Here is a 70879-nt window from a genome sequence, read left to right as displayed (position 1 = left end):
TTCATACAGACCTTATTTTAACAAACTGGCTTCACCCATATAATCTTTAACAAATGCCCCCCAAGATAAGGGCTTGAAAGGGAAAGTCTTGGGGCACAGGGTCTGAGTGGGGAGTTAGGATTTCCTTTTAACATTATATTCTATAATCCCATCAGCCTTAGAGCAAATGGCCAACTAAAGATAAGTCCCTAGTCTAAGTCCTGTAGGAACCCTGGGGCAGAATCTAAAGGTGCCCATACACGGGCCGATTCTAGCTGGAGATATCGGTCCCGTAGACAGATTCGGCAGCTAATTGGCCCGTGTATGGGCACTACCGACGGGCCTGCCCGACCGATATCTGGCCTGAAATCAGCAGATCTCGATCAGGCAGGTTAGAAAATCTAGTCGGATCGGGGATCTCATCGGCTCGTTGATGCGGTCCCCGGACCGACTTTGCCTATACCCGTCATTATAATTCGATCGTTTGCAAGCGAGCGGATCGCCAAGCGAGTTGATCTAAAGGTGAATGGGCACCTTAAGAGCTAAATGCCATAGGAGATTTAGTTGGATGGTGTTGGATCGACTGTAGTTTAGTCCTTAAGGTGCCTTTACAACTTAAGACACCTACGGGTGGGCAATATCAGGGGAATTTAGGCTAATTCGATTGTTTGGCCCTGGGGTTAGATTTTCTAACCTGCCCGATCGAGATCTGGCCAATTTCAGGCCCGTCAGTAGTGCCCATACAGGGGCCAATTAGCTGCCGAATCGGTCTAAGGGACCCAGCTAGAATTGGCCCATGTATGGGGACCTTTAGGGGAAAGGATGTGCCATTCTGAAATGTTCAATATCCAACTCTCCAAATATTACTCCCTGTATCCCCTCACATAGGAAAATCCAAAGAGCAGATCTTTGCCTTATGTCACTACCAGTTTGTTGGCCCAAGCCAAGGTTTATTCCATGGAGGGGCCCCATGCAGTGCCATAGGATGAGGGTTGTGTTTATGGTCCAATAAGGTTCTCATCTAATGTGATTTTCCAGACTTGTCAATCAATATCAAACTGACCAACACAAGGCAGAGACTTTTGGTCTCTGTGTTATCCGTGTAGCCCCGGGGGCAGCCATTCCTGCACTGGTACAGCTGGGGTGTTTGCTACAGAAACCCTACTATAGTTTATATAAATACCCCGCTGTGTAGCCCCGGGGGCAGCCATTCCTGCACTGGTACAGCTGGGGTGTTTGCTACAGAAACCCTACTATAGTTTATATAAATACCCCGCTGTGTAGCCCCGGGGGCAGCCATTCCTGCACTGGTACAGCTGGGGTGTTTGCTACAGAAACCCTACTATAGTTTATATAAATACCCTGCTGTGTAGCCCCGGGGGCAGCCATTCCTGCACTGGTACAGCTGGGGTGTTTGCTACAGAAACCCTACTATAGTTTATATAAATACCCCGCTGTGTAGCCCCGGGGGCAGCCATTCCTGCACTGGTACAGCTGGGGTGTTTGCTACAGAAACCCTACTATAGTTTATATAAATACCCCGCTGTGTAGCTCCGGGGGCAGCCATTCCTGCACTGGTACAGCTGGGGTGTTTGCTACAGAAACCCTACTATAGTTTATATAAATACCCCGCTGTGTAGCCCCGGGGGCAGCCATTCCTGCACTGGTACAGCTGGGGTGTTTGCTACAGAAACCCTACTATAGTTTATATAAATACCCCGCTGTGTAGCCCCGGGGGCAGCCATTCCTGCACTGGTACAGCTGGGGTGTTTGCTACAGAAACCCTACTATAGTTTATATAAATACCCCGCTGTGTAGCCCCGGGGGCAGCCGTTCCTGTACTGGTACAGCTGGGGTGTTTGCTTCAGAAACCCTACTATAGTTTATATAAATACCCCGCTGTGTAGCCCCGGGGGCAGCCATTCCTGCACTGGTACAGCTGGGGTGTTTGCTACAGAAACCCTACTATAGTTTATATAAATACCCCGCTGTGTAGCCCCGGGGGCAGCCATTCCTGCACCAGTACAGCTGGGGTGTTTGCTACAGAAACCCTACTATAGTTTATATAAATACCCCGCTGTGTAGCCCCGGGGGCAGCCATTCCTGCACTGGTACAGCTGGGGTGTTTGCTACAGAAACCCTACTATAGTTTATATAAATACCCCGCTGTGTAGCCCCGGGGGCAGCCGTTCCTGTCGGCAGATAACAGATATTTTGTTGCAATAAATTGTAATGGAAAATGAATTGAGGAAGAAACCCTAAAAAAATAAAATACAGATCCCAAAACAATGTAAAAATTGTACATTTATTAACATAATCCTCTACAATGACAATGAAATACAATGAAAATTAATTACTTTTTTGTTCATTAAATAATACAAAACTTTCCTTCATTGCGCTGAGAACAGAACAGGGCCAGTTTAGCTGCACGACGATTGGTCGGATACTGGCGCAATCTGTTCGAACAAGAGAACATCCATAATGCACTGATTTGGGCAAATGGAGACGTGATTGGTCAGTTTGAAGGCTCCTCACCCCAAACAGTACAACTGGGTCGGAAATTGTAAGAAAGTTCTGTTGGCAGCCAGCCTTACCCTATACTGAGGCTTAATAACTAACACCGGCAATAGTGTCTGTAACATAATACAGAAAGGCAACATTTGTTCTCTTAGAGACATTACAAAATAAACTGGATTATCCTGAGTATCAGGGAACCAGAATTTAAAGGCTACATACATTATAAACAGCATTCAGCAATGGATCCAGTGATGGCAATTATTCTTTTCTACCAGTATTCTGACCCGTTGTTAAGGAAGGTAAAATGGAAGAACAAATGCCTATATTTTCCAATGACAGCGGGTGGGAAAGATATACCCTGTTATTGGCCAAAAACATGCTTTAGGGGCTTGCAGGGTCGGACTGGGGGGTGCAGGGCCCATGTCAGGGACCCCGCCGTGCACCCCTTAATCCCCCCCCCCCGCAGGGGCCCCTGTCCAACGCTCTCCCCTGAACGTGTATGTGAAACGCGTCAGGGGAGGACATCGGAGGCCAGAGGAGGCAGCAATAGGGTCAGGTCTGGGCCGCTGGGGCCCATCGGGGGTATTTTCCCAGTGTACTGTCCAGTCTGACCCTGAGGGCTGGGACCTCTATGGATTCTCACGTTCATGGGCTCACTTTATAGGTCCAGCCTGACAGACTGACTGTTTGGGCTAGGGTTGCCACTTGTCCGGTTTTGACCCGGAGAGCCCGGTTTTCAGAAGCGATGTCTGAGTCAAAACCTCCTGCCCGGTTTCCCAAATTAGGAAAACCAGGCAGGACTCACTAACATTGACATAATGATCGGCCAATTGGCGATTGCTGTGTCATAGCCCCACCCACAGCCCCGCCTCTTCCTCTGCTACCTGTCCGGCTGAGAAAGCCAGCAAGGTGGCAACCCTTGTTTGGGCCTCTGTGTACTGGAAATGCCAGGGCTTATTTTGAATCCCAGTCTGGACCCACCAACATGGGTAAAGCTAGAAGTTGCCCTCAATGTGCCATTGTCACACCAAATATTTTCAGGTGACACTGGTACCACGGAGACCTCTGGTGGCTTCACCGATAGCAGTAAGTGGGAACTGACCTATGGAGATGCCACCAGAAGCAAAACATCTGCAGGGAGGAGCGATGAGTGAATATTTCCACCAGAAAAGGATTTGCAGCAAAATTTCGCCATTGGCCAATTGTTTTGCAAAAAAAATGCATGGTTGCGCGGTTGCTGGAAAATAGGCATGATTGCACCACCCACGTTTTGAGAATTTTCCACCATTTTGCGAATTTTTCCGTAGTTTTGCTCATCACTAACAGGGAGCGATAGTCAATAGCCATGAGCGAATCTGTCCCGAAAAAGTTGCAACACTTTGGAAAAATTTGTGAAACATGGAAAATGACAAAACTTTTCCGTGGTGAATTTTTGTACCTGTTTCGCAAAACAATCTGCCAATGGCAAAACGCAGAAAATCACCACAAATCCACGCCTGCTGAAAAATTTCGCTTCCACTAATGGAGATTCCAGATTGTGTCCGTAATTCCCAAGGCTGAATATCTCCATACAACAATCTGATCCCACTATAAAGTTCTATAGGCACAGACCCAACATTCACACAAATACACATTACAGTCTAATAAATAAGTGACCCTAGAACATCAGGAGAACATGCCCAGGCTTGAGTTTTACACAAACATGAATTCTAGGAAATTTAACAATTAGAAAAAAATGAGTCAAAAACAATAAGTCAGTTCCCCCTTTTTTTTTTTTACTTTCTATTTTAGCCAGCCAATAGACAGCAAGTTATTCCTGAGCTAGAATTCCCCAAGGCTACGGAAACCAGAAACGAAAAGCAGAGGGTGCGGCACGGGGCAAATCCGATACAATGCAGAATTCTCTACATTCTTTATACCATTTCATTCTATCAATTTTTTTAAAAAAATGCACAATTGCCCCACTGGCTCCTATATTTGTTCCTTTTCCTCAATTCCTCCTATTTATAAGGGTATTTGACATTATTTCCCAATAAAATATCAATGAGATTTGTTCTCTCAGACCTGGTCAGATCTTGTCATTATATACAGCTCATTGAAAAAAAATCTTTTTTTTTTGCAAAACCAGAAAAAAAAAGACTGAAATTTTCCATTCCAACATCAACAACTATTTTACTTAACACTAATGGGCGTATTTGTGAATTTCCGAGTATTTTTCTACTTCGAATAAACTTGCATTTTTAAAAAAAAAAACTCAAATGTTGAGTAGTTCGATTTTGTGAGTTTAGAAACTAAAAAAAACTTGGAAAACTCATTATTTTGTAAAACGCGCAAATTTTTTTTTTTTTTAGCCGCGCAACATTTTCACCATTTTGTAAAAGTTGTTGATAATGGAATGGAAATGATTCCAAACTAGGGAATAAAGTGGCCCTTTTGAAAAATGAACACATCTTATACTTTATTTGCTACTTTACCAGTAAATTCCTTTCAAAATAATGTTGTTTAAAAAAAAACAAAAAACTCTTTTCTATAAAAAAAGTTTTAGAAAAAAATACTGTTAACTTTAGAGGGTCTTTATACATTTAGAATGTTTTTTTCTTTTAATTGTAGAAATCACTCTCTGAATTCCCAGAATCCCCAGAATGAAGGGATAATCAAACCCCAATGAAAATGGCAAGGAATTTCATACCCCCCCTGTGCCCCTCATAAAGTTTTAGCCCCTTCTCCTACCCTTTTTATACTTAGTGCAGAGTATGATATTAGTTAGTATGAGTAGTACAGACAGGGGCCGCCATCAGGGGGGACAGTCATCCTGGGCCCAGAGGATTTCTACTTTTACTGGGGGCCCAGCCGTGATTTAACAATGTTAAATTTCATTGGTGGTCAGCGGCTAATCCGGCTGAGGGGGCTCAAGCTTATACGTAGTGATGGGCGAAATAATTCACCAGGCATGGGTTTGCGGCGAATTCCCACGTTTTGCCATTGGTGGATTGTTTCGCAAAATGGGCAGCAAAATCCGCAGCACAACAAAAAATTGTCGCCTGTGTCAAAAAAACATGCGCACCAAGAACTTTGTCGCGCATATAGTTTTTTTGACGAGTGACATTTTCGCCATTTCACGAATCTGAATTGTTTGCCGAAGCGAAACGGGAGAGATCCGCTCATCGCTACTTATAAGAGGCCCTGTCTCAAGGCATCTTGGGGAAGCATCTCGCCGGAGGAGCCGAAGAAGAAGTCTAAGAATACCAGTATTCATAGACCCTGCCCTGGCCACCAATGCTACCCCCTGGCCACCAATGCTGCCCCCTGGCCACCAATGCTACCCCCTGGCCTCCAATGCTACCCCCTGGCCTCCAATGCTACCCCCTGGCCACCAATACTACCCCCTGGCCACCAATGCTACCCCCTGGCCTCCAATGCTACCCCCTGGCCTCCAATACTACCCCCTGGCCACCAATGCTACCCCCTGGCCACCGATACTACCCCCTGGCCACCAATGCTACCCCCTGGCCTCCGATACTACCCCCTGGCCACCGATGCTACCCCCTGGCCTCCGATACTACGCCCTGACCACCAGTACTACCCCCTGGCCACCGATGCTACCCCCTGGCCTCCGATACTACGCCCTGGCCACCAATGCTACCCCCTGGCCACCGATACTACCCCCTGGCCACCAATGCTACCCCCTGGCCTCCGATACTACGCCCTGGCCACCAATGCTACCCCCTGGCCTCCGATACTACGCCCTGACCACCGATACTACCCCCTGGCCACCGATGCTACCCCCTGGCCTCCGATACTACGCCCTGGCCACCAATGCTACCCCCTGGCCTCCGATACTACGCCCTGACCACCAATGCTACCCCCTGGCCTCCGATACTACGCCCTGGCCACCAATGCTACCCCCTGGCCTCCGATACTACCCCCTGGCCACCAATGCTACCCCCTGGCCTCCGATACTACGCCCTGGCCACCAATGCTACCCCCTGGCCTCCGATACTACGCCCTGACCACCAATACTACCCCCTGGCCACCGATGCTACCCCCTGGCCTCCGATACTACGCCCTGGCCACCAATGCTACCCCCTGGCCACCGATGCTACCCCCTGGCCTCCGATACTACCCCCTGGCCACCAATGCTACCCCCTGGCCTCCGATACTACCCCCTGGCCACCAATGCTACCCCCTGGCCTCCAATACTACCCCCTGGCCACCGATGCTACCCCCTGGCCACCGATGCTACCCCCTGGTCACCAATGCTACCCCCTGGCCTCCGATACTACCCCCTGGCCACCAATGCTACCCCCTGGCCTCCAATACTACCCCCTGGCCACCGATACTACCCCCTGGCCACCAATGCTACCCCCTGGCCTCCAATGCTACCCCCTGGCCTCCAATGCTACCCCCTGGCCACCAATACTACCCCCTGGCCACCAATGCTACCCCCTGGCCTCCAATGCTACCCCCTGGCCTCCAATACTACCCCCTGGCCACCAATGCTACCCCCTGGCCACCGATACTACCCCCTGGCCACCAATGCTACCCCCTGGCCTCCGATACTACCCCCTGGCCACCGATGCTACCCCCTGGCCTCCGATACTACGCCCTGACCACCAGTACTACCCCCTGGCCACCGATGCTACCCCCTGGCCTCCGATACTACGCCCTGGCCACCAATGCTACCCCCTGGCCACCGATACTACCCCCTGGCCACCAATGCTACCCCCTGGCCTCCGATACTACGCCCTGGCCACCAATGCTACCCCCTGGCCTCCGATACTACGCCCTGACCACCGATACTACCCCCTGGCCACCGATGCTACCCCCTGGCCTCCGATACTACGCCCTGGCCACCAATGCTACCCCCTGGCCTCCGATACTACGCCCTGACCACCAATGCTACCCCCTGGCCTCCGATACTACGCCCTGGCCACCAATGCTACCCCCTGGCCTCCGATACTACCCCCTGGCCACCAATGCTACCCCCTGGCCTCCGATACTACGCCCTGGCCACCAATGCTACCCCCTGGCCTCCGATACTACGCCCTGACCACCAATACTACCCCCTGGCCACCGATGCTACCCCCTGGCCTCCGATACTACGCCCTGGCCACCAATGCTACCCCCTGGCCACCGATGCTACCCCCTGGCCTCCGATACTACCCCCTGGCCACCAATGCTACCCCCTGGCCTCCGATACTACCCCCTGGCCACCAATGCTACCCCCTGGCCTCCAATACTACCCCCTGGCCACCGATGCTACCCCCTGGCCACCGATGCTACCCCCTGGTCACCAATGCTACCCCCTGGCCTCCGATACTACCCCCTGGCCACCAATGCTACCCCCTGGCCTCCAATACTACCCCCTGGCCACCGATACTACCCCCTGGCCACCAATGCTACCCCCTGGCCTCCAATACTACCCCCTGGCCACCGATACTACCCCCTGGCCACCAATGCTACCCCCTGGCCTCCGATACTACCCCCTGGCCACCAATGCTACCCCCTGGCCTCCGATACTACGCCCTGACCACCAATGCTACCCCCTGGCCTCCGATACTACCCCCTGGCCACCGATACTATCCCCTGGCCACCAATGCTACCCCCTGGCCACCAATGCTACCCCCGACCACCAATGTTTTAGGGACCCCTGGAAGGGAGGGGGCCCAGAAAATGTTTTTGTGAGGGGCCCATGATTTCTGATGGCGGCCCCGAGTACAGGCCACTCACATATAGAAAGTCAAAGTGCATCAACAGAAACCCAAGCAACCCTCCCAGTACTGAGACTTGTACTATAGACACAGAGCAGAACCCTCACCCCTGAGATGGCTAAAGACCTCATATTTACACACAATTTTATATAACAAGGTGCAAATAAAGCAATGTTTAAAAAAAATATATATATATATATATACTTTAAAAAATGACATAATATATATATAAAAAATGCATTTTTTTTTTTAACAAAAAAAAAAAGTTAAAATTGAAACCATGAAAGTGAGGCAAGCCAAAAAGTTTGGGCAGGTACCAATGTTACCTGAATGGAAGAGAATAATCATTTTAAAGGAAAAGTGAACCCTTTAAACAAATTCATGTAAAATTGCACTTTTGCAGTTCATTATTTTCTCATTTTCAAAAAAATGTCATTTTTACACTGCTGATATAATGGAAACAATGGCGGCATCTATTACTGGTCAGTTCTACGGAATTGGAAATAATGGCGCCATCTATTACTGGTCAGTTCTACGGAATTGGAAATAATGGCGGCATCTATTACTGGTCAGTTCTACTGAATTGGAAATAATGGCGGCATCTATTACTGGTCAGTTCTACTGAATTGGAGATAATGGCGCCATCTATTACTGGTCAGTTCTACTGAATTGGAAATAATGGCGGCATCTATTACTGGTCAGTTCTACTGAATTGGAAATAATGGCGGCATCTATTACTGGTCAGTTCTACTGAATTGGAAATAATGGCGGCATCTATTACTGGTCAGTTCTTCCGAATTGGAGATAATGGCAGCATCTATTACTGGTCAGTTCTACGGAATTGGAAATAATGGCAGCATCTATTACTGGTCAGTTCTACTGAATTGGAAATAATGGCGGCATCTATTACTGGTCAGTTCTACTGAATTGGAAATAATGGCGGCATCTATTACTGGTCAGTTCTACTGAATTGGAAATAATGGCGGCATCTATTACTGGTCAGTTCTTCCGAATTGGAGATAATGGCAGCATCTATTACTGGTCAGTTCTACGGAATTGGAAATAATGGCAGCATCTATTACTGGTCAGTTCTACTGAATTGGAAATAATGGCAGCATCTATTACTGGTCAGTTCTACTGAATTGGAAATAATGGCAGCATCTATTACTGGTCAGTTCTACTGAATTGGAAATAATGGCAGCATCTATTACTGGTCAGTTCTACTGAATTGGAAATAATGGCGGCATCTATTACTGGTCAGTTCTACTGAATTGGAAATAATGGCGGCATCTATTACTGGTCAGTTCTACTGAATTGGAAATAATGGCGGCATCTATTACTGGTCAGTTCTTCCGAATTGGAGATAATGGCAGCATCTATTACTGGTCAGTTCTACGGAATTGGAAATAATGGCAGCATCTATTACTGGTCAGTTCTACTGAATTGGAAATAATGGCAGCATCTATTACTGGTCAGTTCTACGGAATTGGAAATAATGGCAGCATCTATTACTGGTCAGTTCTACTGAATTGGAAATAATGGCGGCATCTATTACTGGTCAGTTCTACGGAATTGGAAATAATGGCAGCATCTATTACTGGTCAGTTCTACTGAATTGGAAATAATGGCGCCATCTATTACTGGTCAGTTCTACGGAATTGGAAATAATGGCGGCATCTGTTACTGGTCAGTTCTACTGAATTGGAAATAATGGCAGCATCTATTACTGGTCAGTTCTACTGAATTGGAAATAATGGCGGCATCTATTACTGGTCAGTTCTTCCGAATTGGAAATAATGGCGCCATCTATTACTGGTCAGTTCTACGGAATTGGAAATAATGGCAGCATCTATTACTGGTCAGTTCTACTGAATTGGAAATAATGGCAGCATCTATTACTGGTCAGTTCTACTGAATTGGAAATAATGGCAGCATCTATTACTGGTCAGTTCTACGGAATTGGAAATAATGGCAGCATCTATTACTGGTCAGTTCTACTGAATTGGAAATAATGGCGCCATCTATTACTGGTCAGTTCTACGGAATTGGAAATAATGGCAGCATCTATTACTGGTCAGTTCTACGGAATTGGAAATAATGGCGGCATCTGTTACTGGTCAGTTCTACTGAATTGGAAATAATGGCAGCATCTATTACTGGTCAGTTCTACTGAATTGGAAATAATGGCAGCATCTATTACTGGTCAGTTCTACGGAATTGGAAACAATGGCGGCATCTGTTACTGGTCAGTTCTACTGAATTGGAAATAATGGCGGCATCTATTACTGGTCAGTTCTACTGAATTGGAAATAATGGCGGCATCTATTACTGGTCAGTTCTTCCGAATTGGAAATAATGGCGCCATCTATTACTGGTGAGTTCTACGGAATTGGAGATAATGGCAGCATCTATTACTGGTCAGTTCTACTGAATTGGAAATAATGGCAGCATCTATTACTGGTCAGTTCTACTGAATTGGAAATAATGGCAGCATCTATTACTGGTCAGTTCTACTGAATTGGAGATAATGGCAGCATCTATTACTGGTCAGTTCTACTGAATTGGAAATAATGGCAGCATCTATTACTGGTCAGTTCTTTTGAATTGGAAACAATGGCGGCATCTATTACTGGTCAGTTCTTCCGAATTGGAAATAATGGCGCCATCTATTACTGGTCAGTTCTACTGAATTGGAGATAATGGCGCCATCTATTACTGGTCAGTTCTACGGAATTGGAAATAATGGCAGCATCTATTACTGGTCAGTTCTACTGAATTGGAAATAATGGCAGCATCTATTACTGGTCAGTTCTACTGAATTGGAGATAATGGCAGCATCTATTACTGGTCAGTTCTTTTGAATTGGAAACAATGGCGGCATCTATTACTGGTCAGTTCTTCCGAATTGGAAATAATGGCGCCATCTATTACTGGTCAGTTCTTCCGAATTGGAAATAATGGCGCCATCTATTACTGGTCAGTTCTTCTGGCCAGCCTGAAGGTTGGGGGACAATTTAAGACAAAGAAGGGCAGATTCTTCCGACGTTGCTCTATTTGGCAAAGAGTAACCACCAGTTGACTCTTTTCTACCCTAGAGGAACATCAACAGAAGTCGTTCTTCTTCTCCTCCTGACATAAAGGCCGAGGTCGAGCAGATGGGGCTGTTGTTTATTATATTAGAAGTGTAAAAATGAAATAGCTAATGTAATCAGAAGAGCACTAGGATAAATATTATTATATTCATTTGTTTCGAGGGTTTACCTTTACTATAACTAGAGCAATGATCATGGCACTACAGGGTCGTACCACCGAATTGCTCAAAATAAGTGGTTATAGTGATAAAGTGCACTATGCAATAGCGGTTATACAGACACAAAGTGAAAATTCATGGAGATTTTTTGGCTCCTATCAACTCAAACTTCAGAAGGCCACCAAGCTGAAGATAACTAATGGCCACCTACTGTCCCCTTATGTTATATAATAGGCAGCAAATTCAGTAGGTGCTTAAGGGTGATGGGTCCCTTAATCAAGAAAAAGTCGAAGAGGCAGAATGGACAGATCCCTTACAAACCCTTGATGGACTCCTTTGTGCAGTACCCTGGGGTTGGCTGATCCTTTCCATTTTTTTTTAATTTCCCTTTGTATTTGCAGAAGAAATAGCTTCTAAGAAGTTCTAAGTCAAGCTCAGGCCATCTGGCCACGTTCCCATGGACCTTACGTTGTATTATTATCCCCGTTATAGCATCTATACAGGTTTGTGATCACTGGAGTCAGGTAATAGTCCATATGCAGAGGAGAAGAATTATGAGTATACTTTCTGCCCTGGTTGAACCATTAATTACACTCCGGATTTTATAGATCACCACAAACGACTTTGAGAACCTGGTTATTACGTTTCTGGATAGTAAAAGTATAACGTGAGCAATGAGACATTCCAGCCATGTTCTGTAAGACATCTTCATGGTCCTCTTCAAGAAATGTTTCTTCACATCAGCTTCGGGTTTTACAGAGAGTCTGTGGTGCCCAATACAATGCTGTTGGTAATAGTTTTCTCTATGGCAACCGGGCCGAACCCACAGTCCTTCCAAATAAAAAAAAAGCCCTTGAAGCTTGATACCAAACGTTTCACAACCCTTTTTTAAATAGATCCTAACGATACTTTGTTTTCATCAAGCTGAAGTTTTCCGTTGGTTTGTTTTTTTTGGCACGATTTCGGTTCTCTGCTACAGGATACTTTGCAGTAGAAATACTATATATAAATTGGAGAAGAGCCTAGGGCAGCAACTTTCAGTTCCTGCAGAAGATATGGCTGGGGAGATATCCACGCTCTGGCAGGGTTGTTTCTGATACGCAGTCAGAACTTGGGAAACGCTAGAACTGTAGGTAGGGGGAGAATCAGGATCCGTTCCGTCGGCCTTCCTCAACGAGCTCCATTGCTTCATCCCTATTAAACATAAGATACAGTTGGATTATCCGGCATGTTTCATCCTTTGCTCTGTAAGGTGATACAGAGATTAAATAACATTGTTTTTGGTACAGGTTATGGGCAAAGGTTCAGGGGATTTTCCTGTTAAATTCAGGATTAAATAGGGAAATACCAACAAACAAATGAGCAGGTTTCAGGGGCCGTCCCTGCCGCTTGGTGCTTAGTACCGAGGATGCGCCAAGTCCCAGAAATGCCTGGACTTCTAGCACTTTTTGAAAGATCTGAATTCAGCTGAATGTTTAGTGGTTGGCCCAGGGGCAGACCCAGGAGTATAGGGGGCCCCGTAAGTCCCTAATTACCGAGCAATTTCAATATATTGTGATAGAATAGGGCAATGTAACAATATTTTGGGGGAACTAAATTGAATTTGCTGTGGGGCCCATTAACATCTAGTTACACCAGTGGGCTGGCCAAACCAAACCAAACTAGACTTGAACGTAACAACTTTTTGTTCACAAATGATGACATTTAGAGTCAGCGACCCCAGCAACCGGATGTAATTCCATTGTAATTTCTCATCGTGAGTCATTTCTGACCCTTTGCCATCTGAGATTCCAGCCCAGTTGCTAGGGTTAGTGGGATCTTAGCAACTAGAGGACAATGCACAGCTGTAGATCTGTATAAGTCAACCATGCAGAAGCAATGCATCTTGTTTTAGAATGCCACTTTAAATGTCTATCTTTAAGGTCATCTAACCAACTACAGAAGTGTTAACTTTGGGCAAATTTGCCCATGGGCAGTAACCCATAGCAACCAATCAGTGATTGGCTTTTTTCAGGCAGCTGCAGGTAGAACAATTAATGCAACAATTTGATTAGTTGCCATAGGTTACTGCCCATGGGCACATTTGCCCAGTGTTGATTTTCTATAGACTACATTACCACTGGCGGGTCAGAAACTGAACCCATGACTATCTTTCAGGGGTGCTCATACCCCACAAGGCTTCTGTGGTACTCAACATTTTCTTCCCAGCATTCACATATTACTTTTCTATTTAATGTTCTCTTTGTAATGGGCACCAAGTGCCTATTGCAGTCACCTGGTTTGGAACTTATGTCTTATTCCTATGTTCTTCATTAAGGGGAAACTCAGTTTTAACCAACAAGTGACAACAGAATTACTTTTCAAGACTTAGCCAGGGTTGGACTGGGGGGTGAAGGTACCTCCATCGACGCATCCCCTGCAGGGGCCCCCACCGCGCACCCCTAATTCACCCCCTCCATAGGCAGAGGGTGAATTTTTTGTTTGGGGAGGCTAAAAGAGGCCATACATAGGGGAACATAAACCCCCCAAAAATTAATAGATGTAAACTTTCTCAGAGCGGTCCTCTGACCGCTTTTTGAAGTTACATCCATTTTCTGTTTATATTTGTCCTTGAAATTTTTTGCAGTTTTATACAGTTTAACTTCTAACAATAGGCTTCAGCTTAACAGTTCTATATTAGACTCTTTTATAGTGAAGACACACGGAGCTACTAGTAGCAGCTACTTGTCGTGGCTACTAAAACAGGAGACAATGCTGATCATTTACTGATAACTGTCTCTACGTGTGTTTTAGCAGAGGCAATTCCCAGTGCTGTCTGTTTACTGGAGTTTAGTAGCTGTGAAAAAGTAGTTGTTAGTAGTGTGTCTTCAGCAACTATTTACCAGTCTAAAAATGAAAATATCTATAAAAATACAAAAAGATTGTTTAATGGAAAAATGCACAGAAAAGCACATTGGTATGTTTATTCTTTAATATCTACCTAACTAAATAGTTAATTACTGTGTAAATTGGTCATTCACATAACATGGATGATTTAAGGGGAACTTTACTAAAGTTAGTATTAGTAAAATTCTTTTTAAGCATCTTTCATTTGATCTATAGTTAATATTCTGGCTTTTTGTAGCCTGCAAGCAAAAATGCATTGTAGGGAATTTGATAAAAAATAAAATAAAAAACCCAACCAAATTGTGGCTGCTAGGTCAGTGCTTACTTTTCCATCACATGCGATTGGTTTCACTTAGGTTTGTTAAGTTTTAAGCATAAAAAAGTGGGAATAGCTTAATACCTGTCCCCTACTGTGTCACTGCCACCTTTCTTGCACTCGATCCTGCCCCAGCAGTTAGTGCCCCAGCAGTTAGTGCCCCAGCAGTTAGTGCCCCAGCAGTTAGTGCACCCCAGCAGTTAGTGCCCCAGCAGTTAGTGCACCTCAGCAGTTAGTGCCCCAGCAGTTAGTGCACCTCAGCAGTTAGTGCCCCAGCAGTTAGTGCCCCAGCAGTTAGTGCCCCAGCAGTTAGTGCACCTCAGCAGTTAGTGCCCCAGCAGTTAGTGCCCCAGCAGTTAGTGCACCTCAGCAGTTAGTGCCCCAGCAGTTAGTGCCCCAGCAGTTAGTGCACCTCAGCAGTTAGTGCCCCAGCAGTTAGTGCCCCAGCAGTTAGTGCACCTCAGCAGTTAGTGCCCCAGCAGTTAGTGCCCCAGCAGTTAGTGCACCTCAGCAGTTAGTGCCCCAGCAGTTAGTGCCCCAGCAGTTAGTGCCCCAGCAGTTAGTGCACCTCAGCAGTTAGTGCCCCAGCAGTTAGTGCACCTCAGCAGTTAGTGCCCCAGCAGTTAGTGCACCTCAGCAGTTAGTGCCCCAGCAGTTAGTGCCCCAGCAGTTAGTGCACCTCAGCAGTTAGTGCCCCAGCAGTTAGTGCACCTCAGCAGTTAGTGCCCCAGCAGTTAGTGCCCCAGCAGTTAGTGCCCCAGCAGTTAGTGCACCTCAGCAGTTAGTGCACCTCAGCAGTTAGTGCCCCAGCAGTTAGTGCACCTCAGCAGTTAGTGCCCCAGCAGTTAGTGCCCCAGCAGTTAGTGCACCTCAGCAGTTAGTGCCCCAGCAGTTAGTTCCCCAGCAGTTAGTGCCCCAGCAGTTAGTGCACCTCAGCAGTTAGTGCCCCAGCAGTTAGTGCCCCAGCAGTTAGTGCGCCCCAGCAGTTAGTGCACCCCAGCAGTTAGTGCCCCAGCAGTTAGTGCCCCAGCAGTTAGTGCCCCAGCAGTTAGTGCACCTCAGCAGTTAGTGCCCCAGCAGTTAGTGCCCCAGCAGTTAGTGCCCCAGCAGTTAGTGCACCTCAGCAGTTAGTGCCCCAGCAGTTAGTGCACCTCAGCAGTTAGTGCCCCAGCAGTTAGTGCCCCAGCAGTTAGTGCACCTCAGCAGTTAGTGCCCCAGCAGTTAGTGCACCTCAGCAGTTAGTGCCCCAGCAGTTAGTGCACCTCAGCAGTTAGTGCACCTCAGCAGTTAGTGCCCCAGCAGTTAGTGCCCCAGCAGTTAGTGCCCCAGCAGTTAGTGCCCCAGCAGTTAGTGCACCTCAGCAGTTAGTGCCCCAGCAGTTAGTGCACCTCAGCAGTTAGTGCCCCAGCAGTTAGTGCACCTCAGCAGTTAGTGCCCCAGCAGTTAGTGCACCTCAGCAGTTAGTGCCCCAGCAGTTAGTGCACCTCAGCAGTTAGTGCCCCAGCAGTTAGTGCACCTCAGCAGTTAGTGCACCTCAGCAGTTAGTGCCCCAGCAGTTAGTGCCCCAGCAGTTAGTGCACCTCAGCAGTTAGTGCCCCAGCAGTTAGTGCCCCAGCAGTTAGTGCCCCAGCAGTTAGTGCACCTCAGCAGTTAGTGCACCTCAGCAGTTAGTGCACCTCAGCAGTTAGTGCCCCAGCAGTTAGTGCACCTCAGCAGTTAGTGCCCCAGCAGTTAGTGCACCTCAGCAGTTAGTGCCCCAGCAGTTAGTGCACCTCAGCAGTTAGTGCCCCAGCAGTTAGTGCACCTCAGCAGTTAGTGCCCCAGCAGTTAGTGCACCTCAGCAGTTAGTGCCCCAGCAGTTAGTGCCCCAGCAGTTAGTGCCCCAGCAGTTAGTGCCCCAGCAGTTAGTGCACCTCAGCAGTTAGTGCCCCAGCAGTTAGTGCCCCAGCAGTTAGTGCCCCAGCAGTTAGTGCCCCAGCAGTTAGTGCACCTCAGCAGTTAGTGCACCTCAGCAGTTAGTGCACCTCAGCAGTTAGTGCACCTCAGCAGTTAGTGCCCCAGCAGTTAGTGCACCTCAGCAGTTAGTGCCCCAGCAGTTAGTGCACCTCAGCAGTTAGTGCCCCAGCAGTTAGTGCCCCAGCAGTTAGTGCACCTCAGCAGTTAGTGCCCCAGCAGTTAGTGCACCTCAGCAGTTAGTGCCCCAGCAGTTAGTGCACCTCAGCAGTTAGTGCCCCAGCAGTTAGTGCACCTCAGCAGTTAGTGCCCCAGCAGTTAGTGCACCTCAGCAGTTAGTGCCCCAGCAGTTAGTGCACCTCAGCAGTTAGTGCCCCAGCAGTTAGTGCCCCAGCAGTTAGTGCACCTCAGCAGTTAGTGCCCCAGCAGTTAGTGCCCCAGCAGTTAGTGCACCTCAGCAGTTAGTGCCCCAGCAGTTAGTGCCCCAGCAGTTAGTGCCCCAGCAGTTAGTGCCCCAGCAGTTAGTGCCCCAGCAGTTAGTGACGTCACCTCTTTACCGGCTTCTAAACGTTACGCGTCTTCGGCCTGCCTCACTTTCCCTTCCATGTAAAATGCATCAGGGGAGGACATCACTGGCCAGGGGCAGCAGCAACAGGGTCGGGTCTGAGCCACTGGGGCCCACCGGGTATTTTCCCGGCGGCCCAGTCCTACCCTGGACTTATCCAAGGATAAATATGAAGCATTATTGTTATTACTTAGGGAATACTTACTGTTGTGGGGCTTCCTCTGTGTTCTCCTCAGCCTGTCGTACAGGAATATGTCCCTTACAGGCATCTGTACATAAAACAGATACGTGGGTTATAATAATACAAACCCCATTTTACATTTTTCAGGGGACCACAAAAACGGACACATTTTTAGACAATCTCTAAGGACAGGGATACTATATAGTGGGCCACCGGTTAGTGGAAGCTGGGGGCTGGCTGTGGTTCTATAACAGCCGGGGAGCTGGCTGCGGTTCTGTAACAGCCGGGGGGGCTGGCTGCGGTTCTGTAACAGCCGGGGGGGCTGGCTGCGGTTCTGTAACAGCCGGGGGGCTGGCTGCGGTTCTGTAACAGCCGGGGGGCTGGCTGCGGTTCTGTAACAGCCGGGGGGGCTGGCTGCGGTTCTGTAACAGCCAGGGGGGCTGGCTGCGGTTCTGTAACAGCCGGGGGGCTGGCTGCGGTTCTGTAACAGCCGGGGGGGCTGGCTGCGGTTCTGTAACAGCCGGGGGGCTGGCTGCGGTTCTGTAACAGCCGGGGGGGCTGGCTGCGGTTCTGTAACAGCCGGGGGGGCTGGCTGCGGTTCTGTAACAGCCGGGGGGGCTGGCTGCGGTTCTGTAACAGCCGGGGGGGCTGGCTGCGGTTCTGTAACAGCCGGGGGGCTGGCTGCGGTTCTGTAACAGCCGGGGGGCTGGCTGCGGTTCTGTAACAGCCGGGGGGGCTGGCTGCGGTTCTGTAACAGCCGGGGGGCTGGCTGCGGTTTTGTAACAGCCGGGGGGGCTGGCTGCGGTTCTGTAACAGCCGGGGGGGCTGGCTGCGGTTCTGTAACAGCCGGGGGGGCTGGCTGCGGTTCTGTAACAGCCGGGGGGGCTGGCTGCGGTCCTGTAACAGCCGGGGGGCTGGCTGCGGTTCTATAACAGCCGGAGGGCTGCCTGTCCTATGTCTATAGTTCCACACTGATTACAGTCAGGAATTCTTAGTGCTAATCTATAGCAGATCTGGAGGCCACAAGCTCCGGCAGCCTATGGAATTCCCCGTACTTCCCTCTACATACGAGAGATCGGTTGTGTTTTACTCGGCTCAAAGGTTCACACTTTATGAAGCAGGAATTAAAACAGACTGAACTTCTTCTTTTGAAAATAAACTTGGAGAAAAGCAACCGGCCTCAGTTCCTGTAATGATACGCAATGCTCTGTGGGGCTGCAGATGCCTTTTTTGGCTTCCTCCGGCAGAAGAAGGCAACGTTGCTGTTGCACTAAGGTGACCCTTCTCATACAGTATAGGGTGTTGTGTTGTGAAACCACTCCGAATGGGAGCCAGCTTCTCTCAAACAGGTTTTCTGGACTACAAATGGGCAGATATAGAAGCCACAGTGGACTCTAGATGCTCAGCACCAGCAAGTTACTCAACGTAGCTCTTGAGTTACTCACACACAGGCTTTACCAACTACTGTGGAATTTGTCTTTTGATCAACACTTTCACCATTGGTCTAAACATCTGACTTCCTAATCCCATCTAATACATAAACCCCATTCATAAACTCTTCACAAGAGCCACCTACCCAAGGCTTCTTCTGCATCCTCCTGCTTTGCTTTAGGGTCATCCAAATGAAAAAATATAACTCGACTCTTCAACACAAGGAGTCACATGCTTCTTCTACACCGGGGTCCCTAACCTTTCTTACTCGTGAGCCACAGTCAAATGTAACAAGACTTGAGGAGCAACACAAGCACCATAAAAGTTCATGGAGGAGCCAAATAAGGGCTGTGATTGGCTATTAGGCAGCCTCTATGCACACTATCAGCTTACAGGGGGCTTTATTTATATTATTTATATAATCTTGTTTTTATTCAACCAAAACTTGCCCCGAAAAGTCAGGAATTCAAAAATAACTCCCTGGTTTGGGGGCACTGAGAGCAACATCCAAGGGGTTGGGGAGCAACATGTTGCCCCCGAGTCACTGGTTGGGGATCACTGTTCTACACCCTCCTTCTTTGCTTTAGGGTCATCCAAATGAAAAATAATACTCGACTCCTCAACACAAGGGGGCTGATTTACTAACCCACGAATCCGACCCGAATTGGAAAAGTTCCGACTTGAAAACGAACATTTTGCGACTTTTTCGTATGTTTTGCGATTTTTTCGGCGTCTTTACGAATTTTTCGTTACCAATGCGATTTTTGCGTAAAAACGCGAGTTTTTCGTAGCCTTTACGAAAGTTGCGTAAAATCTTGCGATTTTTCCGTAGCGTTAAAACTTACGTGAAAAGTTGCGCCTTTTTCGTAGCGTTAAAACTTAAAAGGTGCGAAGTTTCGCGTAAGTTTTAACGCTACGAAAAATCGCAAGATTTTACGCAACTTTCGTAATGGCTACGAAAAACTCGCGTTTTTACGCAAAAATCGTATTGGTAACGAAAAATTCGTAAAGACGCCGAAAAAATCGCAAAAAATACGAAAAAATCGCAAAATACCGATCTTTACGAAAAAAACGCAATCGGACTCATTTCGACCCGTTCGTGGGTTAGTAAATCAGCCCCATGGAGTCACATGACACCTACTGTACATCCCTAACGGGACCATCCTAGCTTCTCCTATCATCTTCTATCTCCATGGAAACTCCATCCTGGCACAAATATTCCATCCCACACACTGAATGTGAAATTAAATCACGTTCATGGGGGGTTATGTAGTAAGAAGAGGTGATTTTGACCCTCTTATGGGTCTTGGGCAGGATATCATTTACCAGGGGCACTGTGTTGACCAGGCTCAACCTGTGGAACAGCCTAAACAGACTTGATATACATTGATATACATTTTACGTTTACCTACATTTGATGGAACCTGAACTCCAGTTACATTGATATGAACACCTCTTACCTGTGCAACAGGGTCTCTTTCTCTTTTTCTTCAGAAACATCATGAGTATGGTCACTAGTAAGATCAGCAGAACCAATCCGGAGGCGATGCACAGAGAGACTTTCATAACAGGTGGGGTGACTACAGGTGGGACGGTCGAAGAAATGTTTTCTGGATCTGAATGAGGAAAGGACAATGTTTGTTTATAGAGCAACCATATTCCAGTTTTTAGGTCCTAGTAATAACAAAATGGCCTGCTTTTCAACATATGCTTTGTGTCTACACAAACATTCCACCACCCCATTGCTGGTTGGACATAGACAAATATGGATTGTACTTGAAAACCATACAACTAGTCTTAATGAACTGGGTTTTGTTTTCCAAACCAACCCCTGGACTGGATTATTGGCTACCTACCTACTATAATACTGAACTCATAGGTATCTGTGGTCTGACCCCCCTTGAGGATCAAGCAGGAGATGGTGGTGTTTCCCTCTACCATGACAGACAAACTGCTGGAAATGTTGTACAACTTGGTCTCCACATCTTCGGAAATACTGAAATTCTCCTTCATTGTAAAGGTTCCGCTGCTGTTCACCACTCTCCACATCAGTCCGCTCGGCTTCGGATAGCCACCCGCTAAAGAACATTCCAGTGTTTTGTCTTCTCCTCGTGTCGTGTTGTGTGTTGGAGAGGAATGGGATTCAGTAGGAGAAAAATGAGCTGGAAAATAGAAAAATAAAGTTTTATAGTTCAAACTATTACACAAGGTATGCCTGCTATAATTACACTAAAAATTCAGAAATGTATTGGCCCTCCTCCATGATCTGTGGGATTAGGCTGAATCCACCCCCCCCATACAACAGCCAATCAGCAGAACAATCGGAAGGGAGCAAGATAGCAGCTCCCAGTAGGTATCAGAATAGCACTCAATAGTAAGAAATCCAAGTCCGGCTTGGGACTCCTCCAGTTACATGGGAGTAGGAGAAACAATAGGTTAGCTGAAAGCAGTTCTAATGTGTAGCGCTGGCTGAAAGCTCAGACTCAGGCACACTTTACTGCTGCGCTGCAAGTTGGAGTGATATCCCCCCCCCCTCACCCCCAGCAGCCAATCAGCAGAACAATGGGAAGGGAGCAAGATAGCAGCTCCCAGTAGGTATCAGAATAGCACTCAATAGTAAGAAATCCAAGTCCGGCTTGGGACTCCTCCAGTTACATGGGAGTAGGAGAAACAATAGGTTAGCTGAAAGCAGTTCTAATGTGTAGCGCTGGCTGAAAGCTCAGACTCAGGCACACTTTACTGCTGCGCTGCAAGTTGGAGTGATATCCCCCCCCCTCACCCCCAGCAGCCAATCAGCAGAACAATGGGAAGGGAGCAAGATAGCAGCTCCCAGTAGGTATCAGAATAGCACTCAATAGTAAGAAATCCAAGTCCGGCTTGGGACTCCTCCAGTTACATGGGAGTAGGAGAAACAATGGGTTAGCTGAAAGCAGTTCTAATGTGTAGCGCTGGCTGAAAGCTCAGACTCAGGCACAAGGCACTGAGATGGCGCCTACACACCAATATTACAGCTACAAATACATTTGTTGGTACAAGAATAAAAGGTTAAATGGCAGAGGGAATTATTTGCTGTGTAACAGTGTCATTTAGAGATAAAAAGTGCCCCATAAATATCATGGCAGTATCGTTTATGGATTTGAATTCAAATGATTGGCCAAACCAAATCCAATGCACATGACTCAAATGCAGTTATGAGATCACTTCAGATGTAGGGAATCAATGGCGGCATTGTTGTCCAATTTCCAAATTAACGCCTTGGGGTAACCTGAATTTACCCCCGGTCCAGGCTGCCAGTAATTCCTGGGTTCCCCTTTGCATCCATTACACCCAATACATCAGAGCAGGCTGGGCAGGCGCATTGCTTTGAATAACCCATAGCCACCAATCAGCCGGCTGTATTTATTGTCAAAGCAAATATCTGACTGGTTGCTATTGGTAACTAGGCCTGGGGCAATTTTTGTTTCCTTGCTATTACTTAACCCCTTAATGATGTTATTCTGGTTCTAATATAAACAGTAAAGCAGATGACTTACCTCTGACTTTAAGGCGGAACACACATATATGGGCATGTTCCCGCCACGGAGTCTTTTTTATAATGTAGTTACTATACTCTCCTTCATCCTCAACGGTAACGTTGTGCAGGTACAGGTCCCAGTTTTCTTTCAGCGCAATGCGGTTTTTGTATTTGTCCTTAACGTGCTGTAAATCCGGAACCCCATCATCTACATTAAATATGGTTTCGACTTCATTTTGCCAGTAAAACGATGGCTTCTGCAGGCTCAGGTTTGTAGAGGGGGAACACTTCAGTCCGGCAGTCCCACCATAAAGGGCTTCCCCACTCTCCATGCTCCTTGGTGCATCCTTTGCCCAAGCTGGAAGAAAGAAAATGAAGGTTATGCCATTGATTTTGGGCCACATTTTTCCCCAACGATAGCACGAAGAACCCATTGCTCTCCTCCATTATGACTATTCGTTATCATGGGGTATCATGGTGCACCCAATACAGCCACCATTATGGGGTCTCTAGGTAGTTTGCTTCCGCAGTGGCATTTCTCACTACCAGCCCCTTTATCAAAATGAGAAAGCCCATTGCATTCCCTCATCCAATCAAGAGTGAGGACAGGGTCGGCCAAAGATAAACTTATACAAACTGTACCAGACGTACATGACCCCTGAACGTCTCCACCGTATTAATCCAAACTGGGGTAATCCCTGACCCAGGTGCGGGGAGGCCTCGGAACTTGGTGGCATGTAACATGGTCCTGCCCAAACATTCACAAGTACTGGCCCAGATCTTTTCTTTCCTATCTAAGGTAAAGGTTCTGACAATAGATCCCACCCCAGTAACCGAGAAAAGGGAATCATTTAACCATTAAATAAACCCAATAGGGCTGTTCTGCCCCCAATAAGGGGTAATTATATCTTAGTTGGGATCAAGTACAGGTACTGTTTTATTATTACAGAGAAAAGGGAATCATTTAACCATGAAATAAACCCAATAGGGCTGTTCTGCCCCAATAAGGGGTAATTATATCTTAGTTGGGATCAAGTACAGGTACTGTTTTATTATTACAGAGAAAAGGGAATCATTTAACCATGAAATAAACCCAATAGGGCTGTTCTGCCCCCAATAAGGGGTAATTATATCTTAGTTGGGATCAAGTACAGGTACTGTTTTATTATTACAGAGAAAAGGGAATCATTTAACCATGAAATAAACCCAATAGGGCTGTTCTGCCCCCAATAAGGGGTAATTATATCTTAGTTGGGATCAAGTACAGGTACTGTTTTATTATTACAGAGAAAAGGGAATCATTTAACCATGAAATAAACCCAATAGGGCTGTTCTGCCCCAATAAGGGGTAATTATATCTTAGTTGGGATCAAGTACAGGTACTGTTTTATTATTACAGAGAAAAGGGAATCATTTAACCATTAAATAAACCCAATAGGGCTGTTCTGCCCCAATAAGGGGTAATTATATCTTAGTTGGGATCAAGTACAGGTACTGTTTTATTACTACAGAGAAAAGGGAATCATTTTGAAAAATTAAAATTATTTGCTTATAATGGAGTCTATGGGAGACGGCCTTTCCGGAATTCGGAACTTTATGGATAACAGGTTTCCGGATAAGGGATCCCATACCTGTAGTAATATCTTAGTGGTTGTATATATAGATTATGTATGTGAGTGTATAGATAGGTAAGTATAGGGTGTGGGTGCTGGGTTTACTTGGAAGGGGTGACTTGATCAACCCTATGTAACTATGTAATTTTACCATTTTACAAAGCAACTTACATCGCCAGAGGATGCCAGGACTAGTTTATGGACATATGGCCTCTGTGGCTACTGAACCCAGACACTAATAGCCCGCATGTGCTATAATGGCAGAAACATTCCGACTGTGAACCGAAGTGACGAGTGAGTTATATTCGTTTAACCTCCCCTCCCTCTTTCTTTTTCTTCCCTTTTCTTCCTGCTCTTTGTTATAACATTTTCATTTCTATGTGTTAACTGGCAGGGCTGATCAGTCAGCAAGGTCTTACCTGTGCCACAAAGGTAATAACCCCTCACTGCCAAGGGGGCACATCAACAGGTAAAAGCCCCAGCATAGTTACACAAGTACTTATAAACTACTACAAAGGACACAATACAACAATATACTCAAAAACCACATGACACCACAGTGATCTAAAATCTCAGTGAGGGAATCACTATAAATCTTCATAGTCATTGTATTGTACAGCTTCCAAACCAAAATGGGTTAAACAGCCCCACACAACACAGAAACCCCTAATATCCCTATCCCTGTAATCTGTTCCTTCAAACAGTAGGAATAAATCCCATTTTATATGCTGAAATCCAGTGGAAAACTGTTCTTCTCTTTCTGCATCATTTGTAATCCTGGCAGGGGAGGAGGGACTAAAACACTGATGTTACAGATTGTAACAACTTCCCCACAGCTTACAGACAGCACACAGGAACTACATAACCCACAATGCATTGCACTGGGATGTTCCTTTTCTTTATTGGCATCACGTGTGCAGCAGGGAATTGTGGGATTGCGGGGAGGCAGGCTGAGGGACAGGCGACTACTGTTACATTTTATTTGAGTCACAAAGTAGTCAGCCAGATCAGCAGGGGAACAGGGGGTGGGGCTTAGGGAACAGGGGGCGGGGCTTAGGGAACTGTTCCAAACCATATTATTACATTAAACATCATGAAAAGGCTGAATACATTTTAAATTATGTATATTGCAAAGTTGCTGAGACTTTTCAAAAAGCTTAAGTTGGGTTTGGGTGGAGTTGCCCTTTAATTAGTAAGAAATAAGGAGGTATCTCAATTAAAAGCAGGAAATTGCAGTGTTTAGCTTTGCTTTACCTTTAAAACTAATCGTACCGTAGCCACTTACCTGCCAGAGGGATCAGATAAAGCAAAACGAGCCGCGTCATTATCATCACTGCACCCTGCGGGGAGAGACAGGCGCCAGTTAGGGGATATTAGTAGAACTTGATTAATGCTAAATATGTTTGTTTTCCCATTAGGAGACATCTCCCAATATAAACAGTAATAACTGCAAATGATATCCCTAAATCAAAAGGAACAGATACAGTAATGTACTGAGCTTACAGACCCCGATTCATTGTTATAAAGGAATAATCATTAAAGTGAATAACATTCAAATGCCATCAGTTAAAGGGGACATTCACCTTCCATAATCATTTGTATTCAATTTTATTTATTGCAGGGATTTTGTGATTGGTCACAGGGGTTGATTCACCTTTAGGTAAGTGTTTAGTATGTTATAGAATGCCCCATTGCTAGCAACTTTGCAATTGGTTTTTATTATTTACTTTTTATAGTTTTTCCAGCTTTTAAATGGGGGGTCACTGACCCCGGCAACTAAAAACTATTGCTCTTTGAGGCTACAATCGTATACAATCGTATAGTTATTGTTACTTTTTATTCCTTATCTTTCTATGCAAGCCCTCTCCTATTCATATTCCCAAATCTCCAAACCACTGCCTGGTTGCTAGGATAAACTACACCCTAGCAACCAGATAGCTGTTGACATGCCAAACCGGAGAGCTGCTGAACAAAATGCTAAATAACAAAACCATAAAAAAGAAAAAGACCAATTGCAAAGGCTCACATTACTGTATGCACTAAGCATTCCTTCTCTGTTTACCCAAAATATATTTTATCTTGTAAATTCCCATTCACAATACTGTGTTAAAAATAGTTGCTACGTCTCTAACCGGAAACGGGTCAGTATCAGTATCGGTATCGGTGCTGTATATAGTAGCGCTGCTCGTTATGATGCAACTTTCCCATAATAGGGTTTTATTATTCTCACTTACCCGTTATACAATAGGAGGAGGTTGCACAACAGGGAAAGAAGATTTTCTTTGCCTTTCTAATGCAGTCGTTTAAAGGGCACCTGTCACCGAAATTTGCACCCCCCCCCCCAGAGGAGGGGGCTAATAATAGGGGAAATAATAGTCTTTTTTTAAAGAATATAGACCCCCTACAGTGCTAGGCTGCCCATTAGGGTTGCCACCTTTCCTGCCTGGTAATTCGGGGCAGGGGGGCAGTAATTAAGGGTTATGTAATAGCGAGAGTGGTTCAGCGGCTTATCTGCCCCTGTATGGGGTCCTAGGGCAAAATGGCTGATTTAGAGCGCTAGCAACCTCACCTTAGTGGGCATAGCAACCTCCCCATATGAGCGGATCATATAGTGTATGGCCACCTTTACACATTCTCCAACCCATATCCATTGGATTAAATCATATTATAAGTGTACATTATTACTGTACTGGCCCCAGGATACTGGGGGGGGGCGGGGTCGGACTGGGCCACCGGGACACGGGAAAATACCCGGTGGGCCCCAGCGGCCCAGACCCAACGCTGTTGGCGCTTCCCCTGGCCGCCGATGTCCCCCCTGATACGTTTACATACGAGCATTCAGGGGAGGACGTCGGACGGGGGGGGGTTAGGGGTGCGTGGCGGGGGCCCCCGCAGGTGACACGTACCTTGGGGGTGTGGGGTCCCCGGGGTGGGAGCCCAGTGGGCCCTGCACCCCCCAGTCCGACCCTGGGGGGGTTCTATATTTTCTAGCAATAAAGGAACACAGAGTGTTTCCATTGGCAACAGAAGACAGTTGTTTCCTTAGGGCAAAGACACACAGAGCTACTTAGTAGCAGCTACTTGTCACAGCTACTAAACACCAGAAAATCCCCTGCCATAGACAATACTGAGAATTGCCTCTGCTAAACACACGTAGAGACAGTTAATGATCAGCATTGTCTGTTTCAGTAGCCGTGATGCCTAATTGGCGTGCCGCAAATCTAGAAATTTGGCTTCTACTTCTGATGTTTTTCAACTTTCAAACAGGGGTCACTGACCCCAGCAGTCCAAAATCTGTTGCTCTGTGAGGCTCAGGTTTTATTGTTATTGTTACTCTTTAGTAATTATTTTTCTATTCAAGTCCCTCTCCTATTCATTAACCAATCAATCATTCAAACCGCTCTCTGGTTACTAAGGTAATTTGAACCCTAGCAACCAGACAACTGCTGGAATTCCAAACGGGGGAGCTGCTGAACAAAGAGTTAAATAATTAAAAAAACACAATAGAAAATGAAGACCAATTGCAAATTGTCTCAGAATATTACTCTCTACATCATACTAAGAGTTAACTCAACCCCTTTAAGCCAGAGTCACCCCTCAGGTTATCACATTTATCTCTATGGATGGGGGGGGAGTCGGTGGTCCCAGACTACTGATATCCTTTATCTAAACGCATGTGTTTGATATCTGCTCAGCAAACAGAAGGTTAATGCCCTTTGTCCCGGCAGTGATGTTTGTATATCTCTTGTGTTACAGGCCTGAAGATTATCGTTGCTATGGCCCCTTAGTCCTTAGTTACAGTTGGACACATGACATCACCTACTGAACCATTTATTTTTAGACACTCCGTAATATTTCCCTGATTACATTGGCAAGGTCAGTGGGAAATTCCAGCACATTGTGGCACTGCAGTGGGTCGGGCTATACTGGCAGATAGAAATGTGACGGGCAAAAGCCCCCATATCCACCCACGTGCCATTGCCTTAAAGGTACAGAGCACAAAGATACAGTAAGTAATAATAATGCAGACAAATACTGCACTTGTGCCACTGAGCCACTGGGCAGGGGTATCTGGGCAAGGGTATCTGGGCAGGGGTATCTGGGCAGGGGTATGTGGGTAGAGGTTCCGCAGTTGATTACAGAGAAGGAGGATTTTCCCAGCAGCCTTCAACTCCTGGCTGGAAGCCTGAAATCTGCCCCATGTCTGTACTAGTCAGGAGCTGATCCAGAGCCAAAGCTATTCGCTGATTTGCTCTTATGGGTAGTATTTGTATATACTAACCCCCCCACAGGCAATTTCTGATGGTTGGGGAGAGCTCTGGCCGCTCAGGGACAGGCCCCCCGTTGGGAATATCCAAGTGGTAGTTTCCAAATGACATAAGGGGGATCATGGGTAAGGGGGTGTGTCCCTGCCATAGAGGAATTATGGCCAAATTTGGCAGTTTTATTAGATTTTAACACTTAAGAAAAGTCAGTTCTGCAATGGAATCCCAAATATGGTTCCCGAGAAACAGTTGGCAGTGGAAGGGTTAAGCTGTAGACATGATTTCTCTTAAAGGTACACTAGCATAATCATCATCAGGGTTGGACTGGGGGTGCTGGTTCCACCAGGGCTACCGCCCCCTGGTGTCCCCGCAGTGTTCCCCACAACCCCCACAGGGGCTCCCACAGCGCCCCCCTAACCCCCTGCTATCCTCCTGCAATGCGTATGGGGAGGGACACCGGTGTCCAGGGGAGCAGCGACAGGGATCGGGTCTGGGCCACCAGGGCCCACCAGGGTCAGGGCCCAACAGCAGCCCAGTCTGACCCTGATCGTCATCATAAAAGGCTTTATTTGTACCTGGAAATAATGTGTGGGGTCGGGAGATTTGGTGGTCAAAAAAGTCACGTTTTGCAAATATTTGGCCGTTTTGCAAATTTTTCCTATGTTCCGCAGAACAGGACAGATTCGCTCATCACTAATGAAGTTTGTACGGGTGCTGTCACCCATAGCAACCAATCAGCAAATAACAGCAGGTAAGAAAATGGCGCAATTGTTTGTTTTTTTAACCAACTATACAACAGCCGTTAGGCACTATTTTCCCCATTTTACTCTACTGGCGCCTGGAAACTGGGAATCCTGTGCAAGTAGGGCAACATGATCCTATGTAAGGGGCAGAATCGGGCTACAAAGGCCCGGGCCTAGGGGGGTACAAGTTTAGGGGCAGCATGCCGCCCCACTGCACCAAAATTTTGCCCCCATACGGAGCAATGGGGACCTCTCCTCACTGCTCTTTATGAGTTTATATGTGCGCAGGGGGGGGATCCAAATGCTCATGCGCGGGGAGAGGGGGTGGCGAATGGGGGCAGCCTTAGGGTGCCCGGATAAGAAATCCAGCGCTGGGTAGAATTAAGCAGGGTGCCATTCAACTTAAAATTCAAGTAATGACCGATAGGTGCCCTGTATTTCCCTGTGTCTGCCAGTGGGTACATGCAGGAATCCGGCAGCCGTGCCAGCAAGTGCCCCTAGAGTGACTCCCCCAGGGAATGATGCAGACAGGAACGCTGAGCCGGCAGTCTCTATTGCTGCCCATAGGTCTGCACTGGTAATGGGCCCATACACGGGTCCTTCAGACCAATTGGGCACCTTATCTGCCTGTGTATGGGATCACGGGCCTCACTGACTAATTTCTGCACAAACAAATTGGCAGAATTTTATCGGGCACCTTTTGATTTTCCCATTGGATTGATGTACTCGCTCCAATGGCTCCTATACCCCACATTGTAATTGGCCCTGCCCTATGCCCAAACGACTGAATTAGCCCAATATCAGCCGCCCGAGCTGGGCATGTCGGAAGAAAGATCCGCTCGTTTGGCAACCGTGCCGAGTGTATGGCCACCTGGGGAGACTGTGCCACAGACAGCGCTAGGATATCACAGAGTTACAGACCCAGCGAAAAACCGACTGCTGCTTCATTGTTTCAGGAGTCAGAACCAAAAGCTATAAACAGGCAGGCAGATACTGATATCAGTAACAATTATATATTCAAATAACTTCAAAACCATAGAAATTGCGTAATGACTGGATATTGGGAAATTGCTTAGAATTATTCTTTCATTAGGCAAAAAAGCTATTTTTAGGTTGAGATCCTCTTAATACAGAAATACTGGTACTATATGCAGATAGGAATAAAAGTATTTTAGTTATTGGGAGGGAAGGAAGGCAAGTAACTCCAACATGTGGCCTCCATATCCCTCCCTCCTGACTGACCGGCACAACCATGCCCCTATGTCTATTAGCCCTATACACAGTACATAGCCATATACACAGTACATAGCCCAATATATAAAGTACGTAGCCCTATATATATACACAGTACATAGCCCTATATATACACAGTACATAGCCCTATATACACAGTACATAGCCCTATATACACAGTATGTAGCCCTATATACACAGTACATAGCCCTATATACACAGTACATAGCCCTATATATACAGTACGTAGCCCTATATATACAGTACATAGCCCTATATACACAGTACATAGCCCTATATATACAGTACGTAGCCCTATATATACAGTACATAGCCCTATATACACAGTACATAGCCCTATATACACAGTACGTAGCCCTATATACACAGTACATAGCCCTATATACACAGTATGTAGCCCTATATACACAGTACATAGCCCTATATATACAGTACATAGCCCTATATACACAGTACGTAGCCCTATATACACAGTATGTAGCCCTATATATACAGTACATAGCCCTATATACACAGTACATAAGGAAGATCCCCATGTTACATAGTGAGTTGTTTACTACATTGTATTTAGTGGGGTGCTGACCTACCTTCCCCCTGGACTGACCAAGCTGCACCCTAATAGGAGGCAGGGGGTGCACCCGAATCACATGCACCTTTCTGTTCCTCAGTCCCCAGGTTGCCAGTCCCATTATACAGAATTCTCCAATAGGCAAACACTGACATCTCATGACTTTAAACAGCAAATAGTAGGTTCCACGTCTCCCCCAGCCGCCTCTGCTAAGGATCCTCGGGGAGTAAAGACTATGTGAGCAATACAAGTCACTGGGGGATAAAACCTGCTTTGTATGGTCATCATGGGGTACAATAGGGGATTTATTATTGTTCATTTATTAAGTCCTAAAACCCTTTGACTTCCCATTCATATGAATAGGAAATATGCTGCCTGTGCTCAAGAATTCAGCCCCCACCTGGGCCTTGGGCCTAAGGGTAATGTTGGCACATTGATGGTGCAGCTGCTGTGCCAGGGCCCTTGGGCTGCTGGGAATTCAGCGTTTAACAGGACCGTATATTACATATATTATATGTATATATATATATATATCTATATATAGGAACTCAAGGGCCTGTGCCTAGGACGGCATCCATGGGGGGGGATGCTTGGGTGCCTATATAATTGATAATTATATACTACCTGGCTAAATCGAGAGGCGGAGCTGGGGGGGTTAGCATACCTCCCAACATTTCATTAAGAGAAAGAGGGACAAAAATACATGACGCTGGTAGTGTCATGTTTTGGCCACGCCTGCTTTGTGGCCACGCCCCACATGCCACACCCACTTTACATGCCCCAGATGTGCCAGTATAATCACTAAATAAAAAGAATAAAAGACATATTAACTTCAAAGGTGCCAGTATGGCTACATTAAATTGATAAAGGGCATATTAACCCCAGACATGCCAGTAAAATTAATAAATGAAACTGATAAGGGGCATATCAACTAGGGTTCCCATAGTGATCCACGACACTTGTGACGCCACTTCTGCCAGAAGTGACATTACGAGTAGAGGAAGTGACATCACACATACATCCACAACATAGGGGTACAGTTAGGTCCCATACCTACGGCAGCGCCGGACCAAAATACAGCCCTGACCTTAAATATTATTACATTTTATAAACATTAAAATTATAGTCTCATTAACATTTCACATCATTTTCACCAGCAATAGACTGGGCACCCCTTTCCAGACGTGGGGGTCCCTGAAATCTTGCATGCCCCCCCTTTTTTTTAGGTTTTCCACTAGCCACACCCACTAGCCAACTTCAAGCCACGCCTCTTGGTACTTTGTTAATAAAGGGATGATATTCCCCATTATTATTGTTATAATCTCGGCTCAGGCCCCGTATCACATAACCACCTGTCACACTAAATCCATCACTTGTTTCCTTTTCTTTGTACATAAAAAATTCCTTTCCTTCTCCCTGACGAGCATTTATTTGCATAGCCGCCTAATTACAGGTTCCATGAGCTCAGAGGAGGAAAGAAGCTCAGTAATTATATATATACAGTATATATTTAAAGGCCATGCCCTGCCGGGGGCTACTGCTCCTGTTATTAGTAAGCAAACAGGCAATTCGGGGTTAATTATTATTAGTATTACTATTAACATTTATTTATAAAGCGCCAACATATCCCGCAGCGCTGTACAATAAGTCTCATTATCCAAAGCCCTGATGGAAGTTCGTTATTGTTCCCCTTTTTTTCTTCCAATCTCAAATCACAATGCAAAATAACAAGTGCAATGATTAACTATAAACATGCCAGGGCAGCACTATGGCAGCTCCCGCTACTGTACATTAACACTGATATGAAGACCCAATGGGGTTGCAGTATAATCCATTGCCCTTGTGTATTACAGAGCGTGTGTATATTTGTATTACAGAAGCCTATATGCTACAAAGCCATAGGGGGAAGCCAGGGGTACGACACTGGGGCAGGAGGGGTAACTGGGGGGTAGAACATAGGGATAAGGCCGGCTACAGGGAGTGATTTTCTACCCTAGAGGGGGGGCAATAAAATATGGTTGGGGCTCCAGCTTCAACATTTTTAGAGTGTAAGCTCTTTTGGCCAGGGCTCTCTTTACCTCCTGTATCGGTTACTGATTGCTTTATATGTTACTCCTTGTAGATTGTAAGCTCTTTTGGGCAGAGCTCTCTTCCCCTCCTGTATCGGTTACTGATTGCTTTATATGTTACTCCTTGTAGAGTGTAAGCTCTTTTGGGCAGGGCTCCCTTCCCCTCTTGTATCGGTTACTGATTGCTTTATATGTTACTCTGTATGTCCAATGTATGTAACCCACTTATTGTACAGCGCTGCGGGATATGTTGGCGCTTTATAAATAAATGTTAATAATAATAATAATAATGTATAGAGTTATAATACAACAGGCAAATGCTAAGAATAACTGTCACTAATGCCCCCTCTGCAGCCACCCCTCTCCCCTCCTACCTACCCCCCAGTCTGTGTTACCCAGCTAACCCCCATGCACGTAATCACTGGATATAACCCCCTTCGCTGTACTTACTGTATTCCTGTGGGGGTAGATGTGCCTGGGGGTAACAGACAAGTCCGGCCGGGGCAGCGATGTTAGTGAAACTGAGAGCCGGGAGATTTGGCTCCTGAGTTTTGTAAGGAAAATCCTGAGTGAGTGGAGGAAGTGGCAGTGAGTGAGTGACATTTAGTGAGCGTGGGAGGAGGAGGTTCCTCTTTATTAACCGTGAATTCCCCAGGCCCAGCCGTGCTGTCTCCCTCTATGGGACGTGCTGGTACCGAGCTGTTAAAGGGGAACTAAGCATTCAAATATATTTTTAGAATTGATCCAAAATTGAGAAATCAATAAATGGCCGCACCTTTATTGCTCACTGCCCTAATGAAGCCATCGGGTTGGAGAAGTGGGTGGGACACAAGGATTTGCCACCCCACCCCATTAATATATTTTAATTCCATATCCTACATGGTAATGATTAATTATGATGGATGGCTGCATAGAAATCAGTGCAGGCTGCAGGTTATATCTCCACTGAATGCCCGTTAGCCTTGTATAATATGGACTGGGATTCTTAAGTGTGTCAGGTGGGAACCTCATTAGTGGGTCGGAACCAGGGGTGTGTCCAAAAAGGGCAGGGAGCCTGTGATTCAAAATGTGGGTGGGACTAAGACACTCAGGACTAGAATATACTGATGGCAGCTTACAGGGGGAGGGGTCACGAATCTGTAACTCAAGCAGTGGGTGGGACTAAAACCCTGATGGCAGCTTACAGGGATGGTACCAGGAGTCTATGACTCAAGCAGTGGGTGGGGTTAAACCCCCTGATGGCAGCTTCAGGGGGAGGGGTCACAAATCTATTATCAAGCAGTAGGTGGGACTAAAACCCCCTGATGGCAGTTTACAGGGATGGTACCAGGAGTCTGTGACTCAAGCAGTGGGTGGGGTTAAACCCCCTGATGGCAGTTTACAGGGGGTGGGGTCATGAATCAATTATCAAGCAGTAGGTGGGACTAAAACCCCCTGATGGCAGTTTACAGGGATGGTACCAGGAGTCTGTGACCCTAATGGCAGCTTACAGGGGGAGGGAAAGGAGGAAGAAGGCAGCAGGTATTTAATGTATAGATAGTGTATGCTAAAAAGTAAATGTTTTAAATGTACTTTCCTGGGCAAAATCTAAAAAATATTATAAGGTTTCATTCTTCTCTAATGCCCGTCATCTGCCCACTTTGCGCCAACCATGCAGCCCCCCCCCCCATCCCCTGAGAGCAGGGAAATCCTATAAATATCAGTATCTGTGTATCTCACAGTATAGGTATCACAGTAATATATCTGTGTAAATAATCACATTTCCCACTTCCCCCCCTGCTGTGCCAATGAGATGAGCCCTTCCGCTGAGAGGCGTCGCCAAAATGTAGGAACGGCCAATCAGGAAAGTCTGTTTTATTGACCTTTTCAATGTATTTCTGCAGAAAGGGAGGGGAGGGTAATTTTAGGCATTACAGTGACACGGCTCTTCCAGCTTAGTGCCCCATATCAAGGGCAAAGGGGGGGGGGCAGAGTTGCCTGACCCTGGCCTAGAAGAACTGGATTTCACCCCTGTAGGGTATTTCCCTGCCAACCCACTTATCTTTTTGTTCGGGGCAATCAATGTATCCATCAGAACCCTCCATAGCAACCCCACACTTCGTACATGATGCCTTTACTGCTCAGATGGTCCCCTAGCTATTCCTGAACCAGAACCAGCAGCACCCATACACGTTCCATTCCTGATAACTAATCTGCACCCTATGTGGATAGGGGAGGGGGAGCCGGGGCAGTGCTGTACCTATGGGGATAGGGGAGGGGGAGCCGGGGCAGTGCTGTACCTATGGGGATAGGGGAGGGGGAGCCGGGGCAGTGCTGTACCTATGGGGATAGGGGAGGGGGAGCCGGGGCAGTGCTGTACCTATGGGGATAGGGGAGGGGGAGCCGGGGCAGTGCTGTACCTATGGGGATAGGGGAGGGGGAGCCGGGGCAGTGCTGTACCTATGGGGATAGGGGAGGGGGAGCCGGGGCAGTGCTGTACCTATGGGGATAGGGGAGGGGGAGCCGGGGCAGTGCTGTACCTATGGGGATAGGGGAGGGGGAGCCGGGGCAGTGCTGTACCCACGGGGCAACACAAGTCTCTGCGCTCTGTTTTGGGGATGCACAGGAGGGCAGGGCATAAGCGCAAAAAGCATGGCGGTTTGTGCCTTGCATAATGGCCTGCACTTGGTAAATGCCCCCTAAATGCCTTTCCTTGTCAATAGTAATTATTATACAAAGTAGGTCCTAGCCCTGAGCTGCTGCTGTTAAAGGGCATGTCAACCACAAAAATAACTTTTTCCTAATAAAAAAAAACACAATTCCCCCCCAGAGAGTCAGGTCTGTCAGGCTGCTGCCTTGTGTTACAGTGTTTCAGGGGTTGGTCTCCCCCCAGCGAGTCAGGTCTGTCAGGCTGCTGCCTTGTGTTACAGTGTTTCAGGGGTCAGTCTCCCCCAGCGAGTCAGGTCTGTCAGGCTGCTGCCTTGTGTTACACTGTTTCAGGGCTCAGTCTCCCCCAGCGAGTCAGGTCTGTCAGGCTGCTGCCTTGTGTTACACTGTTTCAGGGGTCAGTCTCCCCCAGCGAGTCAGGTCTGTCAGGCTGCTGCCTTGTGTTACACTGTTTCAGGGGTCAGTCTCCCCCAGCGAGTCAGGTCTGTCAGGCTGCTGCCTTGTGTTACACTGTTTCAGGGGTTAGTCTCCCCCAGCGAGTCAGGTCTGTCAGGCTGTTGCCTTGTGTTACACTGTTTCAGGGGTCAGTCTCCCCCAGCGAGTCAGGTCTGTCAGGCTGCTGCCTTGTGTTACATTGTTTCAGGGGTCAGTCTCCCCCAGCGAGTCAGGTCTGTCAGGCTGCTGCCTTGTGTTACATTGTTTCAGGGGTCAGTCTCCCCCAGCGAGTCAGGTCTGTCAGGCTGCTGCCTTGTGTTACATTGTTTCAGGGGTCAGTCTCCCCCAGCGAGTCAGGTCTGTCAGGCTGTTGCCTTGTGTTACACTGTTTCAGGGGTCAGTCTCCCCCAGCGAGTCAGGTCTGTCAGGCTGCTGCCTTGTGTTACACTGTTTCAGGGGTCAGTCTCCCCCAGCGAGTCAGGTCTGTCAGGCTGCTGCCTTGTGTTACATTGTTTCAGGGGTCAGTCTCCCCCAGCAAGTCAGGTCTGTTTCAGGGGTCAGTCTCCCCCAGCGAGTCAGGTCTGTTTCAGGGGTCAGTCTCCCCCAGCGAGTCAGGTCTGTCAGGCTGCTGCCTTGTGTTACAGTGTTTCAGGGGTCAGTCTCCCCCAGTGAGTCAGGTCTGTTTCAGGGGTCAGTCTCCCCCAGCGAGTCAGGTCTGTCAGGCTGCTGCCTTGTGTTACATTGTTTCAGGGGTCAGTCTCCCCCAGTGAGTCAGGTCTGTTTCAGGGGTCAGTCTCCCCCAGCGAGTCAGGTCTGTTTCAGGGGTCAGTCTCCCCCAGCGAGTCAGGTCTGTCAGGCTGCTGCCTTGTGTTACAGTGTTTCAGGGGTCAGTCTCCCCCAGTGAGTCAGGTCTGTTTCAGGGGTCAGTCTCCCCCAGCGAGTCAGGTCTGTCAGGCTGCTGCCTTGTGTTACATTGTTTCAGGGGTCAGTCTCCCCCAGTGAGTCAGGTCTGTTTCAGGGGTCAGTCTCCCCCAGCGAGTCAGGTCTGTCAGGCTGCTGCCTTGTGTTACATTGTTTCAGGGGTCAGTCTCCCCCAGTGAGTCAGGTCTGTTTCAGGGGTCAGTCTCCCCCAGCGAGTCAGGTCTGTCAGGCTGCTGCCTTGTGTTACATTGTTTCAGGGGTCAGTCTCCCCCAGCGAGTCAGGTCTGTCAGGCCGCTGCCTTGTGTTACATTGTTTCAGGGGTCAGTCTCCCCCAGCGAGTCAGGTCTGTCAGGCTGCTGCCTTGTGTTACACTGTTTCAGGGGTCGGTCTCCCCCAGCGAGTCAGGTCTGTCAGGCTGCTGCCTTGTGTTACACTGTTTCAGGGGTCAGTCTCCCCCAGCGAGTCAGGTCTGTCAGGCTGCTGCCTTGTGTTACACTGTTTCAGGGGTCGGTCTCCCCCAGCGAGTCAGGTCTGTCAGGCTGCTGCCTTGTGTTACACTGTTTCATATGCCAGAGCCCCCAGGGCAGGGAATAGAAAGGCACAAACAAACACTGCTTCTAATAGCAATTATATATAGAAATAAATCCATTGCAAATATGTAATGAATGTATATTGCAAAGTTGCTTAGAATTTTGTTTTCTTTTATTAGGCAAAAATATATCCTGGGTTGACTTGTCCTTTAAAGCTTATACAGTTCATTAGGGGAACTGACTTCTGATACATTCTTTAAGAGCCAGACATTCTCTGAAAACCTCTAGCTCAGCAGACTTTCTTAAACGCCTCCCCCCCAAAAACGACAAAAACACTGGCACAGAGCCCACGGCGCGTTTTGCCTTACACCCCCCCCCCCCCCCGCACCCCTGCAGTGGTGACTTATTGTTCTACTGAGGTTCCTCTTACGTCTCCTGCGGCCGCGCTGCTTCTTGTAACTCCTGTCGCTGCCCCCGGGGGTCGCTCTGGGGATCGCTTCTCCTTTCTGGGTCCCTACACGCGTGTCAAACGCAGAGAGTTGGAAATAATACGCAGGCCCGTTACGTTCCGCCTCTTTCCTACATAAACCCTATGTCAGTTGTACCTGTAGAACCCACCTGAAGCTGCCAGAATGGGAACATGAATCCCTATATAGCACAATCCTTAACGTTTATCGTGACTCCCCATTATGGGTAACTGGACCAATTGGCAAATTGTGGTGCAGTTAAAACACGTTTGTTCTTTATTTATAGAGAAAACATCTCAAACACGGACAGCCTGATGCATTTCGTGGCAAAAATGGTCGCTCAGCCGTTTGATTAAGTGCCCATTTTTGGCACGAAACGCGTCAGGTCTTTCCCAGTGCCAGCCTTGTTCTCAATTTGGGGGTTTTTGGTTCAAAGTTTTTTCCTGTGAGCTGAAGGTTTCTTGAGGTTTGTGCCCCTGGGCCCTATATACTGATGGGTGAATATATATCCCTTAACTAGTCAATTCAGAATTTTTCTTTATTAATTTGATATAATCCCCATAATGGAGGTCAGACTTACAGGCCTACAGCTGCCAGCCTGAGAGTGCCTACTCTTTTTAAAGAGACTTTTAGTGCTATATAAAATAAAAGAGAGCATCTAACATGAAAAAATGCATCCTCATATATCCTCATGTAACATTTTCCATAATAGAAGCAAACTTCATTCTAAGCAATATCACTGCTGCTTCTGACTACATGAACCAATGACACAATGTTAAAATAGTCAGCTCTTCAACAGCCAAGATTTCCCACAATGCCTTGCTGGTTCTGTGATCAGCTGATCTGTACAGAAGGAGAATCCCAAAAATCAGCAACAATGGTACCAAGGATAGGGCAGGCGATGGTACCAAGGATAGGGCAGGCAATGGTACCTAGGATAGGGCAGGCGATGGTACCAAGGATAGGGCAGGCGATGGTACCAAGGATAGGGCAGGCAATGGTACCTAGGATAGGGCAGGCAATGGTACCAAGGATAGGGCAGGCAATGGTACCAAGGATAGGGCAGGCAATGGTACCAAGGATAGGGCAGGCAATGGTACCTAGGATAGGGCAGGCAATGGTACCAAGGATAGGGCAGGCAATGGTACCAAGGATAGGGCAGGCGATGGTACCAAGGATAGGGCAGGCAATGGTACCAAGGATAGGGCAGGCGATGGTACCAAGGATAGGGCAGGCAATGGTACCAGGGATAAGGCAGGTAATGGTACCAAGGATAGGGCAGGCGATGGTACCAAGGATAGGGCAGGCAATGGTACCTATGAGAGGGGACCTGAAGAAGGGTTCCAGAGAATCTTAAATGGCCTCAGGGTGACCCCGTGTGAGTTACCCAGTGCTACCTTGTCCATGATGGAATTCCCCATAAGTCACCCAGCGGAGAGGTTCCCAAGGGACAGCTATGGTGCGGTGTGACTCAGGCTTTGTTAGGAGGAAATATACTCAGTGTTTATACTGAGTTTTGTTCTGTAAGTTTAATAAACTCGGCAGTCTCGGCAGAATGGTTGTTCCATGTGGCTTTGGCTGTGCCTCACGAGAGCTGGCAAATGGGCCCCTGGGCGCCCCAAAAACATACCGGCAGCCTACTTGGTTACTCTTAAAACTGACCATAGTGTGAATGTGATACGGACCATAGATCAGTAATACCCAACCAGTGGGTCGTAGGCAATGGGGCACATGGGGTTACCAAATAGCCAATCACAGCCCATATGTGGCCTCCCCACAGAAGGTTTTGCATGCTTGTGTGGCTCATCAACACATCTCAGGAGTAATAAAGGTCGGGGATCCCTGCATTAGATTGTTGGAAGCTGGAAGAATAATAATGTCTATGTTTCCCACCCTTGAGTTGTTGGCAGGTCTGGAGGTCTGACGTTAGTCATGTTTACTAGATAAAGGTTGAGTATTTGTTTCCTAGTGGGAACACTAGTTAGCAACCCTAGCAATGAACTTCACATCCCAATACATAGCACTCAGATTATCTCCATGGTCTACTATTACCTTGACTCAAACCCTTGGCCTAAGGGTCATTCTGAAGGATTTGCTACTCAAGCAATAGGCTTCACCCACCACAGACTGACAGGAGGGCTATGGGAAGAAATACCTCCTAATTCTGATTGAGAAAAAAGGAACAATGGCTCCTGTATTCCAATCAGAATCAGAAAGTGGAGAAAAACGGCATCACGGAGGTACGGGAAAGGCTATGGCATCAATAAATACCAAGAAAAACTAATGTATCTACTATTTATTGAAAACAGAGGCCTTTGGAGAGGCCCCCAAGCTTATAACAAAGTTACAGAGGCTTCTGTTACTGTCTAAATGTTATGTTGGGAAGGTTCTAATGCTCTCATTGGCTGTAGTTGGTGCCAGGTTCAAGTAGTATTGCCCTGAGGGCCCAGTGGGAAGGTCCAATACCCCAGCCCCTAGTGGGCCCAGACCCAATCCCAGCTGCCCTACCTCCCCCGATCGCATCTACTTGTGTGATCAGGGAATGGACGGGGAGCCTGCAGGGGGCATGTCAGTGCGGGGGGGCATGTGTGGCCCCTGAGGTGGCACCCCCGATGGGCCCGCACACCCCCAGTCCGACCCTGACCATGGCTGCGGTATTTAATACACACATATGTAAGTCTGTTATTGACATGTCTAAAAAACAAATCTGATTATGAGGAAGCAGAAAGCACCAGGCAGTTATTATCAGGGAAGTTATTTGGGAAAATACTGTCGATTTAAGGTGGCACTTTGATGCCAACCGCTGTCACATCCGCATTCATCTATGTTTTCTATCCTAAATTAAAGTAACTGCCGGTACGAACCCCTTTACCCAGGAAAGTACCATGATAATCTGGCTTTTATGTTTTATTTACTGTACTGTTTGGAACATCATATTATGATAAAAAGGGAGCCAATAAAGTGTCTCTTTGACGTCCTTTGATTCAAGCTAAGGAATGATTGGTTGGATGGTCCAGGGAGCCGTCCAGTCACCAGTTTTGAGGTCCAGGAGGGTTTTTCCTATACTGGCCGTTGGCTTGCAGTGGGTCGGTTTGTTTTGCCTTCCTTTTCCAACAAACATTCATTGGTCTATAAACTAAATTTATGGTTGTCCAACTTTTTCAGTTGAAGTCCCACGAATGTCAAACCTTTGGCTAGAGCCCCCTTGGCTTATGAAATGGGCACAGATAAAGGGCAATAACAGAGCATCAGCCATAGTTGTAAGAACGTCTAGGACAGCAAATACATTTGCACCCCAAATCTCCCTAAATGACCTTCAAGCTTGACTTTCAGGTGTATCTAGGAAAGCAAATGCCTGTTCTCCCCAAGTCTCCCCCTAACTGGCCTTTAGACTGAGACCCCCAACCATTGTTCCAGCCCTGCCAGAGGGGCCTGCCCCACAGTTTGGGGTCCCTTAGGACCATTAGACCAATTATCAGTTTAAAAAACTGTAAATCATTAATATGCTGTGTTGGGAATATGATTGCTCCTAGGAAAGATTGGAAGACCGTACATTCAATGCATTCAAAGATGCAAGTTGGGAATTTATATTATGCTTTGTCCTTATCATCATTATAATCAGGTTCATTGCAAATGAACAGATGCTTTGTTTGTTTGAGCCAAACCAGTTGAGAGGTTCCAACCTACCAAGAAAAGGACAGATATCTAGATACTGGTATCGGACCCCTTATCCGGAAACTCATCATCCAGAAAGTTCCAAATTATGGAAAGGTCAGCTCCCATATACTCCATTTTAATCAAATAATTCACAGTACCTGTACTTGATCCCAACTAAGATATAATTACCCCTTATTGGGGGCAGAACAGTCCTATTGGGTTTATTTAATGGTTAAATGATTCCCTTTTCTCTGTAATAATAAAACAGTACCTGTACTTGATCCCAACTAAGATATAATTACCCCTTATTGGGGGCAGAACAGCCCTATTGGGTTTATTTAATGGTTAAATGATTCCCTTTTCTCTGTAATAATAAAACAGTACCTGTACTTGATCCCAACTAAGATATAATTACCCCTTATTGGGGCAGAACAGCCCTATTGGGTTTATTTCATGGTTAAATGATTCCCTTTTCTCTGTAATAATAAAACAGTATCTGTACTTGATCCCAACTAAGATATAATTACCCCTTATTGGGGGCAGAACAGTCCAATTGAGCTTAATTACTTGGGTGTAAATAGTTTTATTAGCAGACTTAAGGTACGAGATACGAATTACAGAAAGACCCCTTATCCGGAAAACCCCAGGTCCCAAGCATACTGGATAATGGGTCCCATACCTGTATCTAAGGTACAACGATGTCTCATCCAATCATCCCATTGACACCCATGACCCAAAAATGATACGAAATCCAATGACAATACCTGTACATGTAAGGGCAGTTTCACTTACTATGTGCCTATAAGGGAGCTGCTTAGAACTTGATGAACTATTTGGAACAGTAAATAGAACAGTAAATACCCCCTTGGCCATTACTATTCCCCTCGCCTGACATTAGGCAAAAGGAAAGTGTAAGTAGAAATATTTTTCCCATTCGTGGGTTTCCTTCACTTTCCTCCCACGCACCAACGGCACAAGCGATGCGTTAATTACAGTAAAAGCTACAAGAAGCTCAGATTGTCAGCTCCTCGGGGGCAGGGACCCATAATCTGTATAAAGCACAATATAGGATAAAATAAAGGCTGCTGGTTGTGCAATATATTACCTTTCTGATTTCTATGTTAGTTGATAGGAGGCAGTCCCCTTGCCGAGGGATTTCCCAAGCCGCCGTCCCCCTGACTTCTGGGTCTTTTTCCCTCCCACGCATTTTCACGTTGATCCCATTTGGGATTTTTACTAAAAAAGAAACATGGAACAACCTGTTTTGAAGGTTTTGTTTTTCATTTCTTTTCCTTAGATAATAAAACTGGTCACGGGACCCGACAGCCTGGATCGTTTTTATTCGCTGACCAACGGTTGGACTGGGGGTCCCTCTTCTTCCATTAAATGAACTGACACAAAGGGCAACGCTGCCCATAGGCCGAGAGCTAATCTGTCATTGGCTACAAGTAGGGGCAGCCCATACAGATTGGTACCTAAAGCCCCCGTATGCAGGGGGTATAGTTCACTGGCCAGTCCCGTTTTCTTGGCCACAACTAGAAGAGGTCCAACCTTTTTGACGAATATCTATGAGAGCAAATACGTTTTCACCCCAAATCTCATCCTTATTGACCCCTCAACTGGGCTTTCAGGTGTATCTAGGAGAGCAAAGGGCTCCCAGGGCCAGCCTTAGGCTAATTGGACTCATTGGGCCCAATAGGGCCCCACGTTCATGGTGCCCCGCATCAGGGGGAATAGGAACATAAAACTGTGAGACTACAATTTTATTGTTACTATTATTCAGGCCTCTCCTATTTATGTTTCTGTCTCTTTTTCAAACCACTGCCTGGTTGCTAGGTTAGATTATATCCTAACAACCAGATAGCTGCTGAAGTTCCGAACTAGAGAGCTGCTAAACAAAAGCTAAATCAATTAAAAACCACAAAAGATAAAAATGTAGATCAGTGCAGAGAAAGCTGCTTTCAATGGAGTCAAAAGCATTTGCAGCAATGCCATATTGCAAAGATTTCAGCAGGGAATGCTTTTTTTGTTCTGCACCACCTAGTGGCCGAATTGAGATTTGATAAATAATCGATATTTGTTTTCCATTACAAATCCTGACATCCATTGCCTGGGGGTGACTCCGCTTGCTCATTCTACCCAATGACCCTGGGGTTTGAGAGGCTCTAATAGGCCGGTTGCTGGTGGAAACAGTTACTCTGGATACTCAGAGGCAGATCTACTAAAACTCGAACTTCTCGTTTTTTTCTTTGAAAAATGTGAATAAACTCATTTCCATGAATGTCTGACATTTACAGCAACTCCCCAGCAGCCATTCCAGACTTCAACTGACAAAACAAGTTAAAGGGGAACTTCACCCAGACGCAGTATTTTGAAAAGTAAACATAATATCAACTTTGCAATATACATCAATTAAACAATATTCAGCCTTTTCATGATGTTTAATGTAATAATATGGTTTGGAACAGTTCCCTAAGCCCCGCCCCTGTCCCCATGCCCCGCTCCCTGTTCCCTAAGCCCCGCCCCTGTTCCCCTGCTGATCTGGCTGACTACTTTGTGACTCATATAAAATAGTAGTCCCCTCCCCTCAGCCTGCCTTCAGCCTGCCTCCCCCCAATCCCACAATTCCCTGCTGCACACGTGATGTCAATAAGGAAAGGAACATCCCAGTGCAATGCATTGTGGGTTATGTAGTTCCTGCATGCTGTCTGTAAGCTGTGGGGAAGTTGTTACAATCTGTAACATCAGTGTTCTAGTCCCTCCTCCCCTGCCAGGATTACAAATGATGCAGAAAGAGTAGAACAGTTTTGCAGCTGGATTTCAGCATATAAAATGGGATTTATTCCTACTGTTTGAAGGAACAGATTACAGGGATAGGGATATTAGGGGTCTCTGTGCTGTGTGCGGATCTTTAACAAACAAGCTGGAGTTCCCCTTGAAAGAACTGGAAAATTATAAAGACCAATTGCAAATTGTATGAGGCCCCCAGTGCATATTACTAACAGCTCATTTGCAGATGAAAGTCCCATTGCCTCTCTGTGTATATGGGGGTCATCTGCTTGAGCTTAACCCTTTGCAACTGATTGATTAAACTCCCGTGGGTATTTTTCCATTCTGTGTTGCTCTGTTTTGCACAGACTGACGTTACAAACTAACGGGGTTCCATCTACGGAGACTGCTTTGCCGTTTGGGGACACATGACTTTCCCACATTCGTTCCATGCGTCATTTACACAGGCCGGAGAGGCCACCGGAGAGGAAGTCCGGCCACTTCCCTTTATTTTTAAGGCAGTGGCATTAAAGAAACTGACAGTTGCAAAGAGCTTTCTTTTTCTTATGCAACTCAAGTTGCCAAGCAGGAATTACATAGGGAACGTGTCTGCGCAACTGGCATTCTGCCCGTAGGTTCTATCCATTGGCATTCTGCCCGTAGGCTCTATCCATTGGCATTCTGCCTGTAGGCTCTATCCATTGGCATTCTGCCCGTAGGCTCTATCCATTGGCATTCTGCCCGTAGGCTCTATCCATTGGCATTCTGCCCGTAGGTTCTATCCATTGGCATTCTGCCCATAGGTTCTATCCATTGGCATTCTGCCCGTAGGTTCTATCCATTGGCATTCTGCCCGTAGGTTCTATCCATTGGCATTCTGCCCGTAGGTTCTATCCATTGGCATTCTGCCCGTAGGTTCTAACTATTGGCATTCTGCCCGTAGGTTCTATCCATTGGCATTCTGCCCATAGGTTCTATCCATTGGCATTCTGCCCATAGGTTCTATCCATTGGCATTCTGCCCGTAGGTTCTATCCATTGGCATTCTGCCCGTAGGTTCTATCCATTGGCATTCTGCCCGTAGGTTCTATCCATTGGCATTCTGCCTATTTCTTGTATCAAGTGACATCGTGGAAAAGGTTTGTATCAAGTGACATTCCGGCAAATTTTGTTATTTACTGGAATTTCGACCATGGTTTGTACCAAGTGTCATTATGACAATGGTTTATACCAAATAGCATTATGGCAATGGTTTGTACCATGTGACACTCTGGCAGAGAAGAAGCACAGTGACTCCTGACCCAACTAAAGCAAAATATGAAGGATATTGCTTATTTTGTGGATGTGCAGTGGGCAGCATTGGGCTAGAATCAGTGGGCAACATTGGGCTAGAATCAGTGGGCAACATTGGGCTAGAATCAGTGGGCAACATTGGGCTAGAATCAGTGGGCAACATTGGGCTAGAATCAGTGGGCAACATTGGGCTAGAATCAGTGGGCAACATTGGGCTAGAATCAGTGGGCAACATTGGGCTAGAATCAGTGGGCAACATATTCTTTTTATATATGTTTTTTTATTGTACCATAAATAAACAGTAAATACATGTTGGGCAAATGTATTCCATCTGCAGAATATTCACCCTGAACCACTACAGACTCCTCTCTGTCCCCCCCCCCCCGTCCCCATAATCAAAAGGGCAACATCTCATGGAAACTGCTGGTTACAGCCCCCATCGTACCCCCCAACACACACGGGGTTCCCACCCAGCAGGTATCTGACCGGCCCAGTTAGAATTACTAAATTAATTGCTGGTAAATATTATTTTTAATTCATAATTTTGAATTAATACCCTACAATCTGCTTAAGTATTACTCCTTATAAGTACAGACCCGCCTGTACCCCGGCCATTTCCCCATCACTCCACCCATTGTCCTGCCCATTTCCCCCAATAGGGCTGTTCTGCCCCCAATAAGGGGTAATTATATCTTAGTTGGGATCAAGTACAGGTACTGTTTTATTATTACAGAGAAAAGGAATCATTTAACCATGAAATAAACCCAATAGGGCTGTTCTGCCCCCAATAAGGGGTAATTATATCTTAGTTGGGATCAAGTACAGGTACTGTTTTATTATTACAGAGAAAAGGGAATCATTTAACCATTAAATAAACCCAATAGGGCTGTTCTGCCCCAATAAGGGGTAATTATATCTTAGTTGGGATCAAGTACAGGTACTGTTTTATTATTACAGAGAAAAGGGAATCATTTAACCATTAAATAAACCCAATAGGGCTGTTCTGCCCCAATAAGGGGTAATTATATCTTAGTTGGGATCAAGTACAGGTACTGTTTTATTATTACAGAGAAAAGGGAATCATTTAACCATTAAATAAACCCAATAGGGCTGTTCTGCCCCCAATAAGGGGTAATTATATCTTAGTTGGGATCAAGTACAGGTACTGTTTTATTATTACAGAGAAAAGGGAATCATTTAACCATTAAATAAACCCAATAGGGCTGTTCTGCCCCAATAAGGGGTAATTATATCTTAGTTGGGATCAAGTACAGGTACTGTTTTATTATTACAGAGAAAAAGGAATCATTTAACCATGAAATAAACCCAATAGGGCTGTTCTGCCCCCAATAAGGGGTAATTATATCTTAGTTGGGATCAAGTACAGGTACTGTTTTATTATTACAGAGAAACGGGAATCATTTAACCATTAAATAAACCCAATAGGGCTGTTCTGCCCCAATAAGGGGTAATTATATCTTAGTTGGGATCAAGTACAGGTACTGTTTTATTATTACAGAGAAACGGGAATCATTTAACCATTAAATAAACCCAATAGGGCTGTTCTGCCCCCAATAAGGGGTAATTATATCTTAGTTGGGATCAAGTACAGGTACTGTTTTATTATTACAGAGAAAAGGGAATCATTTAACCATTAAATAAACCCAATAGGGCTGTTCTGCCCCAATAAGGGGTAATTATATCTTAGTTGGGATCAAGTACAGGTACTGTTTTATTATTACAGAGAAAAGGGAATCATTTAACCATTAAATAAACCCAATAGGGCTGTTCTGCCCCAATAAGGGGTAATTATATCTTAGTTGGGATCAAGTACAGGTACTGTTTTATTATTACAGAGAAAAGGGAATCATTTAACCATGAAATAAACCCAATAGGGCTGTTCTGCCCCAATAAGGGGTAATTATATCTTAGTTGGGATCAAGTACAGGTACTGTTTTATTATTACAGAGAAAAGGGAATAATTTTTTAAAATTAGGATTATTTGCTTCTAATGGAGTCTATGGGTTTATTTCTGTAATTTTAAGCTTTCTAAATAACAGGTTACCGGATAACGGATCCCATACCTGTATATATACAGAAGGTATTTTTTCAATGAATTTTGATTTTTCACAAGGATTTCCGTTACATGCTGTACTATGTTTATATAGTGAATATAGTCCCCCTTGTTAAAATACAGGGATATTATAAGTCACCTCGTCGTTGCATTACCTGTATAAAAGCACGATGCCTTCGGCCTTGTGCTTTTATATAGGTCGTGGAACTCCTCGGTGACTTCTAATATCCTCATATTTTACAACAGGGGGTACTTTATTCACTATATATTATAAGGAACTCCTCAGGGGCTTATAATATCCCTATATGTTACAATAGGGGGCACTTTATTCACTATATATTATAAGGAACTCCTAGGGGGCTTATAATATCCCTATATGTTACAATAGGGGGTACTTTATTCACAATATATTATAAGGAACTCCTAGGGGACTTATAATATCCCTATATGTTACAATAGGGGGCACTTTATTCACAATATATTATAAGGAACTCCTAGGGGGCTTATAATATCCCTATATGTTACAATAGGGGGTACTTTATTCACTATATATTATAAGGAACTCCTCAGGGGCTTATAATATCCCTATATGTTACAATAGGGGGTACTTTATTCACTATATATTATAAGGAACTCCTCGGGGGCTTATAATATCCCTATATGTTACAATAGGGGGTACTTTATTCACAATATATTATAAGGAACTCCTAGGGGACTTATAATATCCCTATATGTTACAATAGGGGGCACTTTATTCACTATATATTATAAGGAACTCCTCGGGGGCTTATAATATCCCTATATGTTACAATAGGGGGCACTTTATTCACTATATATTATAAGGAACTCCTCGGGGGCTTATAATATCCCTATATGTTACAACAGGGGGTACTTTGTCACTATATAAACATAGTGAAATGACCAGACTGTATATTATATATATATATATATATATATGTATATAAATGCCCGGGGATGGCTACAGAATAAAAGCACAACTCTAGGCGCCAGGAGAGAAAGTCTGCAAAGTCTGAGTTCGTCGGAGTAAATTCAATTCCTCATTCCACCCACAACTTCACTAACCCCCCCTGCCCCCCCATACACACAATATCAACACAACATACGCACATTACATATTCTAATATCACAATCATGAAATTCAACTGTGTTTTTCCTACAGATTTCTCAGCGGCCGCTCGCACACATATTTAGAGCCAATTTAATGGTAATTTCCAGAGTGATTTAATGGTACATTCCAGGCAACATCTGCCGCGCTGCTTGTAGCTCCGGGATGGAATTAGACTTACCCGCTATATTCTCTATTCTCAAAGTGGTAAGTACCTGAAATGCCTCTGGTACATGGGCCGTAAGGAACATAGAGATCTCCGGTCTATGAGCAAACGTGATCTACATACTGTGTAGTATAAATAGGTGCGTAGCTTGGTACAAAGCCTGAAAGGAAGAATATGTACTCCCTACTGTAAATGATAAGGATATTAGCAGTCACTGAGGGGTTCTGTGCCCCCCATATAAAGGCACAAGGCTGCAGGCTGAGTTATACAGGGCACTCTGAGTATCACTCATGTATTATAAGGGATAATGTACCCCCTACTGTAAATGATAAGGATATTAGCAGTCACTGAGGGGTTCTGTGCCCATATAAAGGCACAAGGCTGCAGGCTGAGTTATACAGGGAACTCTGAGTATCACTCATGTATTATAAGGGATAATGTACTCCCTACTGTAAATGATAAGGATATTAGCAGTCACTGAGGGGTTCTGTGCCCCCCATATAAAGGCACAAGGCTGCAGGCTGAGTTATACAGGGAACTCTGAGTATCACTCATGTATTATAAGGGATAATGTACCCCCTACTGTAAATGATAAGGATATTAGCAGTCACTGAGGGGTTCTGTGCCCATATAAAGGCACAAGGCTGCAGGCTGAGTTATACAGGGAACTCTGAGTATCACTCATGTATTATAAGGGATAATGTACCCCCTACTGTAAATGATAAGGATATTAGCAGTCACTGAGGGGTTCTGTGCCCCCCATATAAAGGCACAAGGCTGCAGGCTGAGTTATACAGGGAACTCTGAGTATCACTCATGTATTATAAGTGATAATGTACCCCCTACTGTAAATGATAAGGATATTAGCAGTCATTGAGGGGTTCTGGGAACTCTGTATAACACTCATGTATTATATAAGGGATAACATTACTATGAATAGTGGCTGTGTTAGAGCCAAACCAGTACTGACCCAGTGTGTATCCCTGGACACAAGCAGAGTTTTAGCCAATCTAATGGCAAGTAAAGCAACTCACTTGCAGGGAGGATGAGCAAAATGGCTCTGTATGGTTCTAGTGGCTCTTATGGGAAAGTCAGCAAGCAATGTAGTAAAACATCTGAATTTTCAAAGCGCCAAACTTTTTGCCTGAATGGTAAAAGCTCTGCTGCTATTACTGTAGTATATTAGTACCCGGGTATACAAATATCCTTGTATACAACCCTTACATCAGCAGAGAAAGGCTTTAGATTGGCCACTTTCTGGCACATTCAGCTGGAAAAGAAAACTGCATTTCTGATTGAATTTCATCCCTGGGAGCAACATTTTCAGAAGTGTTTTGTTATTAACATGTTCGTTCCATATTAAATATTTAACCGCAAATCCCAGGGGCATAAGTGAGAAATGAGGCCTATGGAGGGGGGTTACGGGGTAGTGCCAACACCCCAAATTTACCCCCTGCGAGTTGCTGTGGCTCAGTGTGCGTTCCCTGGCGACCATGTTGGGTATCAGCGCTTGGGTAGCAACTGGTCTAAATATAAATATTGCAGGAAGACCCAAACAGCCTGGGAGGTGACAGAAGGAGGCTGGGAAGGGAAATCCCACCGGGGGAGTCGAGGCCCTGGGCAGAGAAAGGAGCCAGATCCCAGAGATACTGACCAATGCCATGAGTTGGGGGGCACCAACGTGACCTCTACAGACAGAGTTGCCAGCTTACTGTCTCATTATGGGGGCTTTCTGACAGCCTACCCAACCCCCAGCAGGCTGAAAATCACAGGTTTTGCCCCATTAATGGCATCTTTGTCTGGCAGGCCTGCCGGTCTGGCACACGATGGCCCAAGAAGCACAGCATTGGGCAGCCATATCAGGCACAAACAGGCTCATTTGGTGACTATATCCATCTCCCCTTAATCTTATAATCTAACGAGCCATTAACAATATTGGAGACTGTGGGGCTCATTCACGACAGGTGCAATACTAGGTGTTGGGCAAAAGAATTGTAAATGGAAATGCCATGCAATGATTCCTCTGTGGCATTGTGGGTAAGTATAAGCCCAGTTGCCCAGTCTGTGCCCAAACCCCACACCGTGCCCACAGGGTAATAGTGTAATAGTAACAGAGGTGCCAGAGTGAGTTTTGGTTGAACCCCCCAGTGTATATGTATCACAAATACACACAGACCAATCTATACATCCCCATTTATACTATATATATACTAATAATTCCTGTTCCCCTCTGATTTCCAGCGAAAGGAAAAGGGAACATTGTCCCGGCGACAGGAAAGGGGAACGAGTGTAAATGTTCTATTATTAACGGCACATTATTATCCTTTTATTACTCTGAATCATTTCCTGCCGCTAAATAAAAGCCAAACAAATGCGAGCGGCACAATAACAGAAACCTTTATTGCCTGGAGCGAATAGGAAATGTAGGAGAAGTATTGGATCTATTATCTATCAACCCGTTATCCAGAAAGTTTGCGTGCCAGAAGCTGCATGCAAAGTGTAATGAAAAGGTAAACTTTCCCTTTAACCGCCAAATGGATTTGCAAAATGCACTGACCTCAACCCAACTGACCCCCTGTGGGATGAATCGGACCCCCGACTGTGAGCCTGACCCCCAATATCACTGCCCAACCTCACTAATGCTCTTGTGGCTGAATGGAACCAACTCCCAGCAACACTGTTCCACCATCTAGTGGGAACCTTCCCAGAAGGGCAGGGGCAGTTATAGCAGCAAAGGTTGGGGCAACTTCATATTAACCTCTTGGTGGGCAGGTGTTGCAAAAATTAAATAAATAACTTACCCTTTTAACAAGACCAATGGAGAGAGCAGATAAAGCAGTCCCTGCCCAGAAGCTGACAATCTAATTGGGGCAGAAGTGAGACACAAGGGGGCTGATTTACAAACATTGGAGCTTCAAAGTATAAAAGAAAAGGATAATAACTTTCTTATTTTCACTTTTCCAGTTTCCGTGTTTTCCTATAACCTATCACCCATCTTTATTTGCCTTTGTTTTGCCAACATTGAACCTGAGGTGCTGATAGACTGTAAGCTCTACGGGGCAGGGACCTCCTTCCTACTGTGTCTCATACCCCATGGCACTTACTCCCTGTGTATTTATACTTATTTATTGTCTTTATTAAAACACTTGTCCTCCCTGTGTGTAATTGTGTATATGGTACAGCTCTGCACAAGCGCTCAAAACCCAGAAACTGGCACTTTCCTGCTGCAGTGCGCAGCACATAAAGGGTTAAAGAATCTTGTAGAAGAATATACTGATGTGCTGAGATTTGCATGTATCTGTATTTACTTTTCACCAGTCTAACAGTAGGGGGGTCATTAACCTGCCCCCTTGGTGCCCGCTGCCCACGGATTGGCTGCGCTCTGCTCCTAACACCGGATTGGATATCTGTGCCCCCCCCCCCCCGCTTGGTGCAAATAAACATGGTAAGTTGCACCCCTTCCTTTGCCCTTTGCGCCACGCCCTGTTCTTATTAATTAACCCCCCACTCTCTGGAGTTATTCATATGTTGAAATTATATAGGTTTCTTTTTATTGTCCATTCCTGAATTTGGCTTAGAATAAAAGTGACTTCTTTTTTTTAATTTCAATTTCTTTTAAACCGATATATTCCTAGAAACCAGTGCCCCAGTGATCCATCATGAGATCTCCCTGACTAACCCTCCCCATTCCCTGCAGTCTGACTCACAGTGAATCCTTTGTGTGCTCACCCCGGGAGCTCTAGAGAAGGAACACTGCCCCCTTGTGTTGGAAACAGGGGAAACAACTTCCACTTTCCCTTTTTATAGAGCAGAGGAATAAAACAAGGGGTTGAACCAAGTTGCCCCTACTCACAACAAGCAATGGGGCATTTACATTCCAAATGGCTGAACCTGATGTATTTGGGTCTTTTCCCAGCCTCACCTACTATAGACGTTACTAGAATACAGCAGCACTGCCCGTCACATACAGTAGGTGGGGGGTTTCCAACAATACTGGCCAAACAGGTCCTTCTGCCGGGCTCCATTACATACCCAGGGATGGATTGTAGGGCAGTCATGTGGGCCGGCCAGAGAAGGTAGGGCCCTGAGTAACAAGGGGGTGCAGTTTAGGGGGGCCATACAGCACCCCATGCCCTCTACAACAGTTTATATTTAATATAATATACAGAATTAGATATTGCTGTGTATATATAGTGTGTGTATATAGCGAGTGTATATAGTGTGTGTATATAGTGTGTGTATATAGTGAGTGTATATAGTGTGTGTATATAGTGTGTGTATATAGTGAGTGTATATAGTGAGTGTATGTAGTGTGTGTATATAGTGAGTGTATATAGTGAGTGTATATAGCGAGTGTATATAGTGTGTGTATATAGTGTGTGTATATAGTGAGTGTATATAGTGTGTGTATATAGTGAGTGTATATAGTGAGTGTATGTAGCGAGTGTATATAGTGAGTGTATATAGTGTGTGTATATAGTGAGTGTATATAGTGAGTGTATATAGTGAGTGTATGTAGCGAGTGTATATAGCGAGTGTATATAGCGAGTGTATATAGCGTGTGTATATAGCGAGTGTATATAGTGTGTATATAGTGTGTGTATATAGTGTGTGTATATAGCGTGTGTATATAGCGAGTGTATATAGTGTGTATATAGCGAGTGTATATAGCGAGTGTATATAGCGAGTGTATATAGCGAGTGTATATAGCGTGTGTATATAGCGAGTGTATATAGTGTGTGTATATAGTGAGTGTATATAGTGAGTGTATATAGTGTGTGTATATAGTGAGTGTATATAGCGAGTGTATATAGTGTGTGTATATAGTGAGTGTATATAGTGAGTGTATATAGTGTGTGTATATAGTGAGTGTATATAGTGTGTGTATATAGTGTGTGTATATAGTGGGTGTATATAGTGTGTATATATAGTGTGTGTGTGTATATAGTGTGTTTATATAGTGAGTGTATATAGCTAGGGTATAGCAGGGTGTGTGTTCCTACCCACCCATCAATGTCTGTCTGTATACTGCCCCCTATTGAGTGCAAATATAGGCATAGGTATATGGGCACAGCACAGATAGGGGACCCTGTACTTGCTCCTGGGCAGGGGGGGTTAAGGCTTTGGCACAACAGGGCAGTGGTACAGATGGGCATAAGTAGCGTGACACAGTGTAGGGGCACAATTCTACCATTTTTCCAGCTAATCTTAGTAAATGGGCCCCTATGTGTTTCTGTTTTCTACATGGGCCGACCAGGGGATGGTGCCAGGGGGTTTTAGCTCAGGATTGCAGGATAGAGGCTGATTAATAACAATGGCGGCTACAGGCTGGGTCCCACCAAGCAGTGACTCTAATCTAATTATGGAGATGGGGGGTTTTCTTTCAGGTTGAAAGATACAGTATTCAGCTCCGTAGGTGCAAAAGTGATGAGAAACCTTATCCCCCCCCCCCTGTCCAATATGTTTCAGATTCGGTTTCATTTCTAATGATTTACTTCTGTGTAAGCGCTTTGGAAATGACTTCTCTGTGTGACGAAAATCAGTTTGTAGGATCAGTTCTTATCCCTTCCTCTAACTGCCCAGGTACCGCATTAATTATTATATCAATCCCACTATATAGGTCTGCAATAAACCCACGTATTCCTGCTGAATTGTGCTTAGTACAGGGGAATCCCTATGTGCCATAGTTTTATGGTATCTCTCTGTACAGGCTATGAGCAAACTTAGGGGGCTGTTCCTGCTGAATTGTGCTTAGTACAGGGGAATCCCTATGTGCCATAGTTTTATGGTATCTCTCTGTACAGGCTATGAGCAAACTTAGGGGGCTGTTCCTGCTGAATTGTGCTTAGTACAGGGGAATCCCTATGTGCCCATAGTTTTATGGTATCTCTCTGTACAGGCTATGAGCAAACTTAGGGGGCTGTTCCTGCTGAATTGTGCTTAGTACAGGGGAATCCCTATGTGCCATAGTTTTATGGTATCTCTCTGTACAGGCTATGAGCAAACTTAGGGGGCTGTTCCTGCTGAATTGTGCTTAGTACAGGGGAATCCCTATGTGCCATAGTTTTATGGTATCTCTCTGTACAGGCTATGGGCAAACTTAGGGGGCTGTTCCTGCTGAATTATGTGTAGTACTGGGGAATTTTAATGTGAAGATTTAGGCCCCAAAGCGACTATAGAAATCAGTAAATGTATGTATGTATGTATAACTTTATTTATAAAGCGCCACAAGGGTACGCAGCGCTGTACAGTCTTACAGAATACAAAATTACACACAGGGAGGACAAGTGATATAATAAATAAATACAATAAATATATATATATATATAAGTGCCACGGGGTATGAGACACAGTAGGAAGGAGGTCCCTGCCCCGTAGAGCTTACAGTCTAAGTGGTTGGGTAACATACAGGCACAAACTGGAAGGTAAGAGGCACCAGGTATGGTCCCTGCCCCGTAGAGCTTACAGTCTAAGTGGTTGGGTAACATACAGGCACAAACTGGAAGGTAAGAGGCACCAGGTATGGTCCCTGCCCCGTAGAGCTTACAGTCTAAGTGGTTGGGTAACATACAGGCACAAACTGGAAGGTAAGAGTGCATCAGGTATGGGCATTTGCCCTTAAGCGCAGGACTGGGCAAAATAATATCTTAGTGCTCCAGAAGGTAACAGCTGAGTTTTTTCTTAAAGAGAGTGGGTGAGTTTTCTCTACGGAGGGATTCAGGGATAGAGTTCCAGAGGGAAGGAGCAGCGAGATAGAAAGGTTTAAGACGAGAGAGCGCAGTGGGTGTGGATGGTGTAAAGAGACGGAGGCTCTGAGAGGAGCGGAGGAGACGACCAGGAACATGTAGGGAGGCCAGTGAAGAAATGTAGTGAGGAGCAGAGGAGGGAAGGGCTTTGAATGTCAGCAGAAGGATTTTGTAAGCTATCCTTTGCTTGACAGGCAGCCATGCTAGTGAGCTTAATTGAGGCTGAGCTGGATCCCTCTTAGGAGAGAGCAGGAGGATCCTGGCAGCAGAGTTTAAGATTGATTGCAGGGGAGAGAGGTGGGAGTCTGGGAGGCCGGTTAGTAGGATATTGCAGTAGTCTAAGCGGGAAAGGATAAGGGCATGGATTAGTGTTTTAGCTGTTGCTTGTGAAAGAAAGGGGCGTATCTTGGCAATATTACGGAGGAAAAAGCGGCAGGTTTTGGCAGTGTTATTAATATGGTTAGCGAAGGAGAGGGACTGGTCAAAGATAACCCCAAGGCAGCGTGCAGAATTTACAGGGTTGATGGTCATGCCATCAATAGTAATGGTGAAAGGAGGAGGAGGGCCAGGTTTGGGCAGAATGGGGTTGTGGCCGCTATGTGACTGCACGGAATGTGGCGCTGAATTATTGTCACTCTGAATCACATGATCAGATCACGCAGCAGGCGTGTATCATGTAGTACATGTAGGTTATATCATGCACTGTGCGTGTTTGTAAAAGAAAATATGCGGGAGGAAAGAAAACAAGAGAAATTCCCCCATTTCTGTGTTTGAGCAGAACCCACATAACGAGGCTCAGAGCTTCATTCCACCATGTGACTCACAGGAATAGAATTCCATCCAATCCACGTTTGTTTCTCACTCCCCTCCCACATCTCTCTCACCAATCACTTTCCTCCAAGGACTTTGGTGACTTCTCCACAACCAAAATAGAAGCCTGGAGTCTCGGGGTTCTCCTGTCGCCTGATCCTTCTACCTACTGTGATTGGCCAAATCAGGCAGATGCAGTTGCTTGGCAACAGCCAATGGTTGGATAGTAACCTGAGCCTTTGCAAAACCCTTTGGGGGGAACCATCAACAGGCCAAGGTGGTCTCCACCCAATGGGAGTTTCTAACCCCCCTGACAGATATCTGGCCAACTGGCAGTTTGATCTGATCTATATTGGGCCACGTATGGCCGGCTATGCTCCGGCTCTTACACATATTCACTGTCTCCCCTTGTACCACAACTATTCTTAAAAAGACCAACATTTGCCCTTTAAGATGGGCTCCCAGGAAGGGCCCCCAGACCCATTACCGGGCCACCCCTTTCCATGAGCCTGGCCCACAGCTTGGTACCCAAAGCGTTAGACCAATACATCAATAATACAGAGTCATAACCTACAGAAGTCCAGCAGCAGAAATCAGTATATATATATATATATATATACAGGTATGGGATCCCTTATCCGGAAACCCATTATCCAGAAAGTTCCGAATTACGGAAAGCCAATCTCCCATAGACTCCATTATAATCAAATAATTCAGATTTCCTTTTTCTCTGTAATAATAAAACAGTACCTGTACTTGATCCCAACTAAGATATAATTACCCCTTATTGGGGGCAGAACAGCCCTATTGGGTTTATTTCATGGTTAAATGATTCCCTTTTCTCTGTAATAATAAAACAGTACCTGTACTTGATCCCAACTAAGATACAATTACCCCTTATTGGGGGCAGAACAGCCCTATTGGGTTTATTTAATGGTTAAATGATTCCCTTTTCTCTGTAATAATAAAACAGTACCTGTACTTGATCCCAACTAAGATACAATTACCCCTTATTGGGGCAGAACAGCCCTATTGGGTTTATTTAATGGTTAAATGATTCCCTTTTCTCTGTAATAATAAAACAGTACCTGTACTTGATCCCAACTAAGATATAATTACCCCTTATTGGGGGCAGAACAGTCCTATTGGGTTTATTTAATGGTTAAATGATTCCCTTTTCTCTGTAATAATAAAACAGTACCTGTACTTGATCCCAACTAAGATATAATTACCCCTTATTGGGGGCAGAACAGCCCTATTGGGTTTATTTAATGGTTAAATGATTCCCTTTTCTCTGTAATAATAAAACAGTACCTGTACTTGATCCCAACTAAGATATAATTACCCCTTATTGGGGCAGAACAGCCCTATTGGGTTTATTTCATGGTTAAATGATTCCCTTTTCTCTGTAATAATAAAACAGTATCTGTACTTGATCCCAACTAAGATATAATTACCCCTTATTGGGGGCAGAACAGTCCAATTGAGCTTAATTACTTGGGTGTAAATAGTTTTATTAGCAGACTTAAGGTACGAGATACGAATTACAGAAAGACCCCTTATCCGGAAAACCCCAGGTCCCAAGCATACTGGATAATGGGTCCCATACCTGTATCTAAGGTACAACGATGTCTCATCCAATCATCCCATTGACACCCATGACCCAAAAATGATACGAAATCCAATGACAATACCTGTACATGTAAGGGCAGTTTCACTTACTATGTGCCTATAAGGGAGCTGCTTAGAACTTGATGAACTATTTGGAACAGTAAATAGAACAGTAAATACCCCCTTGGCCATTACTATTCCCCTCGCCTGACATTAGGCAAAAGGAAAGTGTAAGTAGAAATATTTTTCCCATTCGTGGGTTTCCTTCACTTTCCTCCCACGCACCAACGGCACAAGCGATGCGTTAATTACAGTAAAAGCTACAAGAAGCTCAGATTGTCAGCTCCTCGGGGGCAGGGACCCATAATCTGTATAAAGCACAATATAGGATAAAATAAAGGCTGCTGGTTGTGCAATATATTACCTTTCTGATTTCTATGTTAGTTGATAGGAGGCAGTCCCCTTGCCGAGGGATTTCCCAAGCCGCCGTCCCCCTGACTTCTGGGTCTTTTTCCCTCCCACGCATTTTCACGTTGATCCCATTTGGGATTTTTACTAAAAAAGAAACATGGAACAACCTGTTTTGAAGGTTTTGTTTTTCATTTCTTTTCCTTAGATAATAAAACTGGTCACGGGACCCGACAGCCTGGATCGTTTTTATTCGCTGACCAACGGTTGGACTGGGGGTCCCTCTTCTTCCATTAAATGAACTGACACAAAGGGCAACGCTGCCCATAGGCCGAGAGCTAATCTGTCATTGGCTACAAGTAGGGGCAGCCCATACAGATTGGTACCTAAAGCCCCCGTATGCAGGGGGTATAGTTCACTGGCCAGTCCCGTTTTCTTGGCCACAACTAGAAGAGGTCCAACCTTTTTGACGAATATCTATGAGAGCAAATACGTTTTCACCCCAAATCTCATCCTTATTGACCCCTCAACTGGGCTTTCAGGTGTATCTAGGAGAGCAAAGGGCTCCCAGGGCCAGCCTTAGGCTAATTGGACTCATTGGGCCCAATAGGGCCCCACGTTCATGGTGCCCCGCATCAGGGGGAATAGGAACATAAAACTGTGAGACTACAATTTTATTGTTACTATTATTCAGGCCTCTCCTATTTATGTTTCTGTCTCTTTTTCAAACCACTGCCTGGTTGCTAGGTTAGATTATACCCTAACAACCAGATAGCTGCTGAAGTTCCGAACTAGAGAGCTGCTAAACAAAAGCTAAATCAATTAAAAACCACAAAAGATAAAAATGTAGATCAGTGCAGAGAAAGCTGCTTTCAATGGAGTCAAAAGCATTTGCAGCAATGCCATATTGCAAAGATTTCAGCAGGGAATGCTTTTTTTGTTCTGCACCACCTAGTGGCCGAATTGAGATTTGATAAATAATCGATATTTGTTTTCCATTACAAATCCTGACATCCATTGCCTGGGGGTGACTCCGCTTGCTCATTCTACCCAATGACCCTGGGGTTTGAGAGGCTCTAATAGGCCGGTTGCTGGTGGAAACAGTTACTCTGGATACTCAGAGGCAGATCTACTAAAACTCGAACTTCTCGTTTTTTTCTTTGAAAAATGTGAATAAACTCATTTCCATGAATGTCTGACATTTACAGCAACTCCCCAGCAGCCATTCCAGACTTCAACTGACAAAACAAGTTAAAGGGGAACTTCACCCAGACGCAGTATTTTGAAAAGTAAACATAATATCAACTTTGCAATATACATCAATTAAACAATATTCAGCCTTTTCATGATGTTTAATGTAATAATATGGTTTGGAACAGTTCCCTAAGCCCCGCCCCTGTCCCCATGCCCCGCTCCCTGTTCCCTAAGCCCCGCCCCTGTTCCCCTGCTGATCTGGCTGACTACTTTGTGACTCATATAAAATAGTAGTCCCCTCCCCTCAGCCTGCCTTCAGCCTGCCTCCCCCCAATCCCACAATTCCCTGCTGCACACGTGATGTCAATAAGGAAAGGAACATCCCAGTGCAATGCATTGTGGGTTATGTAGTTCCTGCATGCTGTCTGTAAGCTGTGGGGAAGTTGTTACAATCTGTAACATCAGTGTTCTAGTCCCTCCTCCCCTGCCAGGATTACAAATGATGCAGAAAGAGTAGAACAGTTTTGCAGCTGGATTTCAGCATATAAAATGGGATTTATTCCTACTGTTTGAAGGAACAGATTACAGGGATAGGGATATTAGGGGTCTCTGTGCTGTGTGCGGATCTTTAACAAACAAGCTGGAGTTCCCCTTGAAAGAACTGGAAAATTATAAAGACCAATTGCAAATTGTATGAGGCCCCCAGTGCATATTACTAACAGCTCATTTGCAGATGAAAGTCCCATTGCCTCTCTGTGTATATGGGGGTCATCTGCTTGAGCTTAACCCTTTGCAACTGATTGATTAAACTCCCGTGGGTATTTTTCCATTCTGTGTTGCTCTGTTTTGCACAGACTGACGTTACAAACTAACGGGGTTCCATCTACGGAGACTGCTTTGCCGTTTGGGGACACATGACTTTCCCACATTCGTTCCATGCGTCATTTACACAGGCCGGAGAGGCCACCGGAGAGGAAGTCCGGCCACTTCCCTTTATTTTTAAGGCAGTGGCATTAAAGAAACTGACAGTTGCAAAGAGCTTTCTTTTTCTTATGCAACTCAAGTTGCCAAGCAGGAATTACATAGGGAACGTGTCTGCGCAACTGGCATTCTGCCCGTAGGTTCTATCCATTGGCATTCTGCCCGTAGGCTCTATCCATTGGCATTCTGCCTGTAGGCTCTATCCATTGGCATTCTGCCCGTAGGCTCTATCCATTGGCATTCTGCCCGTAGGCTCTATCCATTGGCATTCTGCCCGTAGGTTCTATCCATTGGCATTCTGCCCATAGGTTCTATCCATTGGCATTCTGCCCGTAGGTTCTATCCATTGGCATTCTGCCCGTAGGTTCTATCCATTGGCATTCTGCCCGTAGGTTCTATCCATTGGCATTCTGCCCGTAGGTTCTAACTATTGGCATTCTGCCCGTAGGTTCTATCCATTGGCATTCTGCCCATAGGTTCTATCCATTGGCATTCTGCCCATAGGTTCTATCCATTGGCATTCTGCCCGTAGGTTCTATCCATTGGCATTCTGCCCGTAGGTTCTATCCATTGGCATTCTGCCCGTAGGTTCTATCCATTGGCATTCTGCCTATTTCTTGTATCAAGTGACATCGTGGAAAAGGTTTGTATCAAGTGACATTCCGGCAAATTTTGTTATTTACTGGAATTTCGACCATGGTTTGTACCAAGTGTCATTATGACAATGGTTTATACCAAATAGCATTATGGCAATGGTTTGTACCATGTGACACTCTGGCAGAGAAGAAGCACAGTGACTCCTGACCCAACTAAAGCAAAATATGAAGGATATTGCTTATTTTGTGGATGTGCAGTGGGCAGCATTGGGCTAGAATCAGTGGGCAACATTGGGCTAGAATCAGTGGGCAACATTGGGCTAGAATCAGTGGGCAACATTGGGCTAGAATCAGTGGGCAACATTGGGCTAGAATCAGTGGGCAACATTGGGCTAGAATCAGTGGGCAACATTGGGCTAGAATCAGTGGGCAACATTGGGCTAGAATCAGTGGGCAACATTGGGCTAGAATCAGTGGGCAACATTGGGCTAGAATCAGTGGGCAACATATTCTTTTTATATATGTTTTTTTATTGTACCATAAATAAACAGTAAATACATGTTGGGCAAATGTATTCCATCTGCAGAATATTCACCCTGAACCACTACAGACTCCTCTCTGTCCCCCCCCCCCCCGTCCCCATAATCAAAAGGGCAACATCTCATGGAAACTGCTGGTTACAGCCCCCATCGTACCCCCCAACACACACGGGGTTCCCACCCAGCAGGTATCTGACCGGCCCAGTTAGAATTACTAAATTAATTGCTGGTAAATATTATTTTTAATTCATAATTTTGAATTAATACCCTACAATCTGCTTAAGTATTACTCCTTATAAGTACAGACCCGCCTGTACCCCGGCCATTTCCCCATCACTCCACCCATTGTCCTGCCCATTTCCCCCAATAGGGCTGTTCTGCCCCCAATAAGGGGTAATTATATCTTAGTTGGGATCAAGTACAGGTACTGTTTTATTATTACAGAGAAAAGGGAATCATTTAACCATTAAATAAACCCAATAGGGCTGTTCTGCCCCAATAAGGGGTAATTATATCTTAGTTGGGATCAAGTACAGGTACTGTTTTATTATTACAGAGAAAAGGAATCATTTAACCATGAAATAAACCCAATAGGGCTGTTCTGCCCCCAATAAGGGGTAATTATATCTTAGTTGGGATCAAGTACAGGTACTGTTTTATTATTACAGAGAAAAGGGAATCATTTAACCATTAAATAAACCCAATAGGGCTGTTCTGCCCCAATAAGGGGTAATTATATCTTAGTTGGGATCAAGTACAGGTACTGTTTTATTATTACAGAGAAAAGGGAATCATTTAACCATTAAATAAACCCAATAGGGCTGTTCTGCCCCCAATAAGGGGTAATTATATCTTAGTTGGGATCAAGTACAGGTACTGTTTTATTATTACAGAGAAAAGGGAATCATTTAACCATTAAATAAACCCAATAGGGCTGTTCTGCCCCAATAAGGGGTAATTATATCTTAGTTGGGATCAAGTACAGGTACTGTTTTATTATTACAGAGAAAAAGGAATCATTTAACCATGAAATAAACCCAATAGGGCTGTTCTGCCCCCAATAAGGGGTAATTATATCTTAGTTGGGATCAAGTACAGGTACTGTTTTATTATTACAGAGAAACGGGAATCATTTAACCATTAAATAAACCCAATAGGGCTGTTCTGCCCCCAATAAGGGGTAATTATATCTTAGTTGGGATCAAGTACAGGTACTGTTTTATTATTACAGAGAAAAGGGAATCATTTAACCATTAAATAAACCCAATAGGGCTGTTCTGCCCCAATAAGGGGTAATTATATCTTAGTTGGGATCAAGTACAGGTACTGTTTTATTATTACAGAGAAAAGGGAATCATTTAACCATTAAATAAACCCAATAGGGCTGTTCTGCCCCAATAAGGGGTAATTATATCTTAGTTGGGATCAAGTACAGGTACTGTTTTATTATTACAGAGAAAAGGGAATCATTTAACCATGAAATAAACCCAATAGGGCTGTTCTGCCCCAATAAGGGGTAATTATATCTTAGTTGGGATCAAGTACAGGTACTGTTTTATTATTACAGAGAAAAGGGAATAATTTTTTAAAATTAGGATTATTTGCTTCTAATGGAGTCTATGGGTTTATTTCTGTAATTTTAAGCTTTCTAAATAACAGGTTACCGGATAACGGATCCCATACCTGTATATATACAGAAGGTATTTTTTCAATGAATTTTGATTTTTCACAAGGATTTCCGTTACATGCTGTACTATGTTTATATAGTGAATATAGTCCCCCTTGTTAAAATACAGGGATATTATAAGTCACCTCGTCGTTGCATTACCTGTATAAAAGCACGATGCCTTCGGCCTTGTGCTTTTATATAGGTCGTGGAACTCCTCGGTGACTTCTAATATCCTCATATTTTACAACAGGGGGTACTTTATTCACTATATATTATAAGGAACTCCTCAGGGGCTTATAATATCCCTATATGTTACAATAGGGGGCACTTTATTCACTATATATTATAAGGAACTCCTAGGGGGCTTATAATATCCCTATATGTTACAATAGGGGGTACTTTATTCACAATATATTATAAGGAACTCCTAGGGGACTTATAATATCCCTATATGTTACAATAGGGGGCACTTTATTCACAATATATTATAAGGAACTCCTAGGGGGCTTATAATATCCCTATATGTTACAATAGGGGGTACTTTATTCACTATATATTATAAGGAACTCCTCAGGGGCTTATAATATCCCTATATGTTACAATAGGGGGTACTTTATTCACTATATATTATAAGGAACTCCTCGGGGGCTTATAATATCCCTATATGTTACAATAGGGGGTACTTTATTCACAATATATTATAAGGAACTCCTAGGGGACTTATAATATCCCTATATGTTACAATAGGGGGCACTTTATTCACTATATATTATAAGGAACTCCTCGGGGGCTTATAATATCCCTATATGTTACAATAGGGGGCACTTTATTCACTATATATTATAAGGAACTCCTCGGGGGCTTATAATATCCCTATATGTTACAACAGGGGGTACTTTGTCACTATATAAACATAGTGAAATGACCAGACTGTATATTATATATATATATATATATATATGTATATAAATGCCCGGGGATGGCTACAGAATAAAAGCACAACTCTAGGCGCCAGGAGAGAAAGTCTGCAAAGTCTGAGTTCGTCGGAGTAAATTCAATTCCTCATTCCACCCACAACTTCACTAACCCCCCCTGCCCCCCCATACACACAATATCAACACAACATACGCACATTACATATTCTAATATCACAATCATGAAATTCAACTGTGTTTTTCCTACAGATTTCTCAGCGGCCGCTCGCACACATATTTAGAGCCAATTTAATGGTAATTTCCAGAGTGATTTAATGGTACATTCCAGGCAACATCTGCCGCGCTGCTTGTAGCTCCGGGATGGAATTAGACTTACCCGCTATATTCTCTATTCTCAAAGTGGTAAGTACCTGAAATGCCTCTGGTACATGGGCCGTAAGGAACATAGAGATCTCCGGTCTATGAGCAAACGTGATCTACATACTGTGTAGTATAAATAGGTGCGTAGCTTGGTACAAAGCCTGAAAGGAAGAATATGTACTCCCTACTGTAAATGATAAGGATATTAGCAGTCACTGAGGGGTTCTGTGCCCCCCATATAAAGGCACAAGGCTGCAGGCTGAGTTATACAGGGCACTCTGAGTATCACTCATGTATTATAAGGGATAATGTACCCCCTACTGTAAATGATAAGGATATTAGCAGTCACTGAGGGGTTCTGTGCCCATATAAAGGCACAAGGCTGCAGGCTGAGTTATACAGGGAACTCTGAGTATCACTCATGTATTATAAGGGATAATGTACTCCCTACTGTAAATGATAAGGATATTAGCAGTCACTGAGGGGTTCTGTGCCCCCCATATAAAGGCACAAGGCTGCAGGCTGAGTTATACAGGGAACTCTGAGTATCACTCATGTATTATAAGGGATAATGTACCCCCTACTGTAAATGATAAGGATATTAGCAGTCACTGAGGGGTTCTGTGCCCATATAAAGGCACAAGGCTGCAGGCTGAGTTATACAGGGAACTCTGAGTATCACTCATGTATTATAAGGGATAATGTACCCCCTACTGTAAATGATAAGGATATTAGCAGTCACTGAGGGGTTCTGTGCCCCCCATATAAAGGCACAAGGCTGCAGGCTGAGTTATACAGGGAACTCTGAGTATCACTCATGTATTATAAGTGATAATGTACCCCCTACTGTAAATGATAAGGATATTAGCAGTCATTGAGGGGTTCTGGGAACTCTGTATAACACTCATGTATTATATAAGGGATAACATTACTATGAATAGTGGCTGTGTTAGAGCCAAACCAGTACTGACCCAGTGTGTATCCCTGGACACAAGCAGAGTTTTAGCCAATCTAATGGCAAGTAAAGCAACTCACTTGCAGGGAGGATGAGCAAAATGGCTCTGTATGGTTCTAGTGGCTCTTATGGGAAAGTCAGCAAGCAATGTAGTAAAACATCTGAATTTTCAAAGCGCCAAACTTTTTGCCTGAATGGTAAAAGCTCTGCTGCTATTACTGTAGTATATTAGTACCCGGGTATACAAATATCCTTGTATACAACCCTTACATCAGCAGAGAAAGGCTTTAGATTGGCCACTTTCTGGCACATTCAGCTGGAAAAGAAAACTGCATTTCTGATTGAATTTCATCCCTGGGAGCAACATTTTCAGAAGTGTTTTGTTATTAACATGTTCGTTCCATATTAAATATTTAACCGCAAATCCCAGGGGCATAAGTGAGAAATGAGGCCTATGGAGGGGGGTTACGGGGTAGTGCCAACACCCCAAATTTACCCCCTGCGAGTTGCTGTGGCTCAGTGTGCGTTCCCTGGCGACCATGTTGGGTATCAGCGCTTGGGTAGCAACTGGTCTAAATATAAATATTGCAGGAAGACCCAAACAGCCTGGGAGGTGACAGAAGGAGGCTGGGAAGGGAAATCCCACCGGGGGAGTCGAGGCCCTGGGCAGAGAAAGGAGCCAGATCCCAGAGATACTGACCAATGCCATGAGTTGGGGGGCACCAACGTGACCTCTACAGACAGAGTTGCCAGCTTACTGTCTCATTATGGGGGCTTTCTGACAGCCTACCCAACCCCCAGCAGGCTGAAAATCACAGGTTTTGCCCCATTAATGGCATCTTTGTCTGGCAGGCCTGCCGGTCTGGCACACGATGGCCCAAGAAGCACAGCATTGGGCAGCCATATCAGGCACAAACAGGCTCATTTGGTGACTATATCCATCTCCCCTTAATCTTATAATCTAACGAGCCATTAACAATATTGGAGACTGTGGGGCTCATTCACGACAGGTGCAATACTAGGTGTTGGGCAAAAGAATTGTAAATGGAAATGCCATGCAATGATTCCTCTGTGGCATTGTGGGTAAGTATAAGCCCAGTTGCCCAGTCTGTGCCCAAACCCCACACCGTGCCCACAGGGTAATAGTGTAATAGTAACAGAGGTGCCAGAGTGAGTTTTGGTTGAACCCCCCAGTGTATATGTATCACAAATACACACAGACCAATCTATACATCCCCATTTATACTATATATATACTAATAATTCCTGTTCCCCTCTGATTTCCAGCGAAAGGAAAAGGGAACATTGTCCCGGCGACAGGAAAGGGGAACGAGTGTAAATGTTCTATTATTAACGGCACATTATTATCCTTTTATTACTCTGAATCATTTCCTGCCGCTAAATAAAAGCCAAACAAATGCGAGCGGCACAATAACAGAAACCTTTATTGCCTGGAGCGAATAGGAAATGTAGGAGAAGTATTGGATCTATTATCTATCAACCCGTTATCCAGAAAGTTTGCGTGCCAGAAGCTGCATGCAAAGTGTAATGAAAAAGGTAAACTTTCCCTTTAACCGCCAAATGGATTTGCAAAATGCACTGACCTCAACCCAACTGACCCCCTGTGGGATGAATCGGACCCCCGACTGTGAGCCTGACCCCCAATATCACTGCCCAACCTCACTAATGCTCTTGTGGCTGAATGGAACCAACTCCCAGCAACACTGTTCCACCATCTAGTGGGAACCTTCCCAGAAGGGCAGGGGCAGTTATAGCAGCAAAGGTTGGGGCAACTTCATATTAACCTCTTGGTGGGCAGGTGTTGCAAAAATTAAATAAATAACTTACCCTTTTAACAAGACCAATGGAGAGAGCAGATAAAGCAGTCCCTGCCCAGAAGCTGACAATCTAATTGGGGCAGAAGTGAGACACAAGGGGGCTGATTTACAAACATTGGAGCTTCAAAGTATAAAAGAAAAGGATAATAACTTTCTTATTTTCACTTTTCCAGTTTCCGTGTTTTCCTATAACCTATCACCCATCTTTATTTGCCTTTGTTTTGCCAACATTGAACCTGAGGTGCTGATAGACTGTAAGCTCTACGGGGCAGGGACCTCCTTCCTACTGTGTCTCATACCCCATGGCACTTACTCCCTGTGTATTTATACTTATTTATTGTCTTTATTAAAACACTTGTCCTCCCTGTGTGTAATTGTGTATATGGTACAGCTCTGCACAAGCGCTCAAAACCCAGAAACTGGCACTTTCCTGCTGCAGTGCGCAGCACATAAAGGGTTAAAGAATCTTGTAGAAGAATATACTGATGTGCTGAGATTTGCATGTATCTGTATTTACTTTTCACCAGTCTAACAGTAGGGGGGTCATTAACCTGCCCCCTTGGTGCCCGCTGCCCACGGATTGGCTGCGCTCTGCTCCTAACACCGGATTGGATATCTGTGCCCCCCCCCCCCCCGCTTGGTGCAAATAAACATGGTAAGTTGCACCCCTTCCTTTGCCCTTTGCGCCACGCCCTGTTCTTATTAATTAACCCCCCACTCTCTGGAGTTATTCATATGTTGAAATTATATAGGTTTCTTTTTATTGTCCATTCCTGAATTTGGCTTAGAATAAAAGTGACTTCTTTTTTTTAATTTCAATTTCTTTTAAACCGATATATTCCTAGAAACCAGTGCCCCAGTGATCCATCATGAGATCTCCCTGACTAACCCTCCCCATTCCCTGCAGTCTGACTCACAGTGAATCCTTTGTGTGCTCACCCCGGGAGCTCTAGAGAAGGAACACTGCCCCCTTGTGTTGGAAACAGGGGAAACAACTTCCACTTTCCCTTTTTATAGAGCAGAGGAATAAAACAAGGGGTTGAACCAAGTTGCCCCTACTCACAACAAGCAATGGGGCATTTACATTCCAAATGGCTGAACCTGATGTATTTGGGTCTTTTCCCAGCCTCACCTACTATAGACGTTACTAGAATACAGCAGCACTGCCCGTCACATACAGTAGGTGGGGGGTTTCCAACAATACTGGCCAAACAGGTCCTTCTGCCGGGCTCCATTACATACCCAGGGATGGATTGTAGGGCAGTCATGTGGGCCGGCCAGAGAAGGTAGGGCCCTGAGTAACAAGGGGGTGCAGTTTAGGGGGGCCATACAGCACCCCATGCCCTCTACAACAGTTTATATTTAATATAATATACAGAATTAGATATTGCTGTGTATATATAGTGTGTGTATATAGCGAGTGTATATAGTGTGTGTATATAGTGTGTGTATATAGTGAGTGTATATAGTGTGTGTATATAGTGTGTGTATATAGTGAGTGTATATAGTGAGTGTATGTAGTGTGTGTATATAGTGAGTGTATATAGTGAGTGTATATAGCGAGTGTATATAGTGTGTGTATATAGTGTGTGTATATAGTGAGTGTATATAGTGTGTGTATATAGTGAGTGTATATAGTGAGTGTATGTAGCGAGTGTATATAGTGAGTGTATATAGTGTGTGTATATAGTGAGTGTATATAGTGAGTGTATATAGTGAGTGTATGTAGCGAGTGTATATAGCGAGTGTATATAGCGAGTGTATATAGCGTGTGTATATAGCGAGTGTATATAGTGTGTATATAGTGTGTGTATATAGTGTGTGTATATAGCGTGTGTATATAGCGAGTGTATATAGTGTGTATATAGCGAGTGTATATAGCGAGTGTATATAGCGAGTGTATATAGCGAGTGTATATAGCGTGTGTATATAGCGAGTGTATATAGTGTGTGTATATAGCGAGTGTATATAGCGAGTGTATATAGTGTGTGTATATAGTGTGTGTATATAGCAAGTGTATATAGCGTGTGTATATAGCGAGTGTATATAGTGTGTGTATATAGTGAGTGTATATAGTGAGTGTATATAGTGTGTGTATATAGTGAGTGTATATAGCGAGTGTATATAGTGTGTGTATATAGTGAGTGTATATAGTGAGTGTATATAGTGTGTGTATATAGTGAGTGTATATAGTGTGTGTATATAGTGTGTGTATATAGTGGGTGTATATAGTGTGTATATATAGTGTGTGTGTGTATATAGTGTGTTTATATAGTGAGTGTATATAGCTAGGGTATAGCAGGGTGTGTGTTCCTACCCACCCATCAATGTCTGTCTGTATACTGCCCCCTATTGAGTGCAAATATAGGCATAGGTATATGGGCACAGCACAGATAGGGGACCCTGTACTTGCTCCTGGGCAGGGGGGGTTAAGGCTTTGGCACAACAGGGCAGTGGTACAGATGGGCATAAGTAGCGTGACACAGTGTAGGGGCACAATTCTACCATTTTTCCAGCTAATCTTAGTAAATGGGCCCCTATGTGTTTCTGTTTTCTACATGGGCCGACCAGGGGATGGTGCCAGGGGGTTTTAGCTCAGGATTGCAGGATAGAGGCTGATTAATAACAATGGCGGCTACAGGCTGGGTCCCACCAAGCAGTGACTCTAATCTAATTATGGAGATGGGGGGTTTTCTTTCAGGTTGAAAGATACAGTATTCAGCTCCGTAGGTGCAAAAGTGATGAGAAACCTTATCCCCCCCCCCCTGTCCAATATGTTTCAGATTCGGTTTCATTTCTAATGATTTACTTCTGTGTAAGCGCTTTGGAAATGACTTCTCTGTGTGACGAAAATCAGTTTGTAGGATCAGTTCTTATCCCTTCCTCTAACTGCCCAGGTACCGCATTAATTATTATATCAATCCCACTATATAGGTCTGCAATAAACCCACGTATTCCTGCTGAATTGTGCTTAGTACAGGGGAATCCCTATGTGCCATAGTTTTATGGTATCTCTCTGTACAGGCTATGAGCAAACTTAGGGGGCTGTTCCTGCTGAATTGTGCTTAGTACAGGGGAATCCCTATGTGCCATAGTTTTATGGTATCTCTCTGTACAGGCTATGAGCAAACTTAGGGGGCTGTTCCTGCTGAATTGTGCTTAGTACAGGGGAATCCCTATGTGCCATAGTTTTATGGTATCTCTCTGTACAGGCTATGAGCAAACTTAGGGGGCTGTTCCTGCTGAATTGTGCTTAGTACAGGGGAATCCCTATGTGCCATAGTTTTATGGTATCTCTCTGTACAGGCTATGAGCAAACTTAGGGGGCTGTTCCTGCT

General features: G+C 45.1%; 1 protein-coding gene across 1 annotated transcript; it reads right to left on the bottom strand.

Moving 5' to 3' along the window:
* Nucleotides 1–10213: 10213 nt before the first annotated feature.
* Nucleotides 10214–33393, bottom strand: cd86 (T-lymphocyte activation antigen CD86). The gene is made up of 7 exons (XM_018091385.2): nucleotides 33266–33393; nucleotides 25202–25256; nucleotides 22323–22661; nucleotides 20646–20951; nucleotides 20250–20405; nucleotides 17383–17446; nucleotides 10214–12651 (listed from the first exon to the last, which is right to left on the bottom strand). The coding sequence occupies exons 2-7, from the start codon at nucleotides 25245–25247 to the stop codon at nucleotides 12603–12605; spliced, it is 960 nt and encodes a 319-aa protein (XP_017946874.1). The 5' UTR covers nucleotides 25248–25256; nucleotides 33266–33393; the 3' UTR covers nucleotides 10214–12602.
* Nucleotides 33394–70879: the final 37486 nt, after the last annotated feature.

The sequence above is a fragment of the Xenopus tropicalis genome, chromosome 2, assembly GCF_000004195.4.
Source record: "Xenopus tropicalis strain Nigerian chromosome 2, UCB_Xtro_10.0, whole genome shotgun sequence".
In the NCBI taxonomy this organism is placed as follows: Eukaryota; Metazoa; Chordata; class Amphibia; order Anura; family Pipidae; genus Xenopus; species Xenopus tropicalis.
The sequence above is the reverse complement of the archived record's forward strand: the minus strand, read 5'-3'. Positions and strand labels throughout refer to the sequence as shown.

Bases quoted from the DNA above. Each gene is read 5' to 3' on its own strand.
- cd86 (XM_018091385.2), bottom strand. From the start codon at position 25,247: ATGATAATGACGCGGCTCGTTTTGCTTTATCTGATCCCTCTGGCAG. The intron at 20,406-20,645 runs GTAGGTAGCCAA...TTCCTCATTCAG, and splicing joins TGAGTTCAGTATTATAGTAG to ATCCAGAAAACATTTCTTCG. The intron at 17,447-20,249 runs GTAAGAGGTGTT...TTTTATGTACAG, and splicing joins AAAGAGACCCTGTTGCACAG to ATGCCTGTAAGGGACATATT.